The sequence below is a fragment of the Procambarus clarkii genome, chromosome 69 (genome assembly GCF_040958095.1).
Source record: "Procambarus clarkii isolate CNS0578487 chromosome 69, FALCON_Pclarkii_2.0, whole genome shotgun sequence".
Taxonomy (NCBI): domain Eukaryota; kingdom Metazoa; phylum Arthropoda; class Malacostraca; order Decapoda; family Cambaridae; genus Procambarus; species Procambarus clarkii.
The window spans coordinates 20,260,959-20,333,047 of record NC_091218.1 but is presented as its reverse complement, the minus strand read 5'-3'; the positions used below and the strand labels follow the sequence as shown (position 1 = coordinate 20,333,047).

The following is a 72,089-nucleotide window of genomic DNA, read 5'->3' as shown; positions in this document are numbered from 1 at the left end:
TAACCCAAATACTAAGAGTCCATAATTATTACTTAATAATTTTGTTAACCCCTGGGCTGTGCACCAGTTAACAGACAACATCCCTATGGTGAGCACGAAAAAAATTATTTGTTCTTTTTAGACATTGTTAATAAGCATCCAGGAAGCATGAAAATCCAAGTAAAAAGCCTCTACTTCTTGTGGTTTAGCTGTAGTGAATAGAGAAGGTGTTTTTTCTGAAGAAATTAGGCAAGGTGCCGCATGGGGAATAACTTTGTCAATTTATTGTACTTTCGTTGTTGTTGTTTTTTTCACTTTATTTAGTTTTTCAAGCTAACAGGTTGATTTGATGGGTCAATGGTTTTCATTATGTATAACTTTGAAAATTTATGTACAAATTATTATAAATATACTGTATGCACACCATGTATTTGTTCATACTAATATGTGCCTAAATTCTTATAACTGCACATAGCACACATTTTGCCTGTAAATATATACATGGTAATCACTCATTTGCTGCTGTTAAAAGTTCAATGGTTCCTAGTTTGGTCACAGTGCACATCCACACACTGGAAGAAGTTGCACTAGACATGGTCTACATCTTTATATTAAGGCCCTAAAAGGAATGTGAGAAATTCAGGATTTTTGTTCGAGATGGGGGAGGGGGGGGGGAGGGGATGGTTACCGGAGGCCTGAGGAAGCAAACATGAGCCGTGTATATGTGCAGTGCTTTCAAATCTTGCATGGCACTCTAAAACATATATACTGCATGTGATTTGTGCACTGTAGTCAGTTAGGTCATACAAATCTACATGTATATATCACTCGTGCAGTGGAATGGTTTACAACTGGACAAGACGTGACATGATGCAATTCTTGCAAGTGCCGGCATGCTGGAAATAGTCGGCAAACTAAATAAAACATTTGCTTTGCATCAAAATGAAAGTAAAAATGAATAGAGGCATTTGCTAGCAAGAAGTTAATGAGCTAGGCTTTTCAGACCCTTTACACATAGCATACTTTATATGCTGTATAATCTATGATACTGATGCCAAAAATAAATTTCCCCCTGTTATTACCATGTGTAAAAAGTACGAAAGGTTGAGTGTTTATGGTAGAGTAAACCTCATCATCCATTCCTGGTACCAATCCCATAAAATGGGAATGTGGTCAACCATAATTATTATATTTTTCAGGTTACAAATACCTGCATTAATATTATGGCACATAATGATAACAAATAATTGTATTTGATACCTGCTTGATGGGGTTCTGGGATTTTATTTGTGACACCAAGTTACACAAAATAAAGAACTAAGTAAATTTCATACAATATTTGGAGCAACATTACTACACATAAGGTGTGAACATAATTGGTCATCACTGGAATTAACAAGTATAGCATGAACAGTGTTTTTGACAAGTACGTAAACCACCCATGATGACCAGACCGAGTCGATTGTCAATCAACTTGAGAATGGTCCAGGACGGATCGAAACGTCGTCATCCCTTCACCTTCTAGTGTGGGGTCTGGTGATCATACTTTAGCCACGTTATTGTGACTCATCGCCCGTAAACCACCCATATGTAATCAACGAGTGCAGGTGTATTACAAGCTATCAGCACGTGTTGGAATTTATAACAAAAGGAATACATACGTGTTGTGTTTGTTATCATTTAAGAGATCATAAGTCAAGACAGCAGCAGCAGGCTGTGTAACTGTAGTCAGAACAGTGAAAGCAGCTTTGCTTGCAGCCTTCTTAACTGCAGCAATGGTTCCCTCACTGCTCCATGCAGGCACAGCAATAACCACTGGCAGTTCTGGCTCACTGGTATGGGCACTAGCAATCTCTGAAATGCCATACAATTGTTACTCTATTGCACTAGCTTGCTAAAAGCAATTCTGTATAAAGTACACAAGTTGCACATTACAATAACAGACTGCAACAAACTATGACCAGAAAAAAATGTATAAACAAGGTATTTTAAAATAAGTAATTATTTGAAATGTATAGGGATCTTGAACTTAAGACATCAATGTATAAATGCTTGAAAAAGGCAAAAATGAGACTGAATCACACAAAAGTATTAACATCAATAATAAAATATCCCTTTTTCCCCTAGTCCCCCATTTAGATGATTAAGTTCAGCTTTGGGTATTGCACTATGGAAAAGACAATTTTGATGAAACATAATTTATGTAAACAAACGTGTACAAAGAAGAATGACGTACAAGAATGAATGTACAAAGAATGAAGTGAATATGGCGAGTTTAGGAAAGCTTAATTCACATTCTCTAGAAAGACAGTCACTAGACATACCTGAAGTATACAAATGGATGAAAGGGTATAAAAGGGAATATTGATATGTGTGCTAAATATATATCTACAATATAAAAAAACAATAGATATAAATTCCCTAAGTTTAGATTTAAAACTGACCTTGGTAAATACTGCAACGAATTGCATACTAACAAACCTTTCAACAGTGAAAATATATGAGTAAGAACTTCATCCGCTGATATTTGAACCATCCTCTCTCCCCGCTGCACTGAATAACGCGGCTGACCACTGTCCCAGTTTGGGCGGCATGACATGCTCGAAGGACACATTCCTTCATCCTCCACTGTGCCCACTACACGCAACACATTTAACACAGTGTTTGCACCATGGCGAATTATTCCCTGCTTAGCAGATAATCCAGTCACCTATATCAAAAATTGAGGAAATTAGTATTGTATAACCAAAAATTTACAAAGGGTAAAAGCCAGAGAGATGGCAATGAGGGAAAATGAGTAAGTGAAACTGGGAGAAAAAAGTAAGATAAGAAAAGAACAAATATTTATGTAAACAAAAAGTATAAACAAATATTTATGTAAACAAAAAGCATAAACAATTATTTATGTAAACAAAAAGCATAAACAATTATTTATGTAAACAAAAAGCATAAACAATTATTTATGTAAACAATAAGCATAAACAAATATTTATGTAAACAAAAAACAAATATTTATGTAAACAAAAAGTATAAACAAATATTTATGTAAACAAAGGCATAAACAATTATTTATGTAAACAAAAAGTATAAACAATTATTTATGTAAACAAAAAGCATAAACAATTATTTATGTAAACAAAAAGCATAAACAATTATTTATGTAAACAAAAAGCATAAACAAATATTTATGTAAACAAAAAGCATAAAACCAGCGTTGAATGTAATGAAACGCCATTTTCTGGGTGAGACCCGGAGGCTCCCCGGAGCTTTACCGGCAGATATGCTAATGTCAGACTTTGGCATCAGTCATGTGTATGGAGTTCTAGGGCCTACCGGGGACCACGAGCCAGAACCTGGCCCCCTCAGAGAGGCAAGGGGAGCAATGGCCTATAGAAACCCCCGTGTGGTTGGAAGCATTCTATGTCTGCCATCGACCGGGTCAAGCACCCAGAAAGGTAAGCATTCCAAAACAAACCCCTATTCTGGTGAAAATTGCTACCTAAGCCGAACTAGTGAATAGAACTCTTCAACAGAAAACACGGAAACTAGTATGACGTCATACGTCACCGCGCCGCTGTCTGCGCAGCTCCCCCCTCCCCGGGAGGGGGAAGGGGGAGCCCCAGACCTCCCACGCCGGCTATCCACCCATCAGTTCTGAGGCTGGATGTCAAAACACGCGAAAAACGCCGACCGGAGGGAGGGAGGGTTGCCGGGGAGCCTCCGGGTCTCACCCAGAAAATGGCGTTTCATTACATTCAACGCTGGTTTTCTGGGGGGAGCCCCGTCGGCTCCCCGGAGCTAACTACCCACAGAGGAAGGTCAAAGGGACAAAACCGGGAGGCGGACACCACGCACCCCCCAAGGAGGCGAGACAACCGGCAGCAAACGCCAACCCAAGGCGCCACAGCCCCGAAAATCCCGGGAACAACACGAGAACCACGAGCAGCAAGGCCCCTGCACGAACACCAAAAATCCATGCCCGAAAGACTGCAAGGCCACGTCGCCCAGACGGCAGCGAGAGCAGCGAAGCCACGAACGCCACAGGCATGAGGGAAGAACACAGGCAGCTTAGCCGCAAGAACACGGCTGACCACCCGGGACACCATCACCCGCGAACCGGGAAGAACAGAACCGGATCAACGCAAAACGCGCTCCGGACCCAAACGCCGTGGCACGCAAACAACAGCAGAGGGCCGCCACTGAACACAAAAACGACACACCCCCGGCCCGACCAACGAAGCACCAACAAACCCTGGACCCCTCCAGAATGCAGCAGCCCCACCCCGCGCCAGAAAAGATGGAGACTGCTGCCATCAAACAACCAAAACGCTAAAACCGAAGGAGCAAGAAAACACAGCGAACCGACCCCCAGAGGCAAAGGCCCAAAGGAAAGAGCCGACGAAAAAAACACCGGAACCGAAGGGGCACTACCAACCGAGGAGAAGACAGAGCACGCTGACCAGAGACCAGGATGGTGCAAGCGGCGCACGAACAGGCCGGAGGTGAAATGACGCACAAGACAGCTGACTAACGGTGCAGAAGCAACACCAAGACCGAAAGCAAGCTGAAGCGGCTCCGCCTGCGCCGCACGAAAAGAGGCGACAGTATGTGGCAAGACGACGGCCCCCAACCCCCACTAGAAAACCAAGCCGAGAGTAAACCAAGCCAACAAGAAGGACCCACCGAAGAAGGGACAGGAAAAGGAAGGACCGCCAAAATACCCCATACTGCCGCCAAGAAAGCACGCAGGTGGGACACCTACCACGAAGCCACCCGACCACCAACCGGAGGCGAGACCACGAGGCAGAACATAAGCAGCCCCGACAAGGCCCCCCCGAGCCCAGGAAAAAGGCGGAGCCGCGAGAAGATCTCGGGCGCGACCACCGAAACCCAGGCGGCACAAGGAGATGGAACGTCTGCCGAACAGAAAAACTCCGAAGCATGCAAGCCCGCCAGGAGTTCAGAAACGACGGGTCCGACGCGAGACATCGCAAGAACCCCCCCAAAAAAAGTAAAACAACAACAACCGGCAGGGCAAGCTAGGAAAACCAAAGAAGGCGGAAGGGTCGCCGCCAGAACAGGACCCGAACCAAGGGGCACGAACAACTGCAACAGACCGAGACAAAGAAGCACATCACAGGACACAGGCTGACCAACGCCTAAGAACACACGCAGAACATTCCTGCTGCAGAAGAGGCAGGAAGAAAGAGCAGAAGCACAAAAAAAAAAAAAAAAACAGGAGAACAACCAGGGGTGGACAATCAGGCAGGGACAAAAACCCCACGCAATCCCCAGGCACAAAACGGCAGCAAAGCGCCACTCCACAACCGGACACAGGAACAAGGACACGCCACCGTGAAACACGGTACCAATGCTCACGTGCAGCAGCAGCAGCAACAGGCACCACTGCAACATGCAACATGTAAATAGCAACTCCCCTCTGCAAAGGCAGAGAACGGAGCAGGCAGACCCCAGACAGGGCCAACGGAGACACGACAAAACCCTGCAGGCCCAGAAACCTGCACCAGGCGACCGACGGCGGAGAAACCCCGCTCGATACCTGCTGGATGAGGTACTGGGAGCTCTTCTACACCTCAAGCCCGGCCCAAGGTCAGGCCAGACCGGCCAGAGGATGGCCCACCAGGCAGCTGCTAGGAGCAGTCCACCGGCCCACATACCCCCACAACCAGGACGGGCCGGAACTGCCATACGAAAACAGGCCAGTGCGCCCTGGAAGTCCACGGACGAACCAGCAAGAAGGCTTATGCTCGCAAGTAGGTCGTGTAACAAGCACAGACCACTGATGGTAATACAGTGTTCCCCAAAAGTGCCAATAGCACCACTGCACTCCACTGGTACTATCCCGCAAGTTCTACCAGATAGGCGGGACCCAAGAGCCAGAGCTCAAATCCTGCAAGCACAGCCAGGAGCCTCACCAGGTGAGTACAGAACCAACCCTACAACCCCCACACCTCACAACAGTAAAAAAGGAGGGTCCCCTGAACGACTCCAGCATGGGTTGGACATGCACATGAGGGGGACAGGAAGGGGTGATAAAGGGACAGTCACTGGTGTGCGAACGGTCTCAGTCGTACAAAATTATACCTAAATAAAGACAGGTATATGAACACCGCCGCATCCAGCGCCCGGCCAAAAGACGCCAGACCGCAGAAACTCACCTGGCGAATGGTGGCTCGAACTTGACACGACTCAACCGTGCCCAGAAGAACTCGGGAGCACCGCTAGGTGAAGACGCCAGAGCCGGACCCGCAGGAGAACAGGGAGAGGCGAAGGAGGCGGTCCACACCCATGACACAGAAAACCGCGGTGTCCTCCCCACAACTGGGAACCAGGACACCCCTGGCGCAAAGGGGCACATACCGCAGCCAGGGAGAAGAACGAGAGGCGAAGCACTGTAGCAAAAAAGGGCGCAAAACCCCAGCACTGAACCATCGCCCAGACCAAAACAAACTCCACGGCGCATGCGCATAACACGCTGGCCGAACCGCACACCCTCCCTGCGGGAAGGCGCCAGCCAGGACTATTGCACGAGAAAAAGAGCCAAAAGAGGAAGCAGGAACAATAAAACCGGCCAAAGAAGCAAAGAGCCCAAAAAAAAAAAGGGAACCCAAACGGGCGACAAGTAGCCCAAACGGGCGACAAGTAGCCCAAACGGCCGACAAGTAGCCCAACCGGGCGACAAGTAGCCCAACCGGGCGACAAGTAGCCCAACAGGGCGACAAGTAGCCCAACAGGGCGACAAGTAGCCCAACAGGGCAACAAGTAGCCCAACAGGGCGACAAGTAGCCCAACAGGGCGACAAGTAGCCCAACAGGGCGACAAGTACTAGGAGCCGACAGACGTTCCAATAATGCGGGAAGTAGCGAAAAACCTTCCCGTACCCTCGAGAACACAGAAGCCAACACTAGTCCCGAAGGCACACGAAGGCGCAGGCGCACCCGAGATCAAAAGTCACGCAGAACCCCATCGAACGGGGAAACATGACAAAAACACCGTCTCAAAAAGCGGGGGAGGAAACATCCACCCACAGGACGGAACCAACCGACTCAAAGGCCAAGGAACCGAGCCCGGGGAGGGGCCGACGTCCAACAGCACGTACGGCGAGTGGGGAGGAAAGACCCCACTCCGCGTAACCACAAGCCCCGCCGAGAGGGGGATAAAACCCCCCACGGGGTCTAACGGGGCCAAGGCCCCCCCAAGTCAGCCCCTCCCCAGCCCCGGGAACCTACACGACAGGCCCCGGGGCCGAGCCGTTCCCCCAAAGCCCCGGCCGTACCAGAAAACCGGGGCAGCCGTGAAAACACTAAGGAAGGGAGCCCACTGGCAGACTCATACAACACGGCTGGAGGAACAGGCCCAAATGCCCCCGTCACTACCCCGGAAGGGGAATTCCCCGAGACTGCCCGAGTCTCAACACCACCAAACACCCCGCCCTGAACCTACAGACGGTAAGGAACCGGATACAGGCAGGAAGGGTGAACCAGGGGCAGCCCCGGGGCTCCCGGGGAGGAAACCACGAGAACGTTGCCACCACCAAGGCTCAAGTGCAACGCCCCTGCTGCCCGCACCCGCTTTGTTAGCACAACTGGGTAACCGAGCCACAACGAGCAACCAAACTCGCAGGACACCGGGTCGAAGGTGTCACCGACCCCACAGGCAGCAGACGGAGGCAAAACAGAGAGTCACCCAGAGACAAAAGGTGAGAGCAACACTCAAACTCGCTGGAAGCGAGGGGGGGGCTCTGGGGTCACATCCATCGGACCCGCGCGCCCCCAGGGGTTTCCCAGGGTCCCGAGCGTTTACTTTAAGAGGACTCGCGCTCAGGTAATCCCAGGCAGGGTACTGCTAACCGGCACCCAAGCTACCAAACAACTTTCTAAGAGCTGAACCCCCGGGACGTGTACACTCACGGGGACCTAGCAGGGGGTACCACCAGAAATACTCAGAACACAAGGGACACAAGGGGCAAGAACGAAGGCAGACCCCCCCACCAGGTATATAAACAAAAGAAAAAGAAAACCCCGCAAGAGGACAGCGTACCCAAGCGGAACAGAGCCGGCCGCTATGATTGGTAAAGACAAGCTGCACAGTACCCCGCGCCCCACCAGTGCAAACACTGCCCCTTACTCTAAGGCGAACAAGGGAGACAGAACACCCGAGCACACAAAGAGCGGCCGAAAACCAAGCGGTAAACGGCCAAGCAGGGGCAGGACCCAAGGAACTTGTGGAAGGTGGCCCCAAGCCCCAAGGGCAGTACTTACAGGGCACCTAGGGAAGGGAACCCTAGGCGCATGCAGCCCGAGTACTGAAGAATCACACCCGGCTCACGCACCACCTAGAAAACAGACACCACACTCTAGGTACAGTGCTGAAACAACCACTGGAGCCGGAGCACATAACCATTGCCTATAGCATCAGCCGAAGAACTGATGGGTGGATAGCCGGCGTGGGAGGTCTGGGGCTCCCCCTTCCCCCTCCCGGGGAGGGGGGAGCTGCGCAGACAGCGGCGCGGTGACGTATGACGTCATACTAGTTTCCGTGTTTTCTGTTGAAGAGTTCTATTCACTAGTTCGGCTTAGGTAGCAATTTTCACCAGAATAGGGGTTTGTTTTGGAATGCTTACCTTTCTGGGTGCTTGACCCGGTCGATGGCAGACATAGAATGCTTCCAACCACACGGGGGTTTCTATAGGCCATTGCTCCCCTTGCCTCTCTGAGGGGGCCAGGTTCTGGCTCGTGGTCCCCGGTAGGCCCTAGAACTCCATACACATGACTGATGCCAAAGTCTGACATTAGCATATCAGCCGGTAAAGCTCCGGGGAGCCGACGGGGCTCCCCCCAGAAACAAATATTTATGTAAACAAAAAGCATAAACAAATATTTATGTAAACAAAAAGCATAAACAAATATTTATGTAAACAAAAAGCATAAACAAATATTTATGTAAACAAAAAGCATAAACAAATATTTATGTAAACAAAAAGCATAAACAAATATTTATGTAAACAAAAAGAATAAACAAATATTTATGCAAAACTTTATAACAAATACTGTTCTGTATTTTTTTCCCTCTTAAAATAATCTACAGCCTATTACATTTACAGTATATAAAGAAATATAAAGCTTACCCTCAGTGAGACAAAAAGTGTTCAAGTACTGTAATACTAATTTAATCGAGCTCAAAAAACTGTTCCGATCCTTGCAGATGAGAAGTGATGTGTTTGCACCAGACATACAAATGATGAGGCAGGCAGTCAGTCAGACTGAACCCTTAGGTGACCCGAGTTACCGTCTGCAGATACATCTGGTTACTTGTGCATGGCTTGTAACGTAGGGGCAAACTATCACTTCTCATGGTTTAAATTCTCTCTCTCTCTTTTCAAAATACTGTACACAAGTTTGTTCTGCTTTCACGGTACTTGTGTGGTTTTACTGTTAGGTTTATCTCATATCCCATGCTCACCTTTATAAGCACACCAGATTTTGGTCCTAGTGTTCGGTAATCATGTGCAAGTAATGGCAGCTTTGTGGCTGTCTGTGGTGCCTATTCACTGGGCATCTATTGAGAGCGAGTCCAGTTAAGTCCCGTAGTATAGTTTCAATGTAGTAAACATATAAAACCACAAGATTTTTAACATTTAATACTGAAGGCAGTAGAATTGTATTTTTTTTTTAAATAAGATTAGCTTGTAATGACGACACAAAGTCTGCACAGATTTTCCTCCCATGTTCAAAAGCTCAAGTACCTGTTCTGAACTATAAAATATTGTTCTGTTAGCCAGAACACGAAACAATGGGTATAAATTGGATAAGTTTAGATTTAAGAAAGACTTGGGTAAATACTGGTTCAGTAACAGGGTTGTTGATTTGTGGAACCAATTACCGCGTAACGTGCTGGAGGTGGGGTCCCTCGATTGTTTCAAGCGCGGGTTGGACAAGTATATGAGTGGGATTGGGTGGTTATAAATAGGAGCTGCCTCGTATGGGCCAATAGGCCTTCTGCAGTTGCCTTTGTTCTTATGTTCTTATGTTCTTATGTAGCCAAACCTATTCAGATTTTAAAATCCCAATTTTAAGAGACTATACACTGATCTTAATTTTTGTTTATTTAGCTAGAATTAGTGAATTAGAAAAAATATCCTATACAAGCAAACACTGCAGACAGACATATTCCTTGTAATGAAATAATCCCCAAATTACATATTTTATGTTTCTATTAAGATATTTATGCTTTATACAAATTTAAGAACATATATAGAATTGAAATTTGTTTATAATTACCCAACATTGTGGAACAAGGCTTCTCCAGCAATGCCATCAAATAGGGGTTAAATACAACAATATAAGACATACATAATAAGAGGTAAGTACAAACTTACCACTTCCATATCATGGAAAGCGACAACAGCAGGCGTGACCCTGTCCCCAGCCGCATTAGCCACCACTTCAACCTTTCCATCCTGAAGAAAATTGGGAAATTTAATATTTAAAAAATGACAATATGAATATAAAATATAGCTTATGCCTACTTATGTCTCCCTGTAGCATAGCTAAATTCAACTAAGGTAATTTTTGCTTATTACAGCCCCATATTAGATTTTCACAACACATTATAGAGTTTTATAGTTCTGTATGAATTCTTAATATAATTTTACCAACCTCATGATGCATACAACACAGGTACTGTATGGCAAGCTTAGTCTACAATTTGCAGTATTGCAATCTGAGCCTTCAAAGTTAAATGGGCAAGCAATTTTATAACAAATGTTAAAATTTAGACATTTATTTTATGTAGGATAAGCAACATGGTACTGTAAGTGACTTTATTTAAAGTAGGAAAACTGAAAATACAGGGTTTAGCAATTTCAGGTCAAAATCAAATACTATACAAAGTTACTAGTTAAGAAATGGCAAAGACCATTTGTTCGAAGAAAGCACACGATGGTGGCATATGAGGCAGCCTGCTGCCACTTCACTGTTCACCAACAATTATCTTATTTTCTTCCATTTATTGAACAACCTCATTCTCACTAATTTTTATCTAAACAAAAAAAAAACAGAATTCTTAGTTCTTTGCTGTCAAAGCCTTGAATCCTGTACTCAGGTACAGAAGCCCCTCTGCGTCTGTCTCACCTATACGCAGATGATGAGTCACAATCACATGGCTGAAGATACGAAAACTAAAAAACACACCAGAAGAAGAGATGATGACTACGGCATTTCGGTCCGTCCTGGACCACTATCAAGCCGATTGTGATAATGATTGGCTTGATAATGGTCCAGGACCGACCAAAACGTGGTCGTCTCGTCTTCCGGCCAGTGGTTTTGTCTTCAAGTCTCACCTGCCATGGGAACTGAACCAGACCCTTCGTCTGTGAGTCAAGACCACAGTGGTTCAGCACCCTCTCTGTGAACTGTACTGGAAGATTTAATGACAATAGCCATGAATGCCAGCAAATTTATGTAAAATAAAGATTGACAGCTGCCACTGCTGACGACTATGGTGAGAGTAGCATATACAGCAACAAATTTGACCTCACTTTTGCCACTGTTTATAGTTACCCTACTTGCATCAACCATTTGCTTTATGTCTAAATAAAACTGATCCCGTACGTGTTTTGTACTCTGACCAATTCATCAAAATAACAGGCAGCCTTAGGCAGAGGGAATGTAGTGTCCACACACAGGAGACTGTACTCGGAGCAAGAGACCAGGTGGACAAGGAAAGCCTTATTTAACAGAAAATAGAACAAGAGAACCAAGTGGAAGTTAAAACATTGAATGTCACATAAATGTGAGCACCTGTCCTCTGTACGGAAGGTCACCAGGTGACAAGAACAGTCACGGAGGCCACCTTCACCCACAACTTGTGCTCCACATACATCATACCAGTGCATGTTGATTTATTTATTTATATACAAGAAGTTACATTGGGGGTTGACAGAGAATATAGCAAATAAATTAAATTAACATTCTTGTAAAGCCATGTCATAACACTTAAAGTGTAGGTGGCTGAGAGGTGTGGTGCAGGGAGGTGTGTGGTGCAGGGAGGTGTGTGGTGCAGGGAGGTGTGTGGTGCAGGGAGGTGTGGAATAGGGAGGTGCAGGTGGCTGGGAGGTGTGGAATAGGGAGGTGTGGTGCAGGGATCAGATCAGGGAGGAGGAGGAGGTGGCTGAGAGGTGTGGTGCAGAGAGGTGTGGTGCAGAGAGGTGTGCCACAGGAAGGTGTGGCACAGGGAGGTGTGGCACAGGGAGGTGTGGCACAGGGAGGTGTGGCACAGGAAGGTGTGCCACAGGAAGGTGGGGCACAGGGAGGTGTGGCACAGAGGTGTGCCACAGGAAGGTGTGGCACAGGGAGGTGTGCCACAGGGAGGTGTGCCACAGGAAGGTGGGGCACAGGGAGGTGTGGCACAGAGGTGTGCCACAGGAAGGTGTGGCACAGGGAGGTGTGCCACAGGGAGGTGTGCCACAGGAAGGTGTGGCACAGAGGTGTGCCACAGGAAGGTGTGCCACAGGGAGGTGTGCCACAGGAAGGTGTGGCACAGGGAGGTGTGCCACAGGAAGGTATGCCACAGGAAGGTGGGGCACAGGGAGGTGTGGCACAGAGGTGTGCCACAGGAAGGTGTGGCACAGGGAGGTGTGGCACAGGGAGGTGTGGCACAGGGAGGTGTGCCACAGGAAGGTGTGGTACAGGGAGGTGTGGTACAGGGAGGTGTGGTACAGGGAGGTGTGCCACAGGGAGGTGTGGCACAGGGAGGTGTGCCACAGGGAGGTGTGCCACAGGGAAGTGTGGTGCAGAGAGGTGTGCCACAGGGAGGTGTGGCACAGGGAGGTGTGCCACAGGTGTGGCCGCCCTACACACACCGCCGGGGTCACCCAGCCACACCTTACCTTACTCACGGCGATACAGCACGAGCTACACCCAATATATATGCCGAAGGCCACTGACATTGTTGTGGCGGGTGTGGGAGCCGCATGTGGGTAGTGTGGGTAGTGTTGTGGGTCCGTGGGTCGCCCGCCACGCTCCCTCACACTGCCAATCACAAATTAAGTCTGGAGAAAATCTTTATTCTGATTGGCTGGGTCTTGGCCGCCTCCGCTGGCTACACTTCCCTTTAACTCTCCCATACATCATTAAAATGGTCAATTAACAATAAATAATCTCAAATCTTATATCCATTATACGGTATAAGCTTTGCTTTATATTTTAAAGGTTATTTGTTTCGGAATAATATTAGAGCGAAGAGAACCATTAGCCGGAGAGAAACTATGTTAGTGTCTGGTATGGCTAGACTCTATTGGACTTATTATAGGTGTAGTTATTTAAGTCATGTTAGATTAAAGATAGGCCTGAATTCCAAGTAATAGTTCTCCGCAGTATTATTTATTTTGATGAGAGTGTCTAAATTATAATTGGTGAGAGCGTGAAGCTTCCCTCCTGAGGAACTAGCGGGTAGTTCCAGTGACTGGGCTCAAGCCATGAACAAAAGCTTCGAACAATTTCAAGTCACCTTCGCATTAGGTTAATTTAAAGTTAAGTAATTTATTTAAAACGTCGAATATTAAAGTTATATGGTGCAATATTTTAAGGCCAGTTGTACCCAATAAATTAATTAAAAAATTGGGTTTAGTTCGTATTAAACTGTTTGAGTGTTTGAATCGATGTCCAAACGTATAAAATCAGCTTCATGTATATTATATATAAAAGACTTAAAGTATTTCGGTTTCTAATTACCCTGAATAGGAAACTTTTTTATAGTAATCGACTATAGTCTGCTTTAAATAAAGATAAAAATGACAGAATGGCCTGAAATTGGTACCTTCCTGACATAATTGTGTTCGAAGCTGTGCGCGCGTGGCTTAATTTGTATAGAAGCTGCTGCTTTAAATTTTTGTGTTCTCTAGGTATGTATTTAGGAATATGTATATATATATTACGTGTATATATAAAACATATTCGAATAGATATTTTGTTAGAAATCTGAAGTGTGAAAGTGTTGATGGTTGAGGGAGCAGGCGGCTGCCTCCCTCCTCCTCCTCCTCCCGCCCGCAGTGGACACGTTTCGTGCCGTCTGGCCTAAGAGTGAGTCATTTATCCTGCTTTTATCCTCGAGCTAGTGCTACTGTAGCTAATTACCCCGCCCTAGTGCCACGGTGGTGTTTGGTGGCACCGGTAAGGGCCAGAATGGTTGTAAGAGAGGAGTGTGTGTGGAGATATTGTGGTCCACGTGATGCTGCACGCTGGAGGGTGGTGAGAAGTCGTGGGTCTTGGTGTGTGGTGCTCACCTTAGTGTTGTCTTGAGTGATTGTGTTCACGTCTTGAGTGTAATACCTGCTTGTGTCTGTGTATCTTATTGTGTGGATAATTGTTATAAATGCAGTACGGTATTTCCATATTGCCCAAGAGGTAACTGGTTTTGAATGAAGTAGAATGATCTTGGTACAATATCTGAAGCACGAACACTTGCTAGTATGTTAGATAAGGTTAATTTTGTATTTTTTATATATAGACATTAAAATCATCTGGCAGCTGCACTAAATTATTTAATTTTACTGAAACTTAGTGTGTGGGGCTCTCATAGCTTGTAACAGTGGTAGGATATGTTAAATCGTTTCAAAATATTTTTTTAGGGCCAGTCTACTTACCACAATTACAGTATTTTAGAATAGTGTTAACACGGGCAAAACCTGCAGTAATGCCCAATTTCATGTGGGAATTGTGCACATGTTCTACAATGAAAACTTTATATGAAGTCTCTAATTTCTGGGATTAACTCTGCCATCCTTCTCTATATGTTCCAGTGAACATGTACGATCCATTTTAATGCACAGTATAGAGAAGAGAATGTCAAGTTAGTTTGTGACATATCATAAATGGTATTTTAAAAGTTACAGTGCAAGGTTTGCTAATGTAAAACTTGTGTGTTTTACCGAATGTTTCAGATTAGTATATTAGTGCGATTCTTTTGTGCTCACAAATGACACGTACTGTTGTCTAGTACCCTATACTGTATGTGTTTATGTATATTTTCAGTACCGAGAGTATGCGTTACGTTGCTGCTTACTGTCTGGCTGCCCTTGGTGGTAACAGCCCCTCAGCTAAAGACATTGAAAAAGTCCTTGGTGCTGTAGCTATTGATTGTGATGCAGACCTTGCAAAGAAAGTAGTTTCTGAGCTTCAGGGCAAGAACTTGGACCAACTTATTGCTGAAGGTGAGTGAATTTACTAGTGATTGAGTTTAGCTTGTAAAATTTATATTAATGAAATGAAGCCATATATTTATCATTTTATGCAGAAGGCTAAACAGTTCCATCCAATATATAAAGTACAGTATGCACTAACGTTTAAATACCGAGCTGTATTAAAAGTACTGTAGATAATCAGTTGTAGAGCGATTTTCAGTATGTGATAAAGAGTACATCACGAGGATTATGTGCATATGTAGTTTGGCTTGACTAGAAATATTTGGTCAATGTTGCCAAGAAGCTATTCTCTTGGCATGGCATATCAGGTTAAACCATTTGCTGCAGTACTCTGCTACCCTTTGTTCTCACTGAGGATAAAAATGTTGCAAAAACATGTATTTCTACTAAGAAATTGTACAAAATAATATACTGTAGTCCACATAACAAAATACCAGGCCCTTGTATTGAATTACATATATTATAGATACTTGACCATTTAAGCATAATTGCCAAATGATTTTTCATTTTTTATTTAATTTTTATTATGAATGGGCAGTACTCTTTTGTTTTTAGTTTATTATATACAATAAAAATATAAACAAAAATGTTCAGTTTGCCACTTTTATGCAGTGGATGAGTAACCTGAAGGAAAACAAGAGCAATGAAGTAAAGGGTGGCTGTAGAAATTAATAACAAAAATGCTACCACATATATCTACATCAGATACCTAGAGCAGCACCCCACCTTTCACTCTTGTGTTTCTTGTGCCTTGTTTCTAACCATAACCCATGTAATGTTCACTCCCCAGATGAACACAGCCACAGAAGAATTCTGCACTACCACTGTAGCAGACTTGTGGCTGTATCTTTCCCCTAACTGTTTTCCCGAACCTGAGCTTTCATTGCACATTCCAGTCTCTGACCCTCTCAACTTCAATTGCATTCCCACTTGTTTACACTGTATGACTACTTTGAGCCCTTCAATTCACATTTATTTTTTACTATCTTTCCACCACCATAATTGATTTTGCTGGCATACATGAATACATTTTAAATTTGTCTACATAGCTGTCCTTTAGTCACCAAAAGTAACTATTTTCTGCACTCCAAACATGACAGTCCAATAATTCATAATAGGCCTAGGATTATACCCCCCTTTAAGCATGGGCAATCGGAAGGTATAATGGAACATGCATATGTGATTACCCAAGTAATGGAGATGCATAAATCTGTTAGGTGCATTGTGACACACATGCTTCCTCTTTAGATTCTTTAAAAGGTGCTATAGTATTTAATTGTATAAGTGTTTGCATTATTTTTTGTACCAATGATAAAATTTATGTATTATATATAAAAAATAATAAATATATATTTTTTGTCAGATAGCATATTATATACTGTACCTCTGCCTCGAATAACTGAACTAAATTTAATTTGACAGCAAAAATGTTAGTGTAATGCTTAATTATGTGATAATTTTGATGAGGAAATGCTAAATTAATTTTAGATAAATAACTGGTTATAATAGAAAAAAGTACAAATTTGCTTTAAGTTTTACCTTATGCATTTCTGTTCTCGTATTGGCATCCTTGGTGATATTTAGCGCCCTCTGATTATCCTGCACATTTGATGGGGTTACATAGCCTTCCCGGGTTGGTGCCTTCTATTGATAATTACTTGCTTACTTGTAAGTTTTACTTAAATTAAAGACAAACTTGCACTTCCTTTAAAATCCGTTCTCTAAAATGAACAGATGTTGTAGTTGGGGGTCTGTTGATGAGATCTAGGAATAGATCTTTTGAACTAGGCTTTTTATAACCGATTTTTCTTTTACAGGCCTGGGTAAAATAGGCTCAATGCCAGTTGGTGGTGGTGGTGGCGGCGGCGGCCCGGTCGTTGCTTCTGGTGGCGGCGGCGGGGGACCTGCTGCGGCGGCGCCTGCCAAGAAGGAAGAAGCGAAACCTGAAGAACCTGAGGAAGAGTCTGATGATGACATGGGCTTTGGCCTCTTTGATTAGTTTGATACAAAATAAAATGTTTCGTGAAGCATGTGTTTTAATCTTTCAAATTGTCTTCTTGTGATAGCTTGCCATGTAGATCTCGAAAACGAACCTGAGCAGGTGAAAGGGTCATAATAATTTACATAAAATATTAAAAGGAGCTGGTCCCAAACCTGCACACAGAAATAACCACGTGAGACCAGAAGGCATGGCAGGATCTGCAGAATACCCTGGTGTGAAGAACAAGTGCAATAGGTACTCTGAGAACAATGAACATAAGATGTCTGAGACTTGACACTTCCACTACACAGAACTGGCTGACCCCTCAGTGTTCAGTGAGAACTGACATACATCCTCAAGGATACATGATTGAGCAGTCCAGCAACGAAGAGGCCTAATGTGGGTAGTGCGTCGCGCATGTGACCCTACAGTTACAGCCCAATGATCTACTCGCCTAATCTGTGTACAGGGGTTTCTGGCACCTGGTAATGCCAGATTGGGCTTAAAGTAGCGAATTGGGCTACTTTTGTAAGCCTGGCGCTCCTAAATTCTTAATCTCCTTATGGAACTCATTACCAAATCGCGTCTTGCTCTTTGTGGTAAATATGCTGCAAGACAACTATTTTCGATGTACTCTGATCCCCCAATAAGCTATATTTCACATTTCTCAAACTAATCCTAAATAATTTTGTAAGGATGAATTTTACTTATCAAATGAAGTAGATCAGTGTAGCCTTCACACTGTCTTTGAAAAGTTCACTCATGGATCCGACCCCAGCGATTTTTTTGGCCTAATATAAAAATAAGTTAGACTACAAATGTTAAGAAACTCAATAACTGATTATTTATATTTTTATAATGTAATGTGTACAAATCACAGTAGCACAACAAGCACAGCCTCTGAAGCCTAGTTTCAACACCAAAAATATGGGAGTTGATTTGAAGTAGCGTTTTACAGTTGACATGGACAGGGCATCAAATCTGTACGTACGTCATCTCTCGCCTTACACTTTGATAAGAAAAATATCCCTCATTTGTTTCTAATCAAAGTTCTTATCAGCAGTCCCCGTGGCGTAGTGGCAAGACGCTCGCCTGGCGATTCGCGAGCGCTTTGTCCTGGGTTCGTATCCTGGCCGGGGAGAATTTACTGGGCGCAAATCCTTAACTGTAGCCTCTGTTTAACCTAACAGTAAAATGGGTAGTCGTATTCCGGGAAACATATAGGATTGAGAATTCGCCCGAAACGCTATGCGTGCTAGTGGCTGTAACCTGTAATAGCTTCTATATTGCATTCCTAGTACGTATATTGCTGAAACTTTCGAAAGGTGAAAAACTAGTCACTAGCATATGCATTCTTAGCTACACAACCACCATTTTCAAAACTTCTATTGGTTCTAGCTGACAATTCTAAGCTTAGTGAATTTGAAAACCCGCGATGTCTACTGTTAACCCACTGACTGCTCCAACATTTATGAGTGACAAATTCTAGCATCTGGATTGTCATTTTGTATCAGAGCAATAATAACTGACACGAATTCTGCTGGAGAGCCCATGCTGATTGACCTCGCTGAGTTTGTATTGGAAATGTACAGCTTTCCAATCAGTAATGCCAAGTATTTTCGAGAGTAAAATTGAGGAATCGAATGGGACGTGTTTGAGATTAATCATTGCCCAAAAGGCTGTGTGAATTAGTAGCTTTAGTCATTGTATATATCAGCTCTATCTAGAAATCCAACATTATGTTTGTAACTGATCTTGTATGTATGTACTTTTACCTAAATAAACACTTGATTTGAATCTTGAGAACTTATACAGCAAGAAGGAAACTAGACTTGTTGCTCATCATTTGAACCGATATCTTTGCTAAAATATGATACAGTAATGCAATATATAAGAATGAGGTTGTGGATGCAGAACTTCTTAATAATAATGATAAGCATTATTCAGCTGTTAAGTCGTGGAGGGACTCCACACTCATAATTATGTCTTTTATGCAGCAAATATTTGTAAGTTATCCTATTATCACATTTTGTATTAAATACACGGTGATAATATTAATAAAACCAATAAACAATCGTGTAGATGTTACTTTATTAAAATATAAACCGTATCAGTCACTAAACAAAATATTGGGCTACTTTTATATCAACTTCGGTACTTGTAGTCACCCAGCTCGCTACTCTGGCTACCTCCACCAGCTCTGGCAGCCGTGTGTAACTGAGCTTCTGGTCAGCCAGGAGAGAGAGATGTGTTTGGGTAGTAGTGGGTGGCTGAGGGTAGTTGATCAGTGGTGAGGTTGGTGGTGGGAGCCCGTGGTGCCTGTGAGGGAGGTGTGTGAGTGGTGAAGATGTCTGCCATCCATCGGTCACTCCTCAAGGGCGGCCTGCCTCCCATGGGCCCTCCTGGCCTCCCAGGGTAAGTCTCTCCTCCCAATATTAAGTCAGGGAAATATTGCTGGATTACTGGAGGCTTACTGGATTACTGGAGGCTTGTGAGTGACGGTACATTATTAACAGGGTAGTGTCACAGGCAACTTGAGTTTAGTATTTTAGTTGATTATAGAGCTCAGGATCTAATAATTCATTGTATCGGGGACAGGCAGCCAGTGTGTATATATACATGTTAGGCTTATATCGAGGTCCTCACCAGGATTGAAATACAGACTCCAGGATGCAACCCAACAATAAGCTGACTTAACTCCTAGGTATCAATTTACTGCTAGGTTAACAGAACCATTAGGTGATAGCAAAAATGCCCAACCATTTCTGTCCAGCTCTGGATTCAAACCCAGAATTTCCAGTCCATACATTTACCCGAATTTACCTGAGGGTCACCACACATCTAGTGGCCTTGACAAGGATAGGAAGCAATAGGCTTGTCAAAGTTCCCACCTATTTGTCCCGATGATTTTATCGAGCAAGATTTTGTCGTTCAACGGTGTTTTGGCATTTACAGCTACGGCGGGTAGGTGGTTCAATGGGTTTATAACCCTGGCCTGGGGGTGAAAAAGCATTGGTTTATGTCCTACATTGTGGCTTGTTGAGCTTGAAACCGTTGCTTCTTGTTTGTGATAAATGTGACCTTTTAACAAGTTTTCCGGATCAACATCCTCCAAATTGTTCAATATCTTAAGTTTTGATGAGATCCGCCCTGTCATGTCTGGTTTGCAGTGATGTTAGCCCTGTGGCCCCTTTAGTGGTTCCTGTCATGAGTTGATTTGGTTCTGGAATTGCTGTTACCAGTATTTAGATATGATAATTCTTGGTTTGTGTTATGAGGGAGAGAAGAATGGTGGTGGGCAGTTAGCTGCCCAAACTACATCGAAGGGTATCACCGCAGTTCTGCTCATACCAACACATCCGGCCAAAATGCTATGCGTGTTAGTGGCTCTGGAAGATTGTAAGAACACCAATGTTAAGTACAATATTAAGAAGGTACCCAATGTACTTTCTTGAATACTGTATAAATAAATACAATAAATATGGGCTGGTTAATGTGTAACGTAGTTACTGATTCTGTCTACAGGGAAGTGAGGTCTCGCTCTTCATGCCCCTCCTGTTAGCCTTGTACCTGTTGTGTTATCATTTAACTGTCCGAATGTTTAAATTCCTTATTAAATCTAGCTTTAAAGTTGTGGATGGAGGTGGCTTCTACAACTTGTACTTCTTTCAGTGCCATTATACAGGGTGTGTGTGTGTACAGTATTTCCTTACACTTGTTTGACTTGTACAGTATGCATTTCTAGCTTCCATGTATGTCCTCTTGTATTTGTTAAATAAAAATTGTGTATATAAGCATTTGATGTATAATATGTATAGAAAATATACATTTAAAATTCACCAAATTGTCATATTTGTAAAGTAAGTTATGCATGGTTATTTGTACAAATTCTTATTGTATATGTGAATAATTATTACATAATAAATGTGAAATATGGACAAACTCCTGGGTCAGCCTTGAAGTAGAGCAGAGATTTCAGCTCTGCCTTGGGGCTGGGGAAAAAAGTGATGCAGTTTTCACTTGTTTGCTCAAGGCCTCTTTAGGCCTATGGTTAAGGCCTCATATCCCATAAGAGGCCACAATACTGTCATAAGGCATCTTTTGGCTGCTTTGAGAAGAGGTGCCTTGGATTATTGGGCCTTTGATGGGCTTCTCTTGTCCCTTCAGGACATGGTATTAGCTCTTGCTCTGCCAGAGGTCAGTCAGAGGTTGATGCATTTTTACTCGAATAGGCCAAAGTTACTGGGTTTATAATTTTAAATTCTAGCATTTTATCGCTTCAAAAAAAGACACATTTTGTAATTTACATTTTTTTTTTTTTTTTGGTAGATTGAATCGAGGTGGCCGAAGCCGTGGAGGTATGATGGGTGGACGGAAAGACTACACTCCAGTGTCATTTAAGAACTACTGGGACAGTAGTGAAGATGTCGCCCTAGAAGGTGGCGATGTTTTTCGTGTGTACAAGCGTGGCTCAGCAGGTCCTTTGCTGTTACTCTTGCACGGAGGGGGATACTCGGGCCTTACTTGGTCTCTCTTTGCTGTGAGTTTATGTTGCTTGTAATGCATACTGTATAATATTGTAATTATTATTTATTTTTTTCATACAAAACTTAATACAGCATGTATTATGAAAGTACTGGGTAATCATTTGTAGATTTTGCCAATTAGGAACTAATACTTTTGAAAGTCAATTGAATAGCATAAAATGTTGATAATATAAAATGCAAAATAAATCAGATCGGTAGCATAGTATACAGTAATTATAATTTTTAGGGGAATACTCATTATTCTTCCATATTTAATGTGTGGGGATATTTTATTTAGTATTTTATATTGGTATGTTTGCAGGAATATTAAGTTACACAAAATTTATTTCATAAGAAATGTTAATTGTCAAGGCTCTAGATACAGTATTTAGTTGCATTATAATAACTTTTGGTGTGCAATAAATATTAATAGTTGACATTAGTCTAAATTATTAGTTTGTACTTATTGGTATATGTGCTGTTTTAAATTGCTAATAATTTTCATATATCCACCGTCTGCAAATTTAAGAAGACTGGGTGTTATGTTAGTTGGACCAGTAAAAATTTCACCATACGTTTCCTATATTGTATAGAGTACGTACAGTCCTTATTTATCTTGGTCATATTGAAGATCATACTTTTAATTTCAATAAAGGCAATTTTATATTAGATAAATATTAACTGAATAAATGGAAAATAAATGCCATGGCATAAAACCTGACATTAAACCCTACCTTTTTTCTCTCAAATTTTCACCCCTGTTTAGCTCTCTGTTCCAATGGCTTTGCAAACTTTTTTGCAAGTTCTCAACTAAACTTGACTGTCCTATCAGTATTGAGTGTTCTACATGGCAGATTTTGTTTCAGTTGGATAGAAAAAATAAATACTGAGGACTTTTACTGACAATAATTTTTAGTTAATTATTGCTGGTATTTGCTGCAGGAACATGTCAGCGAGATGGTAGAGTGTCAGGTGATGGCCGTTGACCAGCGAGGACATGGGGACACTCGCACCACAGATGATTCGGATCTCTCCGCTGAAACCCTTGCTAGGTGTGTGAGCTGTATTTGTGTACTTTTAGATAGGGATCGGTTAGTTTTGTTAGTATTTTCTTTGTGCTCATGTGTACAGGTATGAGTATACAGATACTGTATTACAATGTGTATTTTGAGTTTTTGTTAATGATAGCTATTATAATTGATAATCTTGAAAGCTCTTTTTCCACCTATTGCATGTATTGTAAAAATATTAGATTTTAACAGATGCAGTGTTTTATGTACAGTATGGTATAATCAGTAGAGTCCAAGACTGATTTGAACTATTTTACAACATTATAGGTTGCAAAATTAAAAAAACGTTTTGGTCCAGTGGGACCTCACGTGAAGGAACCTCGCTCTATTGAAAGCTTTCACTGGCTAGACATGTTCATGCAGAGTTCTGATGGTTCACTGATTATTCATGCAAGCCATAGCCACATTAGCCCATTGGGATGTGTGTTACAACAGTCAACAAGATCTAAATGTAAACTACATTATATACTAAGCAGGGCATAAAATCTTTCAAACTCAAATACAATAAATTACTGTACTATTTTATTAAAATGTTACAATTAAACAATAATGACTAAAAGTACACACAACTGCCAAAGCAATGTGGAAAAGTGTCAAAGATATGGTCGTTCCACCAGACCAGTAATTACCAAAGTGTAGTTACAGGACAAGAGCTATACTCATGATATCCCGTTTTCCTGGTACAGAACTGTCATACAACTCTTTTAAAACTTCCAATGGTTTCGGCCTCCACCGACACAAGATCTAACTGTTTGAAAACCGTGTCTGTTGTTATATCATTCCTTTCCAGGTGCTCCACCCATTTGGTTTTAATTACTATTTCTAGTGTTTTGACTACCAATTATACAGGCATGTAATTGAAAGGGCATACTTTCCTACCATTTTTGTAATTTGAAGTATGGTTTGCCTTTTCCCAAGTATGAATTATGGTTGCCTTATCTGATTGGTGTGTACATTCTTATTATTAAATATTTCATTATCTATATCTGTTTTGTGATCTGTTCTATATCTTGTATCTTCTCACTAAAGTAACTTCACTCGAGAAGAATAGTTTTCACAGTTAATTATTTACGTCTTTTATTTAAACCTCTCAAGCCTTTATATTTAAGTGAGCTTCTTGCAGAATGTGAGGGTTTTGTATGAGTTTGTCTGACTAAAGATTTTTAATTGGCAGTGACATTGGTCGGTTGGTGGATGCAGTGTATGGGTCTGCTCAGCCACCATGTGTGCTCATTGGTCACAGCATGGGTGGTGCCATCGCTGTTCACACTGCATACTATGGCTATGTTGCTGGTTAGTGTTGATTATAGCACATGTTATCTCCTAGTCACACTGCTTGTAGGTGCTTAATTTGTTGTCACATTTAGGTTCCCTTGGCAAAATTGGCTTAGAAAGTACACCTTCTTTTTTTAAATACATTTTCTTGTATTTTATCAAAATGCACAAGTTTCATTCATTCCCTCCATCTGTGTTTTCATAGTAATGTCACAATTATATTCATATGTTTAACCCTTACGCTGCAACATTTGACGTTATTTGAAAAACTAATAATTTCCCTGTATTGCGACATTCAAATTAATAGAAAATTGTGTGTGTATACTGTACTGACGTGTTCAATGATATTCATACATCACTACTCATACTTCCATGGAGTAAGGAGGCATCAAATCAGAAGAAATAGAACTTGCAAACTTGATATAAAATGTTTGATGTAACTTGATAAAAAATATTCACCCCCTTAATCTATTTGCTGTGATAAGGTGGAAACTCTTGTTTGAAGTATGTTAGTGCAATGTGAGAGTTTAAAAAGTTAATTGGAGCAATACTTTCAACAACCTGTAATGCTTGTTTTGGTATTGGGCCCTCAGAACATTGTTCTTGTCTGGTAGCTGCAGCCATTTAGCACCAATAGATCTAAATCTGTTAGGAATAATTAGTTTTTCATTCAGTACTGTCACCAATAGGTATTATTAATTAATAATATGATATTTTTGTTCATTTGATGCAACATGTTAGTGTGATCTCTGTGTGTTTAATAATAGACTGAGGAACTGGGAACTAATGAACCATGACCTGACAGAAAGGAACTGGTAAAACCAGCTCAATAATGCAAAGCAAATTCGGTGCCTCAAGGGAAAAAACTCGATATCATTAGACATGCGCTCAAAGAAACATAACCACCAAGGAAAAAAATAAAGGAAAAAATGCAAATTGGGTGTTGTGGCATTCTTAGGCAGCCGAGCTCTTTCCTCTAGTCTGGTTTATGTGGAGCCGTCCTCCACATAAACCAGACTAGAGGAAGTCTAGTCCTTTCCTTCTCTGGTGCAAACTTCATGAAATAAAGACTAATGTTAGTTGATTTTTCTGGTTATGAAATCAAGCAGGATTCAAATATGCAGTGCAAAGGGTAAAAACAAATTTTTAATTATTTTTTTAAGAAAACTTAAACTACATAAAATGCAATTTATTTACAGTAATGTATTTGCTGATGTGGAAAAATCAAGCCAAGCTAATCTAGTTGGAAAGTAAAAGATTATTGTGAAGCAAGAGAGAGAGAGAGAAAAACACTAATATTAAGTTTTATCTCTGGAACTGCTGTATCACAAATTTATTTACATATTCTTCTTCTTAGGGATTGCAGGTTTAATCGTAATAGATGTAGTGGAAGGTACAGCCATGGATGCCCTAAGCTCCATGCAGAGTTTCCTGCGTGGCCGCCCAAACAACTTCAACTCCCTTCAAAATGCCATAGAATGGAGGTTTGTATTCCAGCAGCTTGTTCTATTGAAATAAAGCAACTTTCTCTTGTGCTACAAATTGCTGGTTATATATTAGCAAAAATTTAATTTAAATGGATTTTAAAATTAAATTTAGATGGATTTCAAGTTTTTAACATAATGCATATTTTATAGAAGGGCAAGAGTTCTCTACTTCATTGAACATTCATGGAGAAAACTATTACGCTTGTAATTTTTATATTTGTCTCAAGTAGAGTTTTTCAGAATAGATTGTAGGTACTTGGCAGGTTGTTTACCTCACAATAGTCTAAAAGTGGCCTTTATATTTGTGGCTTTCCTGTACTATATTCAAATTTGCATATTTTCAGAGTTTTTTAATACCCAAAATCTATATTTGCTAGGCTCTGGTACCCAGCAGGCCAAATGTAACTCCCACGACTAATGTGAACTTTTAATATGGAGCAATATTGGCAAAATAGCTTCAGGGAGTCACTAGGGCTCTTTCAGATAGCTTTTCATTACATTCAACACTAGGTTTCTCTGTGGAAAATTTTAGGTGCTTTCTCTTACCCTTGTTGCTCTTTAATGCATTGTGCTCTAGGTACCCAGTTAATGAGATCTAGCTTATGCTGTAGTTATCTGATGTGCCTTTTAGGGTGTTCCGGCCTCTGTTACCTAGGTTCTTTTTCTATTGTTTATGTTTTGAGATTTTACAAACTGTCTACCTCGGCCTTTCTGGTTTGGGCCCATTTGTGTGCTGTACTCGCAGCTCATGAGGCGGTGGCCGGGAATCTCTTGTGACCTTTGGCTGCTATCTAATGGGGGCATGTTAGGGCTAGGGTTGTTCACCTATGGCCAAAATCAATTGCCTTTTTTCATCAAGGGCCTGCTGTATTCACAGGACTTTCCAGGATCCAAATAAAACAAATATTGATGTTTGATGGAGTTTATTAGATTTTAAAATTATTCATCTTAAATCTTAATATTTTTCAGTGTGCGCTCTGGACAAACTAGAAATATTGAAGCGGCCAGAGTTTCAATGCCGGGACAAGTTAAGAAGTGAGTGAGTGTTATAATGTTTTGTCTAGAGTTACTAAGTTATAAAGCATACATTGCACTATTGCACTAACTTATTGGCAGGTGTCTGAAAATTAGAACTGCATGATGCTTCCTTCTGAAGATAATTTTGAGTTTTAGAAATGGTATTCTACTGAGACCTTCTTTGCACTTTTCCATTTTGGGGTAGGGTTAAAATCTGGATGGTTGATCAGGAAAAAAAATACGGCTTAATGTTATCCTGTAGTGAGAGTTTGAAACTAATTATCCCATTGTTTGAACCATATGGTGTGTGCTGCCACTTATAATCACTAGAAGAATTTGTTCAATATATTTTATTCTGGACTGGTCCTTGGTAACTTGTTGGTAGTACATTGGTTCTGATACCACGGAGACAACCACGAAGCTACCAGGTTCGTCCTCGCTTAACTCGTCTGTTAGATATATGTAACTTTGTATCACTTCATGGCTGCCAGGATGATTTGTGTCATCATCATTACTACTGCTGCTGTCTGTTTAGACCTTTTGAACTACAGTATTCTTGGGGGGGGGGGGGGGTGTTAGTGTCTTCTGATGTTTCTTTGTGGGATGATCCTTGGGAGTGTGGAAGGATGTGCTTCTGCTGTGGCCATGGATACTGAGAGGTGATGGGTCCTGGGCAATGCCATAGGGGTAATTTGAACCAGTTGAGCAATATGAATTTATGCACTAGCAGGAAACTGCAAGGCAGGCTCCCCTAGTATATTTAACGCATAATAGTGGTTCAAATAATTGGTTGACTTGATAAATTTCATTACAAGCATATAGAACTGTGAAAATCATTTAAATTAAGAGGTATACAAACCAAGTAATGTAATTTTGATAAAATAACAACTGCCCTCTCATAGCAAAATAACAAATTACAAGAGGATTTTGTCATGGGTTAACTCAATTATTTTATATTTTATAATCATTGGTCATTGGTATAATCATTATAATCACTGGGGCCTCGTAGCCTGGTGGATAGCGTGCAGGACTCGTAATTCTGTGGCGCGGGTTCGATTCCCGCATGAGGCAGAAACAAATGGGCAAAGTTTTTCACCCTAAATGCCCCTGTTACCTAGCAGTAAATAGGTACCTGGGAGTTAGTCAGCTGTCACGGGCTGCTTCCTGGGGGCGGAGGCCTGGTCGAGGACTGGGCCGCGGGGACACTAGAAAAAGCCCCGAAATCATCTCAAGATATACAAAGCAGACAATACAGTAGTGAAACACCTCTTCTTGAGGGTGCCTCATTGGCTTGGCTTTTTTTTTTTTTTTTATTCCTGCTTATCTGTGTGTTTATGGGGTGCCAGACTCCTGGAGGACTAGTGGATGCCATTTATTGGTGGAAGGGAGAAGCCATGAGCAAATGCCAATTTTGATTGGTATTCAATCTTAACAAACATCGCCCTGTGATGGCTTTGAGTATTTGTAACCCCTTTTTGAATACTTTGTTAGTTTCCCCTCTATGTGGAGTCTTGAAACTCCAACAGCTAACCCCCACCTCTTGTGAGGCAGGAGGGAGAGGGGGGGGGGGGAAGAGAAGCAAGATTATGATCCGTGTTCCCGGTAGAGCATGAGATGGTTATAGGTGCTGCTATGATGACTTCCCGGTGTGTATACTCAGAATGTTAATTTTAATTCATATTTGTTTTTAATTTAAATGCTTTAGCACCAAATTCTGGTGAAGTGAATATTTGGAGTAACTTGTAAGTCGTCCATGATGGTACTGACCATTGCAGTTATCACAACAAAGCGGCCACCAAAACAGAGTTCATCCTTTGCATCCAGATTTCCAGTATACCTGAGTTTTATTTGAATGGGAGTCCACTGTGCAGTATTTACTTTATTATATATTTACGGTAGTTAATTTCCTTTATCTTTAATATTATTTTGTTTTTGTATCATAGCACAGAGAATGGGTGCTGTGGCACTGTTGATGTTGAATCATCAATCGATAATAACCAGAAACAAAACCGAGAGAGTGGTGTTCTAGTTCGATCAGACATGATCCCCGAGGAGGGTGGTGACGCCGACACTTCTCAGACTACAGAATCATCATCGGCACCGTCTTTAAATGAAAGCAACTTACCGGTAACATTAAGAACGTCATTTAGTGTTGCTCTAGTATAGTTATACAGTAGATATTTAAAACTACTGTATGTCAAGACATCGATTTTGTCGATACTTGTGCATGAATGTGAATATGGAAGTATTTAAAGAACAGTAACAGTATAATGGGTAGTAAATATATAAGGTACTGTATATGATAAATTAGAAGGAGCTGTGTCAAAAGAACATTCAAAGTGAATATCATATAGTAAGAAATTTTGCTACATGATTGGCATAATGTGGTTGTCTTAAGTTTCATGTATTGCATGCACGTTTTCCTCCCCATCCATCTTGGGATTAAAATAGATTATCTAGCCAAGAGGCTTGTGGAAGTTTCTCGACACACAATTCTCTGTAAATTTTTGGACGCTTCTTCATGCGCTATCTTCAGTGGAATTGTTAGTTTACTCGGATTACAATTTTTCAGGTCAGAAAATATACGTGGCGAATAAACTTAGGAGAAACGGAAAAATTTTGGCCTGGTTGGTTTCAAGGATTATCGGCCAAGTTCTTGGCAAGTTCTCCAGCAAAAATGCTATTGCTGGCTGGCATAGACAGACTTGACACTGAACTAACTGTTGGACAGATGCAAGGTGGGTTTTTGTTATGGTTTTTAAGAGCATTCTGAGAGAAATTTCATTGTGGTGATATATAGTACAGTGTGTGTTGATTTGTATATTATTTGTCTTTTCTCATCTTTCATTGTATTCATATTCCTTATGTGAGATGTCATCATTATTCAGTTCCCTTCCTTTGTGAAGCTGAAGTGCTGGTGAAATTGGCAGCAATATATAGTACAGTGGTACCTCGGAATACGAGTGTCCCTGTATGCGCGATTTTCGGAATACGAGCCGGATTTCCTCGGAAAATGTGTCTCGGAAGGCGAGGGTTACCTCAGAACGCGAGTTTGTTGATATGTGTTCAGGCTGACCTAGCACCTGGTGGTACGGCGATCGTCGCCCCTCAGTTTACCGTTGTCTACTGCCCAGTGGCTATCCCACATCAATTCTTCACCCGGATTTTCAGTGTTTTGTTGGATTTTTGGTCATTTGACTATACAATTTGTTATTATATATCTCACCATGGGTTCCAAGAAAGCCAGTGGTAAGGATCAAGGCAAGAAAGCCCATGTGAGGATGACAATAGAGGAGAAACAAGAGATCATTCAGAAGCATGAAAACGGTACACGTGTTATTGAACTTTGTAGGCAGTACAACAAAGCCACATCAACAATTTCCACTAGCACTCATAATCTCATTTTTCTTCTTAAGTATAAAGTGGCAAAAGGCGTAAGAACAATGACGAAACAAAGACCACAATTACTTGAAGTAGAAAAGTTGTTATTAATTTGGATACAATACAAAGGAATTAAGGGGTGATAGTGTTTCGGAGGCCATCATTTGTGAGAAAGCCAGGGTATTGCACGAAGACCTCCTAAAGAAAATCCCTGAAACGAGTGATGCAGATACGAAAGAGTTTAAGGCAAGCAGGGGCTGGTTTGAAAAATTTAGAAGTGGTATCCATAGTGTTACTAGGCATGGGGAGGCTGCCAGTTCAGACATACCAGCCGCTGGACGATTTATTGAGGAATTTAAAGAGTTTGCAGAGGCTGAGAGATACCTACCGCAACAAGTGTTTAATTGTGACGAAACAGGACTGTTTTGGTAAAGAATGCCTAGGAGGACATACATTACCAGGGAGGAAAAATTCCTTGCCTGGACACAAGCCTATGAAAAATAGGTTTACGCTTGTGCTGTGTTCAAATGCGAGTGGTGATTTGAAAATTAAACCCTTGCTAGTGTATCATTCTGAAAATCCAAGGGTTTTCAAACAGTATAAAGTGCAGAAAACCAATTTGTGTGTGATGTGGAAGGCTAATAAAAAAGCATGGGTGACTAGGCTTATTTATTCGGAGTGGGTGAATGAAGTGGTGTGCCCTGCCATAGAAAAATATCTGCAAGAGAAACTTATGCCACTCAAAGCCATGCTTCTGCTCGACAACGCTCCTGCTCATCCTCCATGCTTGGAAGATGATTTGTTGCCCAGATACAAGAAATTCCTCACAGTTAAATTCCTTCCTCCTAAAACTACTCCTCTAATTCAGCCTATGGACCAGAAAATCATAGCGAATTTTAAGAAACTTTATGAAAGGGCACTTTTCCGGAAATGTTTTGAAGTGACTGAAGCCACAAACCTCACCCTCAAAGAGTTCTGGAAACACCATTTTAACATTTGTAGTGCTTTAAAACTCGTTGACAGCCTGGCAAGAAGTGACTCAAAGAACCCTGATCTCTGGCTGGAGAAAATTGTGGCCTTCTTGAGATCTTGAGATGATTTCGGGGCTTTTTTTTAGTGTCCCCGTGGCCCGGTCCTCGACCAAGCCTCCACCCCCAGGAAGCAGCCCGTGACAGCTGACTAACACCCAGGTACCTATTTTACTGCTAGGTAACAGGGGCATAGGGTGAAAGAAACTCTGCCCATTGTTTCTCGCCAGCGCCTGGGATTGAACCCAGGACCACAGGATAACAAGTCCAGCGTGCTGTCCGGCTCCCCAAAGCCGCTCCCCATTCAGCGGCCTGAATGTGTGAGAGAACTAGACTTTGAGGGGCTTGAGCCTGTAAATGATGCGCCTATTGTTGACGAAATTGTTACTCTGGGCCGGCAAATGGGCTTGGAACTGGATGATGTGGAGGAGTTGGTGGAAGAACACAACGAAGAACTGACCACCGAAGAACTCCAAGCCCTTCAACAGGAACAGCAAGACAACGCAGCTGATGATTCTACAGAGGAGGAGGATGAGGCAGTAGCGAATGCTACTGCCTCATCTTCCACCATCCAAATGCTAATTTCTGCTACTGCAGAAATTAGGAAGGTATGTCAGATGTGGGAAGAGATTCAAACAATTGTTGAAAAGACTCACCCAGAGAAAGCTGTAGTAGGCCGTTGCCTTAATCTTTTCAATGACAATGTGATGCCTTACCACAGAGACAGCTTGCGAAGAAGGGAAAAGCAAGCTTCCATGGACAGATTTGTGGTGAGAAAATCGAGCAGTGAGCCACAACCAGGACCTAGTGGTACTCAGGCAAAATGTGCCAGGGAGTGCACACCAGAAAGGTCCTCACTGCCTGATGTGATAATGGAAGGGGACTCCCCTTCCAAACATTAACTCCTCTCCTCCTCCCCCCTCCTCACCATCTTCCATACGCCTACAGCATTCAACAGCAAGTTTTGTAATAACTTGAACATAGTTTTATAGGTTTATTTAGATGAATTAGGTATAAAAATTTAGTTTGATGTGGGGTTTTTGGGGTAGTCAGGAACGGATTAATTCATTTCCCATTATTTCTTATGGGGAAATTAGCTTCGGAATACGAGTTTTCGGAATATGAGCCGTCTCCAGGAACGGATTAAACTCTTAAACCGAGGTACCCCTGTACAGTAAAACAAAATTTTTAATAAATTATTAATTGTTATTATAATTATTTATTATTATTAAGAAGGTTATAGATATTGACCCTTTGGTTGCAACACTGATTCTTTTTGGCACTATTCCTACCAATCTTGAGGTCATCTTGAGATGATTTCGGGGCTTAGTGTCCCCGCGACCCAGTCCTCGACCAGGCCTCCTTTTTGTTACACACCTCCGGGAAGCAGCCCGTAGCAGCTTTCTAAGTCCCAGGTACCTATTTACTGCTAGGTAACAGGAGCATCAGGGTGAAAGAAACATTTTGCCCATTTGTTTCCGCCTCCACCGGGGATCGAACCCGGAACCTCAGGACTACGAATCCGAAGTGCTGTCCACCCGGCTGTTAGGCGCCAAGGGTTAAAGAATAGACACAATCAGAATTTTGAAATTAGCATTTTATTTAAGATACAATTTACCTATCAGTACGGAGGGAACTGGTCGGCCGAGCGGACAGCACACGGGACTTGTGATCCTGTGGTCCTGGGTTCGATCCCAGGCACCGGCGAGAAACAATGGGCAGAGTTTCTTTCACCCTATGCCCCTGTTTCCTAGCAGTAAAATAGGTACCTGGGTGTTAGTCAGCTGTCACGGGCTGCTTCCTGGGGGTGGAGGCCTGGTCGAGGACCAGGCCGCGGGGACACTAAAAAGCCCCGAAATCATCTCAAGATAACCTTATCGAAGGTACCTCCCCCCTAATTTGCTTTTATCTTTTCCAATTGGATTTTAAAATTTGGAGTGGAGGGAGAGTGTAAGAGAGAGAAAAGGATATGAGGAAGGGGGTTTGAGGAAATTATTAATATGGTTTGATGCTGCTGTAGTGATTACAATGCTGGGTCTCATACCTGAATCATATAACACAAAAATGTCACTACTAATGCCAATGTTAACAATTTTGCAGGAAAGTTCCAGATGCAGGTTTTGCCCCAATGTGGCCATGCAGTACAGGAAGACACCCCCGATCGTGTGGCTGAAGTGCTGGCCGCTTTCCTCATCAGACACAAGCTTGCTCCACCCAAGAATGATTTCAACATGTAAGGATTTTTTGTTTACTTTACAAACCTTGCACACTTGTATGTGCACATACACATCTGTGTGTGTGCACATACAGGTGCTCTTTATGACGTGTAATTTCATTAAATTTCATGTTCATTTATTGCCCGTTTATCTTGTTGTGCAAGTTCATTCCCACTTAAACAAAATGGGAAACAGGATAATACTGTAATGATAGAAATTAAATTGTCACTATAATATTGAATTGTAACTATATTCAGTAGTTTCAGTTGAAATTTTGCTGATCATTTTATAACTGAATGAATTATTGTTTTTGACAGGAGTTTTCCCGCATGCTGAAAAAGAGCTCGATGATGCCTGTGACGAGTCGTCTTGCACATCCTCATACTGGAAGATAGTGGCAAGTTGTACTAGTGTATTGTAGTACACACCCTTATACATTCAAGATGCACTATGGTTACATGGGCTTTTCTTTTCCCCTCATGGGTTCTGCCTTGCCATGGGAAAAAGGGGCATTTGCACACCAATCTTGGGTGATTGATGGTGGCTTCTGCTTCTCTCTTACCTTCTGAAGCAGAGTTCAACTAGAGTACCCACTTTGAGGCTTCCCATTTAGGTATTTAGACCACCTGCTGGAGGGGTTGCCCATGAGAGGCCGTGCTTGTATCAATGGTCTTGTTAAAAAGGGAGAACACCACTAAGGATGCAGCACCCTGTTTGTGTCGGCTCACACTTGACTCCTCTCACTACTCCGGTAGGTGGTATTCCATTGTCCAAGGATACAATCCTCTTCTCTGCTTACCAATGGAAAGTTTCTCTCCATTACTCATCATACTTGTGCAGTGGATATCCACACTCACAATTTGTGCCCCACAGCTCCTTATTTGCAAGACCCTAACTTGTCACCCTCTCTCTCTCTCCTTTTGTATTACTTGTCAATGTTAACATTCTTTTTTTCTGTATTAAGATGATGATTCACAAGATTGTGCAGCAAATTTGTTAGTAAAATAACATGTATCCACCGTCGTCGTACTTTTGAAATTGCTGAGCCGGTGTAAGTCACCTTAATACAGTACTACCTTGCCTAAAACTCTCATGGCGAGTCATACTTTCATGTGCAGTTTTGGTATTCATACAATGATGTATGTACTCCTGCTGAATTTGTCCGCTCTGTCCCTTTGCCACTCATTGGCAGTGTGCTCCAATAATATTCACAGTTCTCTGCCATCAACCTACCTGTACAATAGCGTACAGTATTTATGAAATATTTATACCCGTAATCAGATATGGGGGGGCCCCTGGGTCCATCCACATAGCATGGTACAATATGGTTGTTCTCCCCATTAAAAACCCAGTACAAAGTACACTTCTGTTTGGGATCTTCGTCCCTTTGCTTTAATTAGTTGCATCTGCAAGATTTTTGTAACGTTATCTTTGCGACGTTGTCCCAATTTAGTTATAAAGTTGCAGTACCACTGATATCCTGACAGACGTGCAAGTTTTGACACAGTTGCTCATTCTATGAGCATCTATGGACAGATGCTCCAGGCAGTTTATTTAATGACAGCCATTATCTGGTAATGGCTGTCCTTTTTAACTTGGATTAAACATGACACCACAGTATCTGGAAATATAATAGCCCAGTTACATTCTTTTTGGCCTCTTGGTTATTTGCCTTTGTTCCTTCAAAGCTTCCACTCTGTACAAACCTTTGTAAAGCATACTTTGGGACTGCTTCTGTGGAACAATCATTCGTGTTGTCCCCTTAATGGTCTCTCATCATCTCTCCCAACTGGGGTATATTCCACATTTGCATAATGAACTACAAAAACAGTGTTCTAATCGTCCAGGAGTCTTTTAGAAAGACTTTGGTGGCACATGTCTTTGGCAGATATAGTTTTGTTGGGTTTGCAGACATACTGGTGTAACCTCTGACTTGCAGATGAAACACACATCATGCCTCTCCAATCTTCCAAAAGGGCATTCCTTAGATATGTGCCCTGTCATTATGCAGTCCAAAACTATTGGGGATGTAGATGGTTATAGACCATGAATAGTATATTTTACTAGCAGAATGTAACTTAAACCCCCCCCCCCATAGCCTTACTTCTTTCACTGAAATAGATGGGGAAAAAGTGTCTGGATAGGTTATATATTGGCCCACACAAATTTAGCTCATGGGTACTTATTGCAATGGATACCTGTACTATCAGAAGTGCATTGTCCAGCTTAGACACTTGCCTTATAAAATGTCCTGATTTTCAGGGTGTTTCAAAATTTTGTTTTCCCACAGTTCCTTAGTCATTTGTTCCATTTAACATTCTCTGTGAATCTATCTCCTTTTCTCGTCACTTGTCTTGTCTTTCTCTTCTTGTAATGGCATCCTAAATGATATCTTGGGTATATTCTGTAACAGTGCTCTATAACCATCCTGGTTTAGTACTTTTAATAATTACATTTTTTATGTATTATTTCACCATACTTGACAATTGTAAGTGTATATTTGTAAAAACTTAGGTCATTATGTATACACATGTGAATTCCTTAGCACCGAAGAGGCTTAACACTTGCAGAGATTGCACTAAATGTTTTGCAGCTATTATTAAAACACGTTAATACTGGGCACTTGGAGCCTCGAACTATTGACAGCAACAATTCACTTGGGCACTCCGTGCCCAAGTGAATGAAATGTTATCATCCATGTTTATTGTGGTTGACAATTTATATGATGTGGGTGTGGCTCATCTAGTTCCTCCTTGTTCTAGTAGCATTCCAGATGATGTTGAAAGTCCCAGTTGGATACTAGTGATGTCTTGGAGTGTGGTTGTTGCTGTTCATAGTGTGGTCTATAGATCTACTGTCTCCTGCTCTAGGGGTCGGTGGTTCAAGGGTCCCTAGAACCCAAGTAAATGAATTGTTATTATCCATGTTTATTATGGTTGACAATTTTTTAATACTGGTTTAATTAAATTGCTCATGGTTTAGGTTGATCACAGCTTCATACTCAAAATTAGTGTTAATTTGATTCTCTATTTCTGAGAATTTATTTTCATATAAAATTACTGTATTAAAAAAAAGTTTGTGTTCTCATACACAAAGTTGGTATAAAAAATACACAAGGAAGCAAGCTAGCTGAAGAGAGGTTATTATGGTATAAATACGCATTGGAAGCATATGTGCCCGTTTCCAATCTTTGATTCTCTTTATACTATTCCTAGCATAAAAACCATGACATTAATAACGATCTTGAATGCCTCATTATATGAACACAAAAACTTGTGTGGTTGTAAAGCCGAGCATTTATTCTAGGGCTGTGTAGCCTGACTTACCTGTTGTTTTATCTGAAGTTTACGTGTAATCTTGAATGTCTCGTAATATTTTTTATTTAGCCGAGGTACTGAATAACCTCGTGTTATTCAGCCCCTTTTATTTATTTATTTTTCCCAGAACACAATCTGCCTGTTTTTTGACTAACATTTATTACAGTACTTTACTGTACAGTATAACCGAAGGTGCATGCTTCCTATTGTAATTATCTTGGTGTAAACCAATAGCAAATATATGTGCATTTTCCATGTTCTTGGTTTATCTTAATATCATATTGACTTTGAAAAATTTAAAAGAAAAATATATACTGTAACTTGAGAATAGTCTGAATTTTGCCATGGAAAGCACTTCTACGTGCCACTGGAAGTACAGCATCTAATAATGTCATAAAAAAAAAAAGGGGGTCAAAGAAGAGGCACATCAGATAGGTCAGAAGGCGTAGTATGGATAGTGAATAGATTTCATTCCACCTTAAGCAGATAAGTATTACAATAAACAAAATTTAAGCCATCGGGATTTAAATAAACAGCAGTTGTATTAAAATAACAAAAATTAACTATACATTATGCTAGTAAATCAACAAACAAGTTTTGATTAATTTTACAAAGGTAATTGGAATACAGTGCAATTATTCAGCCCTGTAACAATAACATATAAAGTACAAAACAGTATAAACTTGGACTTCCTTACAAAATCACAATATTAACAATACAATTCAAGAGAATGTATGGGGGCCAGTTTATAAAACCAATTGCTATCAACCTTTTGACTACAAATAACCTCTGTTGCACAACTTTTTATTGCATAGATCTGGGATTCATTCATGAGTGACATGAGCTACAACTAAACTAAACTACTCAAAGTGAACTGTCAAAATGGGAGATAACAATCATGAGCTAATTATAGTTTTCAGATTGTTGATTATTATTGTACTTATCGGGAATGAAGATGAAAAACCCGTAATGGATAAAGACAATCAAGTATCAAGGGATATAATTATAATAATCTAGGATAAACTCTACTTCTAACAGTATGTACAGATATTAGTTTTATTGAGAAAACTATATTTATTACTGATACTTTATCTACATCACTTTTTAAGTGGTTTAAGTTGCATGCATGCGAGAGATGTCCCGAGCTAAGCCTGGCAGAACATCACAGGTGTCAATTTTCTGTCGAAGAGCAATAGCTAGTTCATCTTCTAAAATACATACTATAATCTAATTATGTTTGAATTTGACAGTTTAATATGTATAAAAAGGTGGCTCATTTTGCTTATACCTATAAGACATAGGTATGAGTATACATATACTGTACAGTATAACAATTTAAAAAAAGTCCTGTTGTGCTTAGTAAGGGCTAATTATGCACTAAGTTTTATCACTCTACAGATGACTAATTGTTTAAACGAATATGCAAAACCCCACACCACCACATTTTCTTGAATAACTGGTCTGTTTAACACCCCCCACAAGTCTGCACTACATAAGTTGTCTACAACGTCACGTAGTTACTAGGGATTTTGTATTAGTTCACCGACAATTGGACCAACCTGATACTACTGGACTACTATGTTGGCATCATGCACATTTTTAGTGGAATTGACGGACATTAATAATTTAAAGATAATCATACACGTTGGATAAAAAAAAAATATTGAATATGAACTCTTAGGACAGGATCTAACTGCTTTTGTCATTTTACTAGAGCCATTTTTTTGCTAGAAGTAAAAATTATGCCATTTGAATTTTTTAATGGTAGAGCAATATGTTCTGTACTTAAATAGTGCAAAATAACATTAACAACATAATTATTCAAAAGGGAGTACAGTGGGACCTTCGTTTTTGTAGTTAATCTGTTCCCAGAGAAGGTACGAAAACCGAAACGAATTTTCCCATAAGAAATAATGTAAATTTAATTAATCCGTTCCACACCCCCAAAAATATTAACTAAAATTAATTTTTTATACAAAATACTCTTAGGTACCTTACCTTTATGGAGGACTCTTGTTGGCATATGGAAGACAGTGAGAAGGGGAGGGGGAAGGAGGAGGAGAGTCCCCTTCCATTATGACAGCAGTGATAACATTTTTGGGTTATTCACTCTCTTACGTTTTGCAGGCATACCACTAGGCCCTGCTTATGGCTCACTGCTTGCTTGTCTTGCTAAGAGTCTGTTTATAGACACTTGTTTTTCCCTACATTTTAACACTTGTCTGTAGTGAGACATCACATTGTCTCACTATGAATGATCTCTTGTTTTGACTCTTATCATCTTCACAACTATTTTCTTAGGTTGAACATTACCACTGACATTCTTGGAACCCCATGGCATGATATATAATAAGAACCTTTGTTCAGAAACCCAAAAAGCACAAAAACAATTAAATTCTTCACAAAGAATCCAATCACGATTATCACTAGGGAGAAGACACTGGTAAACTGAAGCGCCACACTTGCGGTGGATCCGTACGTGTATAAACAAACTATGACCCCCGAGGCAAACTGTGACTAACCGAATCTAGAAATTTACTACGAGAACCAAGGTTCCACTGTACTAATTATTTGGGCTTTTATTATGCCGAGACTGCTACTAGTGTCAAAAAGAACTTTAAATTAGACAAAAGCAGAAAATCTGGGGTATAACTTTCCTTGTGGCAAGTAAGTCATAATCCTCTCGTATTCAATATGAGTCTCTTGAATTAACCAAATATATATTTTTAATGCAGTTCATAACAGAATGTTAGATTATATCTTTCCAGTCAAATTAATACAAAAAATGTATTAATGTCAATTACAGTTAATTATTCACATAGGACATAAATATAAAATCATCTTTGACGACCCATGTAGATAAGGCTCGAGAATTTATTATACGCATTTCCTTTTTATTAAAAAATGTACACGTTACATTATCATTCCGATTTCACTGATAAATACATTTTCTTGCCTAACAAACTTTTTCAATTTACATGGCATAAAATCATCAATGTTAAGAGCTTTAGAGTATGTTTCACAATGAAAGGTGCCTCTGAATACTGTTTATATTGATGCTATCTTTAAACTGCTAATATTGGCAACATGATACACACTAATTCCATTTCTAGCGCAGAGAGTAATCATTCCATCCTACTGCAGCAAAAAGATTAAGTGTGTGGAGACATTACAACTCCTCATTAAGAGGCATATTCCTAAAGTAGAGGTTACAATGTGTTGGTATGCTCAAGAGCAAGAAGATATGAAGGTAAGAGTATGTTGGTGGCAGAAGAGAAGTAGTGGTTGAAGTATTTAGAAAAGTTCTCAAAACTTTGTCTAAACAAAACAAAGCAAAAGTAATTATCAACAGAAGGTACCAACCAAGAAGACTATGGAGCACCGTCTGGGTTCAGGGATATTCAAAAGGACGTAATATCACTCGGGATGCCAACACAATAACAAAGGGGCATAAAGTAGTGACATCAAATGTATTACAGATTTACCCAGGATTTTATCAAGGGACATAAACAAAAAGATTGAACAGACACACAGTGTGCCAATAAAATATAAAGTTTATTATAATTGTTCCTCAATGAATATAGAGTAACAAAACTAAAATATTTGTTTTGCTCTTTAACAAATGGAGATCAAGAAAATTATCAGGTAGAGAGACTTACAGCATTGCCGATTTGCAACAAATTTAACAAATATATTTAAATACAGTATAATCTAGTAAAAATTCTGCATTATGGAAACTCTCAGCAAAGATTCCACAAAAGTGTACTGTATTGTGAAAACTAGTGACCAGAAATGTATGAGAAACCTGTCATAGGTATAAGAAATACTATACTAGTACTCTCCCACATGACTAGAAAATATTCCTAACTATTAACACACAACTTATATATTTGTCACCATAACCAAAAGAAATATAAACAAACCCAGCAAACACACAAACATGACTGACTGATAAGTGGCCAATTCAAACTGTATGGCAAATGAAATAACATACTGACATTCTGTACAAAACTCAGATGTTTACTATGGTGCATTAGACAGCATAAGCTGTTTCTGTAATATTATCAATAAATATATATAGAAAGAGTGATGGTAAAACAAGAATGCTATCTAATTTTGCCAGAAGCTTTACATAATACTTCAGTCACAAGGCCTATTAAAGATTGTGAATTGGAATCATTCAAACGCTATAGTAAAACTGCATTATAAACACAGTAGAACACTAAATATTGACTGTACATATTTCAACTCTACACTGTTAATAAATTTAACGGTTAACATACTTTCCAAAAGCTTATGCTTATCTATTGGAATAAAAGGTAATTTTACATGTATTGGCTCTCGGTTATCTATTTTTGGCCATCTTGCCCCCCTCCTCCTCTCTTCAAAAGCAGCACTTGAAACATTTGCTGACTAATAGATAAAACAACAAATTTCTTGTTATTATCCATTTCTCTTATCTGATAATTAAATTATCAGTCAATAAATTAGCCATATTATATTTAAACCCTTGTAGAGTTGTGATCATCAAAATTATCATCTTGCTTAAACAAAAACCAAAAAATTCCTCCTAAAGAATCATACGGTTGAATGCAAGAAGTAAAGGTAATGCAAATATCGAAGCCTCTTGGTTTCACATGTTAGAAGGGAGCCAGCTGTGGGTCTCAACACAAGATGCTCAGTTTACCAAAACCCGTCCTGTTGGGGTGACAAGACTCGCCTTAAAGCTGGATGGGTTTTATGTTCGTGGCTTCACTTATTAGTTTACACAGTTTATATTTTGAGTTGAACTCTATTTAATTGACAAAAATAGTCACTGGGTAGTGCATATAGGTCTACAATGTAATATGCACACCTAGATAACACAAACCTGTTCCTGGTATAGCTCACAGCAAGTCTATTGCTGCTGTTATCTGAATATTTTTGGATAATGTTCCCAAACTGATGAGAAAGACCAATCTGTAATTTGATGATAATTGCAAGTGCATTTATTTACCTATCTTGCACTTGTACACTATACCTCGTTGCTTAGTAAAAAAATTAATAAAAACAGAAGAATTTATTCATGGGTCCTGGTTAACTCCATTACATCCATATAGATGTACTCAGAACCGTATGATAAAAATCAATAATGATTATAACTGCATTGACTCAGGGTTCAACATATGATAATAACCGACCTTCAACGGTTGATACAATGCCCCTAAACTAAAAAAAAAAAAATGTGAACTCATAAGTGTTTATAATGTTTAACGAGATGGTGCTCGATATATTATATACTGTATAGGGGTGAAAGCTGATAGCCAACATCTCCGAGAAAGATTAAATGTGGAAAAATAACAAGATAGCCTTGGCTCAATGGGTTTTTTAACCATGAAATATGAGCGCCAATCCTACAGCGTGAAAGGGTTAGGACTACAGTATTAAGTACAGTTACCTTGAGGTTACTTTGAGGTGCTTCCGGGGCTTAGTGTCCCCGCGGCCCGGTCGTCGACCAGGCCTCCTGGTTGCTGGACTGATCAACCAGGCTGTTAGACGCGGCTGCTCGCAGCCTGACGTATGAGTCACAGCCTGGTTGATCAGGTATCCTTTGGAGGTGCTTATCCAGTCAACCAGTGAGGCAGCCATTTTATCATGTAAAGACCCAATATCAAGGTAACTTCTTTCATATGATTGTTTAAATTTGCAACTTTCATATTCCCTCCTAATGTGGTATATGTTGTTCTGAATACAAAATTAGAAAGGTAAAAGCAATAGAGTTAGTTTTAGAGCCAATAACAATTGTGTTCTTCAGTATAGATAATGAGATTCTGTAGTAACACTCGGTAAAACATATTTGGCAGACAACTGCAACACATGAAGCTCCAGAAATAATACCTAATACACTAAAGAACAGCTCACCAGAAACTTTTAAGATAGACTTTGCTGCTGAGGTTGGTCAGAATTCATGGCGTCCTTCACACACGCCTTAAAACCCTCCCAACCTTCTCTTGCTTGTTGTTGCTGAAATAAACAATGTCTTTATTTATATTTATCTATGAAATACCTAATGTGATGGTCTAATAATATGGGAAATGCTTATAAAATGTTAATTTTTATGGGAAATGCTTATAAAATATTAATTTTTATAAGAGAAATAGGAGTGAGGATGTATCACGCACTAGAAGTATAGTACTATATCTTCACCAGGATTAAGCCATGAATCAACCTCTCCAGGGGCCAGATTCACGAAAGCACTTACACAAGCACTTACGAACGTGTACATCTTTCCTCAATCTTTGACGGCTTTGGTTACATTTATTAAACAGTTTACAAGCATGAAAACTTCCCATTCAACTGTTGTTATTGTTATAAACAGCCTCCTGGTGCTTCAGAGCTCATTAACTGTTTAATAATTGGAAACAAAGCTGCCAAAGATTGAGAAAAGATGTACAGGTTCGTAAGTGTTTGTGTAAGTGGTTTTGTGAATCTGGCCCCAGGAGAGCCAGTGACAACTGATGCACAGTAACAGGCATCTCATCCTGTCATCTTAAAAACAAACAATACCTTAAATCTAAAGATAATCCCTGTGGAGGACAACAATAAATCAAGCTAAGAATGTGCATTTCAAAACACAACAGATTAAATAAATATTTTTATGAGGACCTATGAAAATTGTCATTATGTTTAATAGTATCCTTATTTGTTTATACAAAGAAAAACCACCTCAAAATTTGGCTAGACTGCTCCTCTTCAGGCCACCGCCTTCATCTCGCTCTTGACACACTGCCTGAAGGCATCCCAGCCCTCACTGCGGGACGTGTGCTGAGGAATAGTCATGGAAGCCACACTGTTAAAGCGCATCAATACCTCACACACACATTAGTATGTATAGCTCTTACCAGGACAAAATGGCAAAAACAAAACCATTCCAATTTCTGAACTGATTAGTAATTAGTATTTGGGCAAAACCATTCACGATATCCCCAGGACTCTACTCCAAGACATTTAAGACATCTAAGTTAATTTATTTAAATAATTTGAAAAACAAAAATTGGAAATCATAAATGTTTTATGTATTATAATATGCAAGTTTAATATATACCCTGTATGATATAATTACAAAATGCTCTTGGAATTGTACCTCTTTCTATATATTGGTAAGACTACTGTATAATATAATTATTTACAATTAAAACATTATAAATTTACACTAACATTGCTGGATAATATTGATGAAGTTCAAAATTACTCCTAAAATAAATTATTTCATGAGAAATCTAGAAAAATATCCTTGCAAATATCTGAAGGTTTACTATATAATCTATAAATAATAATCAGGTGATAATAGAAATAAACAGTTACTGTATATACCAAAGTACTATTATTAATTTTGCAATCATTCCATACTTATTAGACAAAATTAAAATAATTATACTGTACATAATTGTATTAATCCTCAAGGCAGAGGTTCCCAACGTGTTGCCCAGAAGCAGTGCCAGGCTCATCTCTGTTGCAGACATCAGCACCACATCAAGTTTTACAGCATTACATTACACATTTATACTGCTATATAGTAGCAATGAGAAAAAGTAGAAAGCAGACAGCCCATAATGTTAAGGAGGAGCTATTAGTTCTAAAAAGTTTGACGCCCTAACTAGCAAAGTGCATCGTAACCCACATTTTAATACTATACAGTATTTCATAAATACTGTACTGTATTTACACCTTCATTTATATATTTTCATATCCATATTCTGGTTCAAGTAATGCTTCTCATAAGCTAATGTGTCTTTTACTTCATAAAGTGCACAAGTTTCTTATGGTGGGAGCTTCATCATTTTGAAATTGGAAACTGAACATTTTGGTGTAGAAAACTGACAAAACTGGCACGAGGGACTTAACTGTGTGATGGATGCTTGGCCGGTTTCTGACAATCAACTATGAATGACATTTAAAAAGTAACTATTCATTACTTAATTAAAAATATCTTCTAGCTCACTACCATGGATCTAACTACCAGGGTTCTCGTTAACAGGGTCTCACTACCATGGATCTCACTACCAGGGTTCTCATTAACAGGGTCTCACTACCATGGGTCTCACTACCAGGGTTCTCATTAACAGGGTCTCACTACCATGGGTCTCACTACCAGGGTTCTTTGTAATGTTTATGAAAGTAATACCCTGTACTTGGTTAATTCTTTCTGTAATGTTTTATGAACATAGTTTTGTTGTCTGATTACTTTGTTACAAAATGTATGCAAACACATATGAATACCTTCCATATTAACAGTTATCATTCATAATTTTTGCATCTATACAAAGATGTTTGCTTTATATTCTCATAAAAAACTTGTTGATCGCACAGAAAAGGTTGGGGACCCCTGCCCTGGGGTACAATATACAGGTACCGATGACGACAAGAGGTATCAACTCTCGGAGCACAGAACTGAGGCTGTAGTGTCAACTTCACAAGCTATCACACACACACAAAACAAAACAAAACACCATGCCTGTCTATAAGAAGTTTTTCCACTAATCTCTTATGATGCTAATATTTTCCATACCTTAAAACCACGATGAAGACGGTCTCGCATTATAGCAATGAATTCCTTGTAACTCAGCTGGCCATCTCCATCATCATCAAAAATCTTGAAAACTGTGTCCACAATGTGCGGGCTCAGCTCTGCACCGGTGCAGATTTTGACTGCACGGTGGAATTCCTCTGTAATGACACAATTTGGTTTCCAGGAACATAAACATAAATACTGTACTGTACTGTTATTTTCCTGTTTTATCTACAATTAAACACAACACACAATGAAACATTAATTTATGGTCCATCATAGTAAAATAATTTATACCTTATTAAACTCCACTTGCTAAATACAGTACAGTACTATATTAGATTCTACTCAGTCATGACATTGTGAAAAGGCATCAGGGTTTTATTACTCCAAAATCTTCAATCTAACAAATCTTTTAAGATATTTTTTTATTTTTTTATTTATATATACAAGAGTTGTTACATTCTCGTAAAGCCATTAGTACGCATAGCGTTTCAGGCAGGTCCTTAATCCTAATTTTTAACGGAATACTACCCGCCAAATCATTTAACAACCAGGCACCCATTCACTGCTGGGTGAACAGAGGCTACAGTTAAGGATCAGTGCCCCGTCAATCCTACCCAGCCAGGATACTATCTTAGGCTAAAGCGCTCGCAAAGCGCCGGGCGAATGTTTTACCACTATGCCAGGTTAATAATATATGTAAGGGAAAATGCACATAAAACAATCTCACAACAGACTTTGGAGACTTTGGAGATCATATCATATCAAAGAGATCATATCTTTGGAGACCCCACAACAGAATATCAAAACCCCACAGAGAAGAGGGGAATCAAGGCTGGGCAGGACCTACTGCCAATGTTTGATATATTCCTATTTGTTATTTCAAAAAGACTGCTCCTAAATGCAAACAAATAACAAAGAAAGATGGGTTTATTTACTTACCTTGAGAAATAGGTTGGTCAGCTAATGTATACATTCGCATGGCAATAGCAAAATCATCCAATGTGTTAAGGAACTGGCAGAAGGACTTGAACTCGCTAAATGTAATGCCTTTTCCCTCAGGAATACGATCAAGTAATCTCTCGAGATACATTTCATATCTACATGAAATTGAAAAAATAAGAATTAGCAATATATTTATAAATATGTGGTATTGCATGACTGAGGATGCAATTATACTGGAGAATTATTTGTAACTTTCAATACTGATAAAAAAAATAGTCATAATATCCACCTAGAGTAAATGGCACTTTATATTTGTCATGCAGTTCAAGCATAACCTTCAAATAACCTCAATTTCCTTGTTAATACGTAAAAGAAAAAGATCTAAATTATTCACTTATAAATACATTAAATTCAAAACATGACATGAATTTTGAACATTCTGAACCATTTAATAACCAAAATCTTTTATTGATACAAATCTATTGTACAGGATAGGTAAATAAATGGAGAGAGAGATAGGATATATATACAGTATATATATACATAAAACTAAGCAACTTCACTTAATGTAAATATGTCGATTATTCCTCAGTACTGTACTGTACTGTACTGTACTGCATAACTTGGGTACAGCTTGAGTGATATTAAATACTGTAATAACAAGTAACACTTCAAATACAGTAATCTATGTCAATATCACATGCCTGCACCCTCACACACATACATATATATACTGTACATGATAACTACAATACACACACACACACACACACTTTTGAAAACAGAGTTGTAGGTAGTCGAAGAATTAAAGTGAGAACGTGGTGGATGCCAATGCCATCAGTAGTTTCAAAAAGTCATATGCCATGATTATAGAGAAGACAGGAACCCCATGAGTGTAACTCTCATCCTGTAACTGGAGTAAGGACCTACAGTACAACGATATCTTCGGTCTTCAGAACCATTATAGCCTGTTGTTGAACTACTTGAACCATATTTTCTATTAGTACGTAGAGGTGTAATTTTCTTATTAACAGCACAGCTGGATACAAGTTTATTTACTATTAATGTAATAAAAAGGATTCCAAACATTTGTTTTTTAGCCCATTTTGATCAAAGACTGGAATAGGGCCAGCAGCAACGTGCTGCAATAAAAAAGGTTACTGAACAACAAAAATGGTTTGCACTCGGCCATACAGTGCTCGGTACAATTAACGACAAGCTTTACTATTGATCATTCTTGAATAATACTTCAAACTTGTGCTGAACATAAAACAGAATTCAACCCAATGGAGCACTAGGAGAGAAATCATTGTATATGTTCCTCCAAATAAGGGACTAATTGAAGACAAATCTTGCAAGAATATCACAATGTGACTCATCAGCTATTTCAAATTCAGGCGGTAATAGTGTGTGTGGTGTGCGGCTGGAGTGCAAGCTCACCATAAACCATGTTATGGAAGTCAGTGTATTGTGGCATTATATTTAAGTATATGCTAGTTATCATCTATTATGGATTTAATTCTCTACATAAGTGGCTATTATACAGTATTCCTGGAGATTGTAATATATAATTTTGTAATACACAAACTCTCGCATGTTAAAACAGTAAAAGTGATAAATGCCACACAAAATAACTTGACGAGTGACAAGACGAACATGAAGAATGCACAAAGAAATCCCATTAACGTGATGTATCAATGATAAAGTCAGTAGGAGCTGTGAGGAGAATTCGAACCTGTGGGCAAATCCTTTTGAGGGCTCCTACCAATTTACCTCAAGAAGAATCTCAAAGTAAAGCTGAAGAATTTGTGCATTATACTAAACTTTGAACATTAGAAAAAAAAGTTAATCAAACATTCTTTCCCTTTAAAAAACAATTCCAGAAATATGATGTATATAATACTCAACATATACACAAAAGCTATAGCAGTCCTGCAGTTACCGTCTATGAAGGCCGGGTACTTACTACCCATAGTGCAACTGTGGGGTGTTATCAACAGAGAAACGCATATATATTTACAATCACCTGGACGTCCGCTTTGTGGGGCTGGATCACAACAAAAGTCTCTCACGTTAGTAGTTAAATTGAGGTACACATAATCAGATAAAGCATATCAATAATTTAAATAATTAGACCATAGAAAGCTGACCAATCATCAAATTCCATATACAGAAATAGTCACAGATGACCAACAAAAACAACACATATGTACACATACATATATAAACATTCAGTATATGTATATAAATATCCATGTACTTATGGAAATAATATTTAGCTGTATACATGAGTCTATATTCATAGGACACTATACAAACCAAATACTGTACACATTCAATACAATATTATGCAATAAAAATGATCTTTATAAACATTTACTGTATCATTTATGTATACCAATGTGGAACCTACTGGTCAGACTGAAGATAGGTGTAACGAAGCAAGATTTTAGCAAAATCTAGTTCAGTGATGGCTGGCAGGCCCTTTGAAAACTCATTAAACTCAATTTCCAGGACCTCAGTCTGAAGGTTTTCCATGAACCTGTTGGGTAAACACACTGTTAAACCTTGGCATTTCTCAGCAAAACAGCCATTTATATTTATTTTCATTATGTATACTGTATTACTGTATAGTAATATGTTGATTCTTCCCACTTGCAAAAAGACCTTAGGGTCATTCTGTGCCAAATCATCACCGATGCCAACCCAACCTTCTCAGATTTACAAAATATTTATAACAGTTTAAGATGATATAAGAATACAGTAATAAAGTAATATCTGGTAAAATGTAAGGTTACATGAGCATTTTATTGATATAAACAACCTGTTGTTATTGTGCTCCAGTGATGTGAGAGCCAGCAGTGTCTAAGTGAAGAATGAACTAAACATCTCGTCAACTCATCCTTTAACATATTAATACAATGCAAGGAAATTATCATAAACCAACTGCAGAATAACTTACCCTTATTCTACATAACCTCAGAACTATACATGCCAAATAAAATTTGTAAACTACTTTACATAAGAAAAATTAAGTCACCTGACCCTTTCCAGTTATCAAATTGGGATAAATACACTTGCATAAGGTACTGTACAGTACTTACATTTTAAACTCCTCAAACTTGAGGTCTTGCTTTCCCTTACGTCCAAAGAAGTGGAGCAACAGTGTAGTGTCAACCACATGACTCTTTTGTAGCTCATCCTCCAGCACTTCAATATCTTCCCCTGCAAGATCATACATGCACTAAAATAACAATACACCAGAGCCAAGAATCTCCTGTATATCCAAAATACACAAGGCCCAGTATATGGTTATGACATTAAGTTAAATCAAGGCACTGTAATCCTTGAGGTTATTTTGGCATGGTATTAACAATATCAGGCTTCTGAGAGAATATATGAAAGGGTCCTTTCTGAGTAGGACACTCAGATGGCCCATAGGGTAAGGCAAGATCACTGCTGATCCTGTCCAACCACTTGGGCTGGACGGTAGAGCGACGGTCTCGCTTCATGCAGGTCCGCATTCAATCCCAGACCATCCAAGTGGTTCGGCACCATTCCTTTCCCCCGTCCCATCCCAAATCCTTATCCTGACCCCTTCCAAGTGTTATATAGTTTTAATGGCTTGGCACTTTCCCCTGATAATTCCCTCCCTTCCCTCTCACTTCTGGTACCACTGAACAGACCCACATTGAACTCGACCCACTCCATTGAACAGTCTGCAGGCCCACATATTTACTACAACCTAGTTGGTCTGAAACTTCTTGCAGGAACATTTCCAATTTTCTCTTGAACATGTCCACACTTGTACTGGCAATATGTTTCACATTTGCCAAGAGAATACTGAATAGCCATGGATCTGTGACCTTCATACAACACTGACTGTATCTATGGCACCACTACTCTTCACTTTGCTGTAACAACTTTAACAATTTCCATTACACCCTTACAGATGTCACATCCAGTACAATAAAATCTACTCATAAGCTGGCATTTTTCTCTTGTGATAATACTGTTTTCTGAACCAACAGAAACGGTATTATCCATCGTTATGGCTCCGACTCGGGTAGAGCATCTTACCTGTGTCACTCGACTTTGCTGCCCCTTCCAGGGCTCGGTTTAAACGGTCTCTTCGAGCAGTACTGAAGATCTTCTCTAGCTGCAAATCAAACTAAATATTAGTTTTCTCTCCCTCTTTAGAATTAGTTTGTCCTCTTCCATTTATCACACATCATTGGTTCTGCATAACACACCCCCTTTACTAAATGTGGAGCTTCTGGAACAAATTGCACCAGGCACAATAAGTTACCATACATACATACATACATGATGCCTTGAACAATAAGGTTAACTAGACCAGACATGATATAATTTGTGCTTAATTTATAAACTATTGCACATAATTTGTGCTTAATTTATAAACTATTGCACATAATTTGTGCTTAATTTATAAACTATTGCACATAATTTGTGCTTAATTTATAAACTATTGCACATAATTTGTGCTTAATTTATAAACTATTGCACATAATTTGTGCTTAATTTATAAACTATTGCACATAATTTGTGCTTAATTTATAAACTATTGCACACACCATTTCCTTCACAATATGACAATACATTCAGGATCTTCCTCACTCAACATTACACGCAACACAAAACCAACTGCTCACACTATGACAAAACCCAAATAACAGGAGGACTCGGTATAGGTCTCAACAAATAAGGAACAGCAGTCAACTTTTCAGCACTAACTTTCCTCATACCACATAACTGAGAAATTATTTTTATGTTAAATTCCAAGCAAAAATATATAGACACATTCTGAATATTTACATGTGAACTTGTGGGAAAAATAATAATATCAACATTCATTTATTTTTGGAGGATAATTCACAAAATCCTTATTTACACAGAAATCACACTAATGTGATTATATATATAATATATTATAATATATTATAATATATTATAATATATTATATTATATTATAATATATTATATTATATTATATTATATATATATATATATATATATATATATATATATATATATATATATATATATAAAATGAGAAAATGAACTGGAGCTCTTAGGTGACTATGAACGTATGACCACTGGACTGCCAGCTGCTCCCTCTACCACTGTACCACCAATAGAGTAGGTCAGGGTGGTACAGTGGTAGAGGTGGCAGCTGGCAAGCCCAGTGGTCGCAGGTCCGAGTCACTTAACAGCTCCAATAGATTTTCTCAAAACCATTATTAATAGAACACTAAAACAACTCAATACTCATTTAGTCATGAAGATATATCATTTAACTTCCACACCGTAGAGATAAAACAATGTGGTATCTCATAGGCAGACTTGCAGGCACTACTATATTAATACAACTCTGCCTACTACTACTTGAGAAACAGTATTTAGTCTTGGTTAATTAATCTATGACTATGGTTGCATGACAAGTTTTCTTAATATTTCAAAATAAAACAGTGAAGAAACTATTATCCTGAGCAAGTTTATTATATTAATTAATTTCATCAACAACATCCTCACTTATTAATTTTTGTTATCTAATTTGATAAACAATGCTTTGATGAACATGATATGTTCAATAAATTGCATAAAATTGTAAACAATTTCCTTAAAATATTCAAATTAATACATTATCTGTAAAAACAATTTTCCTTAAAAGTTAGAAAAACTAAAAATAGGCATCTGAAGCAGCAAAAGTACAGGGAAAATATAAATGTAGGCTTGTAGTGGAGCATTAAGCTTTACTGGCACCCCGCTCACAAGCACTCATATTCGTCTTGTCAATGATCTTTCAAGTTTAAGCTACTTCTTGTTAAGTCTTAAATACCACATTCAGCACATGATGCTTAATATAATCATTCTTAAATATACCTCCTTGAATCATTCATCCAAATAATTTTGACTTTCACAATTAACTTTTCAACTATACCCGCTTAACATCCGACGGCTAATTGCGCTAGTAAATATATTTTTGGTTTACTCATTCAGTGCTGCTTACAAAAGGCATGGGAATACCTTCCATAACAAAGAATGCTCCCATTAAATTGAGCTGATTCAATAAGTTACATTAATAATTGCCAAACTCTCCTTGAAAAAGCACATGATGAAGTTGTTCCTAAAATTTAAAGTGAAAGGTTTCATCAAATTTCTATCTTGTTTGTTCACTGTTTCTTATTGATTACAAATGATACTACACATGAGCTATTATATAATTCAGTATGTACTAATACTAATTATGGCATATTACTGTTTTATGTTAATCACTACCACACATTTCTATTATTACATACTATACATCTGATTAAAAAAATACAAACAGTACTTAAACAAGGAACAAATCACTGTGACATTACTCCCACAACTTTACTTAACAGAAATTGGCACACAAGTTTCCCAAATCTGTTATTTCCACAACACTACAACGGACGCAGCAGACGACACACCAGCAGTTTGAAAATCTTGAATGAACACCAAACACACATATCAACAACACTACAAGAGTAAGCTCTTCTGAAGTATAAAGCTCATCTTCCCCATATAAGCTCATCTACTTATGACAAAGGTCTACCTCATCACCTTAAGCCTTAGGCTGGAAACGTATAAATAAGTTAATAAATTTGTTAACGATGAATTAGGCCAACACATGCATGAGTTTTCTGAGCAGTGAACACACTCTAGTTCATGGTCAGGTGATCCGAGTGTTATCTGGGCACTGAACACAATTGTGCATGGTGAGCTAAGTGTCATCTGGGTATTTAGCACATTTAAAATAATAATGATACTGGCTTTAAGTAAACTCAAATATGAAATAACTACACTGCAGGGTGAAGGCAATTCAGTGATGAATGATTCACACATTAGAAATTTTTAGTATTCTGTAAACTGACAATATTTATACTATCGAATTCACCTTTTCCCTATACAGTGTTAAGATGTACGACCAGCCTGAGTCTTGATCAGATAAAATAAGCATCCATCATAGATTACAAGTGAGGAAGATGAAGTATCTGCTCTGACACCTGGCAGGTAGTTAGCTTCTTTAGTTACAAGACATGTGTATGAGTATTATGTTGCAAGGAGAGGAATGCAATGATACTGATGTAAAATGGATTGGTGTAATGCTTGACTGGCATCTCTCACTGCAAGCACATGTTTATGCAGTGATAATATTTTAATGTTTCCTTTTGTAATCCTATATGTATATCTATACACATGCATGCACAGTATGGTTTAGTGGGTTCTGAAAATTGCTGGTTATTCAGCACATCTATGATTGGTTTAATGTTAGCAAAAATAATCTGATGTTTTTTAAAAATTTGGTAAGGTTCTCAGTGTGTGTGATTCAGGTCCTATTACATCTGTCAGGTCTAGAATGTGGTTACAATTTCTTCTGATATGAGTCAAAGTCATGCAGGTGTTCAGTAAGTGTTCAATGATGAAGCTGAATTGGTGTTGCAATCATTGGAAATAGAAGCAATGTCACCTGTCAAATATGGCAATGTTGAAACTGAATGCCTTAGTCTTGTGAGAGTTCTATGTATCTGCTACTTGTGTAAAGGAGGAAATGTATATATTTATCTCTCAGAATGTTCGGTAATATGTTTATTGTTTGTGATGTGTGTATATGTATGTATTAACACGATGTACTGAACGGGGTGAGAATAGCTTGATCTACCTCATCCCTTTGTGTGTATTTTACCTCAAACTTATTTCAATTTCAATATGTATCTGCTGAAGTTTGGAGGCCAGACATAAACATAGTGTTTTATTGTTTTTAGTTTGGTTTGGTTTGGTTTAATAGGTTCAATTTATGTTGTCATTTGTTAATGATTGAATAGAGAGAGATTCTGAGAGATCTTGAGAGGGGTAGAAGGTATTCTGACTATGAAGTTTTGCAGAGTCTTCAAGCTCCAATGTTACCTCCTACATGTCCTGCATTCCAATGGGCTCCACAATCTTTCTTTTGGAGACTTAAATCGAAAAGCCACTCCTGAGCATTTGGAAATAGTGGTTGTGTGGAGAAGCATTGTTGTATTGTACTGGTATATGGGTAACAACGCCTGGAGGTTAACCTCGACATGGTTGCCACGGTTACCACCATGGTATGGTTGCCACGGCAATTGGCTCACTTGTCTGTACTGATGATGTGACTACTGATAGCAGCAGCATATGACTTCTAAAGTCTACAGAAACACTGTATCTACTCAGACCCAGCTAAATGCTTAAAAACTCATTAAACATTGCTACAACTTGCAAAAAGGACAATGATTCAAAGCATAATACTAGAGAACCCAAAGAGATTTTCAAGGCTTAAAAGCAGAATGTCTTTGGCTGGCTAAGTTAATCTCCCAACCTGAATCTCTAAGTGAGAATATGTTTCACTTACTGAAGGCAAAAAGCATCCCCCCCCCAAAAAAAAAACAGCTTCTGGTGATGTCTGTGGATCACAGACTTCAGGCAGAACATCACCAAAGAAGACACCACCCAGCTTCTGGTGATGTCTGTCAGTCACAGACTTCAGACAGTCATTGGATGCAAAGGAATTGTAACCAAACATGGTAATAAAGATGAACACTGAATTTATGAGTGTGTCAATGTTTCCAATTGCTTTATGTCCCCTAAATTGGGAGGAACTATGTATACAAAGGGCTGTAATCCTTGTCATCACAAGTAGGCAAAATACAGGCATACAATACAATAGCACTGTACTACACAGCACTATTGCTACACAAAACACTATACAAAACTCCCACACTATACTACTACATAAACTGCTTATAAGATAAGCTTACAAGTTTATCTTATAAGCAGTTTAATTAGATAAAGAAGCTTTATCTAATTCTTTTTGTTTCAATTTCATGAGCATTTCCCACTTTCAACTACACTGTTTTCAACTGACTGAAAAAGCATTTGTTCATTAATCAGTCCTCTAGCAACCTCTGTGGATCGCTGCAACCAGCTCTGTCAAAGTTACTCTCTACTGACAAGGTTTTCAGAAGGCAGGCTGAACTTCACTACTCATCACAGTGGTAGAGTTGTAGGCATTGTGCAACAGATGTGCTCATCACTTGGTCGGCCATATTGAGCACAGTTGAGTCTAGCCAGTAAATGGATGGGTAACTGCACCGCCTCATCTTTAGGTAGGTACATGTTGATAAGCCAAATAAACAACTCTACTGGCACACCTAATGTTTCGGCCATCCTGGACCTCCATCAAGGCTCCAGGATGGACAGAAATGTGGTCACTTTAATTTGAGATGGGTGGGCTGGGCTACCTGCTTCACCCATGTTACTGTGACATTCTCTACCGGCCAAACAGGCATTCTATCCCCATGAGCGGTATTCCAGGGGCTCTTCCTCATTCAAGTGTGTTTTCTCGCAATACTCTTCTTCCAAAACATTCGGTGCCCATTAACTTCATTACTGAGTACATTGCCACATATCCAAATACTTCTCGTGTTCAAATTAAGCATAATGAAAGTATGACATTTAAATAAAAATAAAAATTAGGGACATTTGTATTATGTTACCCAAAAATAAAATATGTATGGCCCTTTTTGGGCCATACATATTTTTGCTGATGTAATGATGTGATCTGTACACATTAATGATGTGATCTGTACACATTGTGAAAGTGTTATTCTCTCTCCTTGTAATGAGTGATGAGTTTTGTCATGAAGCTCAAGACATTTATGCATGTTATTTACGCATGTTATATGTTATAATGCAAAGCAATTTTAGCTGTGGTTGACTGCAGGCAGATGCAATTCACCTCATTCTACCACAAAACCCAAAAATACATAGTATTTCACTACAAACAAAAGTTATTTAATTAAAGTTTCAATTAATATTTCTCAAGTACTGTAATAAAGTCACCATGTTTTTCCTGCACTCTTCCTATAGCAGTGCTCAACAGAAAGGGCTGAATTTAGCACTACTATCTTTAATAAATTAAGAAAAAATTGTAGCTAAAGCTTTAAGCTTGGAAATTTAGACTTAACTGTACATTTGTTGTTTTGCTGATTTTTGTGGTAGAATTAGATTGCAGCATTTATGTATAAGCATGATTGTGATTGCTGTAACATACAAAATGATAGGAATCAATCTGGGATGTTAGCTTCATCATCAGCTATCACCCAGCACATGGCACACTGAAGACTTCCAAAGACAGTAGTTAGAGGCGAGGAATGGAGCGAGGCACCGGCAACAGGCGGCACGCACAATATCTGTATCTATATTACCCCCACACGAACGTTGTTGGCTGACCGGCCCACGAGCTGCTCACTTACGACCTGCCTTGTGTCTCGAAGAACCTTCTTCTTCTTGGGGTCGGTACAATCATCCAGGGATGTATCAGATATCCAAGTGGCATAGGCCCGGAATACACCCGCAGTGATCATCTCCATTAACTGTTACACGAGATGGTGCTATAAATCCCAAGGTTAAGTGAACACCAAGTTCTATTTGGGTTATACCACCCTTTTAAATAAAAATAAAGGTAAATACTGTACCTTTAAGATGAATATCATGAAAATGAAACATGCATACTTAAATAAGGTTATACAGTACAGCAATTATAGTCTTATTACATGTGTGTGTATAGCTTCATGAGGCTAGAGATTTAGGCACCAGTTGCTGACCCCACTTACCGATGGAGCATTAATATACAGACACCAAGTATACCCAAAGCAACCAATAATAAAGTTTGGACATGCTGAAATGGAAAGCACCATAAATATGAATTATATGAGAAAATGCTATTAACACATACAAAGCATTAATTGCTATAGAAATAAAGCACTTGCCCTGGTACAAAATATGAACACTGTATTATTACCAACTGTTTCTTCAAGAACTCCAAAAGAGCTTTTTTCCAACTTGTTTAAATTGTATGAAGGCACTCAAGAAAGATGTCCCTGGTATGGTAAACTTCTGGATACAAAAAGGGTGGTGTAATGTGCACAGGTTACTGTAATGAGCATACCCTTGGGTGGTAGTGGAGTTGTAGCAGAGGTGGATGTAATGTTGGTGGTAGGTGGTGACAGTGGTGGTGGTGGTGGTGACAATGGTGGTGGTGATAATTGCATAGAAAGTGAAGGAGACAATGAAGGTGGTGATAGATGAGGTGATAGTTACCTAACAGTGATTCTGATGAGAATTCTAGTTCTTTATACTACAAACTAGCCTTACTGTACATGTTGAATTTTATTTTAACTTTCCTGGTTCTCAATGCTGTCAAATCTGGCCTTAAAATTGTCAAATGGAGGTAACTTTAATTGACTTTCATTGCATTCCACTTGTTAACCACCCATTCAGAGTACAAGCATTTCCTTGTACTTCTTTGACACATTTGCATTTCCAGCTATCATCATAGCTGTGTGATCTTGTCTTACTTTCCCCTCACTTAAAAGAAGCTGTTCTTGATCACCTTGTCTATTTCCTCAGCAACTTGCATGTACAGTAGTACTCATTCTTTCACATCATCTTTAGGTAACCTTCTCATTGAACTATCAAAAGTATCATGCAAAACTCCCCCCCCCCCTCTAAATCCATGTTGACCTGCCAATGCAAAGCAAGTCATCACTGTCACTATCTCCAGCTCAGTGTCAACTCCCCCTCCACATAGCTTTCTCACTCACCATCCTTGCTTATCAATTATGTAATATAACTAAAGCACTTTTATAATGTGTCTATTAATTTTTAAATTAAAATAATGACAAAACAATAATACACACACATAATAGCTTACAATACAAACAATCTACACTAGTGGAAACATTTAAGATATATAGTATTACACTAACAAATAAAATTTCTCCGCTGGGATAAATATGAAAGATACCAGAAAATTTTAAGAAACAGTGTGACATTTATCTTGGTAATACAGGCTTTAATTATGTGTTTAAACCTCCACAAAATAAAAGTTTCATATTTTCTTAATCTATGGCTAAAGTCCAACCAGTTCATTCTAACAATCAACTCACCACAAGAAACTCTTCTTTATCAACCCGCTCATTACCATCTGTGTCGAACATGTTAAAGGCAATACGAAATCCTGTTTGAGGCTCTGCCAACAAAAAATCTTAAGTTATTAATCAAGACAATGCCGATGTGTGGAATATAAACCACGATATATTAGCAATGTTGCACGTCACTGTGAGATGCCAAGCACCATTACTTACTAGTGAGGATGGATAACAAGAACAAGTATTCTGTGTAGGAAATTATACCTGAAAAAGGATGAATCTCTTTAAAATATAAAATTAATTGATAATTGCTTATCAAACTAATTGAAATTTTATAATTCAGAATATTAAGATATTTCAATATCCTGCGCAGTTCAGTATTATCCTGCACAATTCAGTATTATCCTGCGCAGCTCAGTATTATACTGTGCAGCTCAATATTATACTGTGCAACTCAATATTATACTTAACAGCTCAATATTATACTATGCAGCTCAGTATCATACTGTGCAGCTCAGTATCATACTGTACAGTGCAAAATTATACTGTAAAGTACAGTATTATGCTATACAGTACAGCACTGGTCAGTACAGCACAGTATTATCCTGCATACACATCAAAATCAGTACAGTATAACCATGCACTTGTGCCACCTACTATATTACTACTGTCAAAGACGACTCCCACGTTCACTCACCCCTGTCAAATATAGTTCTGAACATGTCTGGCGAGCCCTTTGATAAAACTGGCGTTTCTTGAGCAAACCGATCAAGATCTCTCTCAAACAGCATCCTCCGCTTCAATCGTGCTGTGGAGAGGAGGCAGTGTGAATACTGTTAAAAATAAGTCTTTATGCTGTATATACTGTATATACAGCATAGAGTATTTATGTTGTAAATTAATGTATTTATACAGTAAATTAAAACCGAAAACCACCGAGCCTTAAGGCTAAAAATATATACTGTACTGCCTTAAAGCTTCATTTTTTATACTGGATTTACATGATTCTGAGCATGGAAAAAGTATTAATATAGTATTATAATATTATTATACTATGGTAACAGTCAAACTGCTGAAACTTTTGTTCTTTTTTTAGACGTGTTTTAACCCTGTCTCCGTGGAAAGCAACTCCAGACACTTAAGGGAAAACGGAGGATTAGTGCTAAAATTAATTTTTCCAAGTGCCTACCAAAAAAAAAAAAATAATAAATATATGAATTCTGTAATGTTTAATCAGGTCCTCTGGTCTTCAAAATCAGCACATGGCTGCAGAACATGCTGTATTTGTTAGCGAGAGAAGCTAATATAACTCTAAACTGTCTGAAAAGCTTCCCTCAATTCCCACCCCACCAACCTCACCACACTTATTTTCTACAACTTTTTACAACATAATTAATGTACTGAACATTATGTGTTGTACATCATGATATGCCGTGTAAATGTGATATACAGCAAATGTGTGTATTTTGTGTAAACATAATGTGTATACTGGACTCTGTTTATACCTAAGTGTAGTTACAGGATGAGAGCTACGCTCGTGGTTCCCGTCTTCATTATAATTTTTATATAGAACTTGAACAAGGGACCACAGACTCATGCTTGTAATGCAAAGGTGCTGAAAATATGTCTGAAAAAAAAAATGTCTACGAACAAGGTTGTGGATGTTTGGAACAATTTAAGTGAGCAGGTCGTGGATGCTAACACCATCAGGAGCTTCAGTGTCACACGACACACAGGGAAGACAGGACACGATGAACATAGCTCTCATCCTCTAGTGGTATGTGGTATACAAAAGATGGAAAGAGCTGGTCTTTTTCTTACTAGAAATGTACAAATATTTACCAACAAATAATAATATACATTTTAGTCCATTTTGACACAGGTGGGAACAAAGTGGAACAACAGAGGTGCTAATAAAAGGATTCAAGTAATGAACTTTGCAAAGAGCAGTACAGTATACTGGTGAAATTTCCTCTGCAACATTTTGGTAAAGCCTTAAAAGCTCTCAAAAGACCCCTACATTTTATATATAACAAAAGGAATGAAAAACAGCATTTGTTCTGAGGACTGTGCACAAATTTCATTACTGTATTAAGAGTGTACAATTGGAAACATGTATGTTCTTGCATTAAACAGATAATACAATTTAGGAAAGGTATTTGTCATGTAATAACTAACAACTCACGTCTGGGTTCTGAGTCAGTGACAGATTCTATGAAGTCTTGAGGGGTCATGTAGAGCTGCCCCTGGTACTCTGCCGAGGCAAACTTAATGAACCGACGCTCTCGATGATTTAGTTTAAGACCGCGTAAGCTCTGCTCATCAGTCTGTGGCCAAAATATTGATTTGTTAAAATAAACATAGTTCAGAGGGTGGGAGTGGGGAAGGGGGAGGAGAGAGAAACCCTGGGTACAGCCTGGTACTCCCTCCTACTATATACAGTACTGTATATGTATGTCATGTCAAATTCATAACAGACATGGGACCACTTGATTGTATCAAGCATAGGATGTGTTAGACATACTGTACATAAGGTGCCCCAATTCTCACTGAATACAAGTTTACAGTATTTGCAATGAGCTACACTCTGGAAGCTCTATGGGTTGGCATGCAAGACAACAAAGTTAATAACATCATCAAGTGGAACCTTGCCCCACCCCCAGTGCCCAATAGTGTGTGAAGTGCCCAGTGCCTCTTATTCCCATGGTCCAAAACTCTAATGATCTTGTGTTTTGCCCAGATGGTATCACAATATACCCCTGGAAGAGTGGCAAACAACTGTTGTGGGACAATATGTGTATCTATATGCATATGCTTTGGTGCTGAACAGCCAGGGGGTGTGGCCAACAACAGGGAAGCAGTAAAATTAAACGAGTACTGTACAAACAACTGGAAGGTCAGTACATCTTTGTTCTCATACCATCTGAGATCCATTGCCCCTGGGGTATGGGCACCCTGAGCTTTCTCAAAGAATTGTGTTTTTGGCTCAGTGATACTATTGGAAACCCAAAAGCTGTTAGTTTCGTATTTTAGTGCCTCAGTACAGTATAGCAGTTTAAAGGGGGAAATTTCTGTTCAGAAGCTGAGAAGCACAAAGAGGTTCACAGCCATTAATCCAATAATTAGCCTTTAATCTTTCATTGTATCCATCTATCCATCTATGTGTAACTTGTAACCTTTAATCATGGTGCGAGGATGTGCCTTGTGTTACCCCTCATAATAAAATAATTCACGATCCCCACCTGTCAAACTCCTTTCAATTACTTCTCTATTTTGATAATGTGTTTATAGTTTATAGTACAGTGGTTCCTCCAAAATATAAAATGAATCAATTGACCCAATCCAGATTCACAAACAGTCTAGATTTTTTAATATTTGCAATTTTGGGGGCAGTTTATCCCCTAATTTTCAGACTTTCTTTTTTGCACAAGACTCAATACAGTACATATTTCTGCATATTTACACATAAATAATATATAAACAAATTGTGTAAAATTATAAATACTGTACGGTATGATGGGAAAACTGTAAAAAATATTTCACCAAGATTTTTCTAGGGGCTTGGTATCCTAGATGCAGTAAAAAGTGGTTACAGTACTATATACAATACTGTATGTATGTATGTATGTATGTATGTATGTATGTATGTATGTATGTATGTATGTATGTATGTATGTATGTATGTATGTATGTATATATATATGTATATATGTATATATATATGTATATATGTATATATATGTATATATATATGTATATATGTATATACATATGTATATATGTATATACATATGTATATATGTATATACATATGTATATATGTATATACATATGTATATATGTATATACATATGTATATATGTATATACATATGTATATATGTATATACATATGTATATATGTATATACATATGTATATATGTATATATATATATATATATATATATATATATATATATATATATATATATATATATATATATATATATATCATGCCATCTATCAAACTCTGCAGCCTCTTTCAACTGGCCTTAAAGTCCTCAATGCCCATGGTTCATGACATTTTTGTCATCTACAGACAAGTAAGCAGTTTCATCAAGATTCTCGTATTTAGAAGCTTCCAATGCTTTTCTGTCGCTGCTCTCTTATCAAAGCTTCTAAGTATTTTTGTTAATACTCTTATGATCTGCTTCCTTTGCATCCATCCTCAGTTGCAATCGCGCTCTTCTAATAACTCAGCTTTCCTATCCGTGGCAAAAATTTATGCCATCCTACATTGTCATTCATTATACAATTCTATTCTAATAGCCTGATAAAAATTATATATAAATGGTTGCTAAAAGAAATATACTGTGTTCAAGATGAGTGAAGTCACTATGACGGCGTAGTTTTTACTCCAAAACTACCAGGGATCGTTAAGGATATAATACTACTCCAGAGTTCTTGCCCTGATACCTATTAGGTACAGGCATGTCGTACCCAAGTCATTGTAAACTGGTTGCCTCCCTCTGAAATTCCTATACTGTATAGTAAATTTAATAAAATTGATTTGGGTTTAAAACAGGCATGTGAGCCGTGCTATATTAGAGCTGCTGGACAGAATATTTGACTGCACACATTCTTAGTCTGGAGACTGCCACTAACGATATTGTACATTCTTAGTCTGGAGACTGCCACTAACGATATTGTACATTCTTAGTCTGGAGACTGCCACTAACGATATTGTACAAGTGAATTGGCTGTTTATTGGCAAGACAGCTGGATTTTTGTAGGTACATTTCTACATTACATTATAGCACACTCACCATTCGACGAGTCGGTTTGGCAGCTTCCACCACTGCATTCTTCCCAATCCATTTCCATCCAAAATAAGCCGACGTTACGACCGCTGTGCCATATAGATATATTCCTGGACTACTACTGATATTACCACGAGATAAATTAGTTTTGAAAGTCCTCGAGCACTGAGCAAATAGGTTCCGTAACTGAACATTTGATACGACCCTTCTGCCTATGGCTGCCATGTTTGTTATGAATCGATCAGCTGATCATGGCGCGCCCAACATCAGCGCGCTAAATTTGAACATAAAATAGTTCATGTGATTAATTTATATATAATAATTACTATTATTGTATATAAATTAATGACATAAAACATTTTATGCTTAAATTTAGCGCACTAATGTTGGGTACAACCTGTCCTCTTACAAATTAAGTCTGAATTTACCCGTATGACCGAAAACTGACGTAATTTGAAAATTTAAAAAAAATAAAAATAATAATAATTTGGGATTTTTTTCCAAAACAGCAAGTTGAAGGTCCTATGATAGGTTAGGAGTGCAGGAAATTTTCCTAAAGTTTCTAAACATCATGAAAAACGTTAATTGAAAGTGTCCTCTCCTAACCTAACAGATTAAGCTGGAGGACCCAAACAGAAAACGGGAACAGTGCAACACTTTCATGAGCCGATTTCATTTAAAATTACGTCAGTTTTTGGCCATAGCGCTCATACGGGCGAAAAGCGACATTATTTTGAGAGGACGGGTTGAGTTAGCAGCGATTGTGGGTCTTGTTGAAATACTGCTCAGCACAAATATTTTTGGGAAATAGAGGCGAGCAAACAGTCTCCGTGGTGTAGTGGTAAGACACTCGCCTGGCGTTCCGCGAGCGCTATGTCATGGGTTCGTATCCTGGCCGGGGAGGATTTACTGGGCGCAAATCCTTAACTGTAGCCTCTGTTTAACGCAACATTAAAATGTGTACTTGGATGAAAAAACGATTCTTCGCGGCGGGGATCGTATTCCAGGGACCTGCCCGAAACGCTACGCGTACTAGTGGCTGTACATGAATGTAACAACTCTTGTATATATCTCAAAAAAAAAAAAATATAGTTGAACAAGAGATGGCTTCCCTCATACCAGCTTGAGTGAAGCCTGCAGGACAGGTTCCTAAGTGCAATGGGGATTACTGTAAAGTGGACGACATTATTGGCCGTAGTACTCCTGACAAGGCTAGAGCAGCCAAGATTAATCTGTTGGTTCTCCATGACTGGTCGTGTGCGTGTCTCTTGGTTTTCCTGGACATCAATAACCTTTACGTTATTGGTGGTTGCAGTGAATGTGACGGAGGGGGAGGCTTCCACTTTGAGTCTCTCACCTAGTGCAGTGTGGAGAGAGGACGGGGGTTCTTACACACAGACTCAGAGAAGAGGGGAGAGCCGAAGGAGAGGCAGACGAGTCAGTAGGACAGCCATAATCACCTTTACACAACACCGTGTTAAGGAGGAGCGTGAGTCTATCAGCTCCCCAGCAAGTATGTCACAACACTTTCAATTACAAATCTGTCAACAACAAAATTCCAAATCTGACAACCCAAAATTTCAATTTCGCCAACAAAAATCGTCTAAATCCGCCAACAAAAAAAATCAAATTCTGCCAGCAAAAAAAATCGAAATTTGTTAAAAAAAAATACGCCAAAAAATCTAAATCCGCCAAAAAAAATGCAAATCCGCCAACAATAAAGTCCAAACACGCAAAAAAAGACACAAAATAAAACTACATTATAACAAAAGTCTGAGAAAAATTTACTGAGTGTATTTTGCAGTATATTTTGTTGCAGACTGCTCAAATGATCAATTATTCTTTCTGTGAGTGTGGAACCCACACGGTCGACTCTTTAGCTTGACTCTAGAAAGAAATAAGCCTTTTCTTCATAAGAATAAGCCTTTTGTTTAGTCTTTCCATGACCTTACACAAGCAGCAACAGGGGGCCCTTGAGATGGTTGGCCAACATGCTGGAAGGAGGCCACGTCAAAGTTTGAAAAAAGAATCAACCTTCCAGCCCTTGTTGAACACCGAAGACAATTGAAGCAGTCACCACAGTGGGGCTGTTAACCCATTCTGGGCGCTCCTCATCTACACCCTAATCTTCTTCCCCTTTGTAAGTGCGCCGTAGAACTCTGGGGACGGTGTAAGCCATGTTTCACTTGATGTTCGCTGTGTAACGTTAGGGCCACCTGAGGGAGTGCATGATGGACAGTCACACGGCAACCACTCCACCACACATAGTGGTAGTGTCAACTTTGAGTGGTACACACACACACACACGGTGGTGTTTGTTGATGGTTGGAGATCAGGTAGCGATGTTGGGGAAGGTGTGTGCAGGAATGCCTTCAAGGTGTATTACAACTAATGTTGTTCAGGGTGTTAACGTGATGTATTACAACTGCCTGGTGTTAATGTGATGTATTACAACTGGCTGGTGTTAACGTGATGTATTACAACTGCCTGGTGTTAACGTGATGTATTACAACTGCCTGGTGTTAACGTGATGTATTCCTCACATGTTAAATTCGTCGGTAGCCTAACACTGGGATCATGGCGAAGCCTCATAACACTGATATTTTACCCGGCAGAGGTTCCAGTATGATCAAATACTTTTACATTGAACACACTTAGAGAGTGGTTGCTACCGAATGAATATTTAACGTTAAACGGTTGATTTAACTAATAAACGGCTGATGCAAATAATATTAAGAAAATCCTCGCCGCACAACTCGTGTTTCAATAATTATAATTCCTCCAATAATCGGTTACGATTTATTCCTATCCTCACCTTTATTTTCAGCAGCAGTAAGATAGAGGAAATACCAATGCATACAATAAACTTGGAAGATTATTTAATTAATGTAAGTGGTTGTTAGACAATTATGAAAGAGTGAGGAGAGTCCCGCAAGGCAGACAGCTTGTCCAACACTGTTCCCGCGGCGGCGGCGGTGTAAGGGCCGCTCACGTCGCTCAAGTGAACTATTCTCTTGCTCGTGTATAGTGAATACCATGTGTTCCACAACCATCTGTGGACAAAGTTGGTGATACTTGGACACATCTGGTGATTGAGGGGCGACGAGGATCGTATGGGCCCCCGGCGTACCTCAAGGATTAATCGTGAAACCCAATGGCGAAATGAATGTCGCTAATCAGCGGAAACGAATATGCCTCGCGGCCAATAAACACACAGATGGGCCGATGATTGGGGAGCCCCCTGGAGTCCCTCAGGGCGACAAGCAACCTGCCCCCAACCCCACAACTGGGTAGGACAACCTCCCTGATGGGCAGAGCTCCAACCAGGTAAGGCACCGCATGTTTGGTGTACTGATGACGTCACAGTGTTTACTAACATGGGCCCAGCTGGGCTGCTGCTAGACCAGCGTGTCCACCTTGCTAGTTTCGCTCCTAAATCAACACAAAACCTTGCTAGTTAAGACCTCCCTACATTAAAACGAACTGTATGTTAGGTTCATTGATAGAAACTTAACGGGACTATATGAGGCTTTGGGATACAGGTCCACGTGACGACGTGGCGTTGGGATACAGGTCCACGGGACGACGTGGCGTTGGGATACAGGTCCACGGGACGACGTGGCGTTGGGATACAGGTCCACGGGACGACGTGGCGTTGGGATACAGGTCCACGGGACGACGTGGCGTTGGGATACAGGTCCACGGGACGACGTGGCGTTGGGATACAGGTCCACGGAACGGCGTGGCGTTGGGATACAGGTCCACGGGACGGCGTGGCGTTGGGATACAGGTCCACGGGACGGCGTGGCGTTGGGATACAGGTCCACGGGACGGCGTGGCGTTGGGATACAGGTCCACGGGACGGCGTGGCGTTGGGATACAGGTCCACGGGACGGCGTGGCGTTGGGATACAGGTCCACGGGACGGCGTGGCGTTGGGATACAGGTCCACGGGACGGCGTGGCGTTGGGATACAGGTCCACGGGACGACGTGGCGTTGGGATACAGGTCCATGGGACTGTGGCGTTGGGATACAGGTCCGCGGGACGACGTGGCGTTGGGATACAGGTCCACGGGACGACGTGGCGTTGGGATACAGGTCCACGAGCATCACAACCTGTGTGGAGTAAGCCGTAGGAACAATAAAGTATAAAGAAAAACATTGTAGTAGATAACAAAAGTCGAGCAACACGAGGAGCGCCGCTCGCGTCCGCTGATATAGGACCAGGAATGCAACTCGTTAACTTCAATGATCAAGTGCCCTTGTTGAGTGGGTGCTCCAGTGCAAATTGGTGCAAGGGAATAAAAAAAAGCATCAGGCAGGCAGGCACGGGGTCTAGGCATAATCGTTTATGTTACAGGATTGGCGTAACGAATACAAAAGTGACTGAATTCTCCACGCGCGAGGCACCTGCCACTCAACCACTGAATGATGGCAGGCTGTGATGGACGACGGCCACACCTCCCTCCACTACCACACTTGCTTTTCTCAGTTCCTCCTCGGCTGGCATCACGCGCATTATTAATCCTTTAAACACTCTTACCTACACCTTTTTTTGTGTGTGTACATAGTTATTTTTCACTGAAAGTTTTGAGGATATGAGGAGTGAGATTGTTCTTAAGAGCCGACATGCGTCTCGACGCTCTGCTATTATTTTGGTGGTGTGTTGGGTTCCGTGTTTAATTAAGACGTGCCCAGGGGCCGCGTTTGTGATGCCGCGGCTGATTTATTTCTCCAATCATCTCTTCCTAAGTCACTATTTACTTTTTTTGTTGGTGGTAGAGTTATGGGGAGGGAGTTATGTTGGAACTGCTTGCTAAGGGCTTCATCGAGCTCCTTTTGGCATGGACTAAAATCAACAAAATAATTATTGACTGAATTCATCGGTCAATAATTTGTATTTTAGTAGAGAAGGATCAAGTTGTCCAGTGTTGGTGTATGGACAGAATATTTGACTGGACACATTCTTAGTCTGGAGACTACCACTAACGATATTGTACAAGTGAATTGGCTGTTTATTGGCAAGACAGCTGGATTTTTATAGGACTGAATATATAGTTACTCTTAGAAAACTAAATGAATCCAGATGTATGATGAGAAGCTATAACAACCCGAGCCCCTCAAATAAATAGGTCGCATTCTATACGTTATGGTAACCAGCGTTACAAATTCAACCTATAATACAACCATACTTATCAAATATGATAAGTAACAGCTCATATATATCTGTTTTTTATGCATCGTATTAGACAGGTTAAGTGGGTTGTCTGGGTTCGTACGTTTCTGGAAAGATTAGGAGGTTAGATTTTGAACGTAATGACAGCACAAGAAAGCGGGTGGTATTATCGTACCTTCTGGAGAAATTGAAATTGAATTGAAATTGAAATAAGTTTATTGAGGTAAAATCCACACAAAGGGATGAGGTAGCTCAAGCTATTCTCACCCCGTTCAGTACATCGTGTTAATACATACATATACACACATCACAAACAATAAACATATTACCGAACATTTTGAGAGAGAAACATCTACATTTCCTCCTATACTTCTGGAGAAGTAAATAATCCTTGTCATATATTTATTGATAGCGAACCTGAGTTGAAAACGTTTTCACAGCCGCTGTTTGGTTATTAAATATTTTGTGCGGGTGTTGGTATGTGTTGTGTTGGTATGTGTTGTGTTGGTATGTGTTGTGTTGGTATGTGTTGTGTTGGTATGTGTTGTGTTGGTATGTGTTGTGTTGTGTTGTGTTCTCTGGTGTTCTCTGACAATCTTGGGGCCAAATTCACGAAGCAGTTACGCAAGCACTTACGAACCTATACATCTTTTCTCAAACTTTGGCGGCTTTGTTTAACAATTATTAAACAGTTAATGAGCTCCGAAGCACCAGGAGGCTGTTTATAACTAGTTGATGGGGAAGTTGTCATGCTTGTAAACTGTTAAATAAATGTAACCAAAGCCGTCAAAGATTGAGGAAATATGTACACGTTCGTAAGTACTTGCGTAACTGCTTCGTGAATCTGGCCCCAGGTAACTTGTATGTGTAGCAGCAGCAGCAGCGAGGGTGACCCGTCACGATAACATCAGTTATCATGCCGAGGCTGATGTCGAGTGAAGAACACGCCCGTATCTTAGGACTCGGTTAGATATATGTGTATATATATCTAACTTTATTTGAAAATGTATATATACACATACGTACACTGGCTACCTGTCCCCCGACAATGAATTACAAATATTAATTTTAACCATAATACCGCGGGGAGTAACCAGCGGAGGAACCGTAGAAAACGGTTACGAATCAGTGTTTAGGGAAGACTTTGCTAGTTGTAACTGTCGCACCCTCGTGTAAGGAATGGCAGAGAAAGTGAATGTTGAGAAAATAACAGTTTGTTAAAAGCCTGGCTAGCTGCCTTGTTTGGGGGAAACGAAGAGAACGGCTTGATAAGATTGCTCCTAAGGTCGCACAACAATTTCTTGGTATTTTATAACGGTTATCTTGAGATGGTTATCTTGAGATGATTTCGGGGCTTTTAAGTGTCCCCGCGGCCCGGTCCTCGACCAGGCCTCCACCCCCAGGAAGCAGCCCGTGACAGCTGACTAACACCCAGGTACCTATTTTACTGCTAGGTAACAGGGGCATAGGGTGAAAGAAACTCTGCCCATTGTTTCTCGCCTGCGTCCGGGATCGAACCCAGGACCACAGGATCACGGTTATTACTTCAACAGTTTTGGCAGTCAACGCCTTACACTATGCTCTCAATTCCAGGTGCTAATATATAATTTTTCTATGTTTGTTTGCTATATGAAGTGTTTGCTATAATAACCATCTATCTTCCTCCTCAAAAAAAGCATCAACATATTTACGTTCAGATATAACTGAAATATTATTTGTTTGGTATTAGTGAAAATATTTAACTTCCATAAATTGGATAAATTTATTATATCATTTATAGAAAAATATATTTTGAGCGAATTTTAATGCAAAAAATAGGTCATTTAGAAACAAAATTCGTTTTATGGAGAATGTCAAGTCTGTTGATCCGTGTATTGTGAGTCATCCAAATCGTATTAAAATTAACTGAGATTTGTATTTTCTCGACAAAATGTAGCTTCATAAATTCTGAACATTATACTTTTTTAACTATATAACTTTGTTTAGACCTTCAAATAACGTGAATTTAATGAATATTTTTTATAATAAAATTACAAAAAGGAAGACTAAATTAATACTGGACCTTCAAATGTATGTTACGCAGCCTACAAAGCAATCAAATTCCTTTACTGTAAACAAATAGTAATGCTAATATGTGTCCCTATTTATTTTATGGAGACCGTGAAAAAAAACTGAAAAAAATTAACATCCTAAGCCTAGTATAATTTGTTAGGTCTACGCCTGTATTAGGCTTAGGATTGCTTGGACAGGTTAGGTCAGATTCTTTAGTTACATTTCCAATTTAATAGTATGTCAATTGGACTAATTTAATAAATACAAAAAGTGAACTTGTGGAGGCCCAACAGGATATATCGGTAAGTTCAACCAAATAGTTGCTATAAGTTCCATCATTTTTATGAGGCTCGGCTGGATTTTCTGCAGTAATGTGTGTAAACATTGATCGTATACATGTGTATATCAGATTGTATGTCATGTATATCTTGCGTATACATGGCAGGTGTGGCAGCGCCTAGTGTACTACAGTACCTCTAGGTGCTGGTGCTGCAGTACCTAGATGTACTCCATCATACTCTTGTCTACTTCAATCGTGTACTGTTTTAGTGCCTCGTTGTGCTCCATTGTTCGTGTGGCAGGTGTGTGGCGAGGGGGAGAGGGAGGCAGTAACAGGTGTGTGGCGAGGGAGAGAGGCAGGCAGTAACAGGTGTGTGGCGAGGCAGTGGGAGGTGGCGGTAAGTGTTGACCAGCTGGTGGCAGGGAGGCGGTATTAAACGCAGCTGGTGCAGCTGTCTGGGTCACACACGTGCAGCTGGTCAGCCAACCCAGAGTCAGACAGACAGACCAACACAGGTTGATAAAAATGAAGAGTAGAGGGCGTGAGTGAGTGAGAGATAAGTGAGAGAGAGTGAAGTGAGGGGCGTGAGATTCATTCAGTAGTGAGGGGGGTCGAGGGGGCCCAGCTGCGCCGCTTGACATGCACACCACGTGCGCCGCGCAGTCTGCCCCACACGCCCGGGACCCTCACATTTACCATTATCTCCGGCTAACTTGCACGCTTTCCCGCCACCTTTTGGGTCACGCTGGAGACGCTAGAGAGGTACTTGAGGCGTGAGGCGGCGTGAGGGATATGTGAGGAGTGGGGGAGGAGTGTGTGTGAGGTGGTTAGTGGGCGGGGCGGGGTTAGGCCACGCCCCCCTGGGAGTGCGGGCTGTGATTGGGTGTCGAGGGCGAGTGAGGGGCGAGGGCCGGGGTCGGGGCGGCGAGGAGGGCCAGTTGTTGGTGTGGAGCTGGCGCCTCAACACGGGACCGTGGACCATGTTAGTGGTGTGTGGAGTGAGTCCGAGTGTGTGGTGATCACTAGTCAGGTGTAGAGCCATGTGGCGGCTCTTGTGTGCGCCACCGAACCTTGGGTCCGAGTAGGCGGGCCATCCCAGCACGCTGGACATGTGCCCTGGGTGGTGGGCGGGTCGCGGCTGCCTCTTCGGAGTGTTCTTGCTGCTGCTGCTGCTGGTGGCGGGCGGCGCGTCAGCCCCCGCCGCCCCTAGCACCACGCCCGGGGCCTCAGGGGCGCCACCGCAGCGTCGCCAGCATTCCGCCGGTGGGGCCTCGTGGGTCCCCCGGGCGCGCCGCCCCCCGCCGCCACCGCCAGACGTGGTGCCTGGGAGCCAGGTGGTGGCGCCCCTGGTGCCCGGCAGCACCGCCTCAGACCCCAGTCAGATGGTGCGCAATACGCGCAGCACTCTCGCCAACATCACCAGGAATTTTCGTCATCACCATATGTACCGGCAGCAGCTGTATAGTGAGAACGCTGGCCGGGTCATGAAGCTGCTCACTGACGGCACTGTACACTTCACTGACAACTTCACCGACCCTCACAGTGAGTAACTGCTCTCATTCTCCCTCACAGGTCACCCTCGTCATGCGGCACCCGCAGGTATACTCACGCAGTATACTCACGCAGTATACCCAACACTCACACCTCAACCCACACTGCCGCGCGCTCCTAATTACCCACAACAACACGGAATTGTGGCGCTCTTGCGCTGAAAGATGCCGTCCCGGGCTTAATGATATTCATAATAATGTAATTAGTAGAAACTGGTGAGGGGGGGAGGGTAAGA

At 40.0% G+C, this 72,089-nt stretch overlaps 5 protein-coding genes across 15 annotated transcripts in view; 3 read left to right on the top strand and 2 right to left on the bottom strand.

The window, feature by feature from the left end:
• LOC123772095 (heat shock 70 kDa protein 14) overlaps positions 1–13,103 on the bottom strand; it is a 23,738-nt gene extending 10,635 nt beyond the window's left edge. Inside the window, exons 1-4 of one of the 2 annotated variants that reach the window (XM_069311168.1) lie at positions 12,890–13,103; positions 10,379–10,459; positions 2,461–2,689; positions 1,641–1,833 (exon numbers count right to left, since the gene is read on the bottom strand). In XM_069311168.1, coding sequence (XP_069167269.1) covers positions 1,641–1,833; positions 2,461–2,689; positions 10,379–10,459; positions 12,890–12,949 — 563 coding nt within the window. In that variant the 5' untranslated portion in view covers positions 12,950–13,103. The remainder of the gene's footprint in view (positions 1–1,640; positions 1,834–2,460; positions 2,690–10,378; positions 10,460–12,889) is intronic. The other variant, XM_045765035.2, reaches the window with a different exon arrangement.
• Positions 13,104–13,943: 840 nt separating this feature from the next.
• Positions 13,944–17,229, top strand: RpLP2 (ribosomal protein LP2). Its single transcript, XM_045765036.2, has 3 exons — positions 13,944–14,081; positions 15,033–15,211; positions 17,020–17,229. The coding sequence occupies exons 2-3, from the start codon at positions 15,043–15,045 to the stop codon at positions 17,199–17,201; spliced, it is 351 nt and encodes a 116-aa protein (XP_045620992.1). The 5' UTR covers positions 13,944–14,081; positions 15,033–15,042; the 3' UTR covers positions 17,202–17,229.
• A 2,096-nt stretch (positions 17,230–19,325) lies between these two features.
• LOC123772098 (protein phosphatase methylesterase 1) lies at positions 19,326–36,755 on the top strand. Its single transcript, XM_045765046.2, has 10 exons — positions 19,326–19,598; positions 21,513–21,723; positions 22,652–22,761; positions 23,954–24,072; positions 25,412–25,538; positions 26,511–26,576; positions 28,502–28,685; positions 29,131–29,296; positions 33,068–33,200; positions 33,501–36,755. Exons 1-10 carry the CDS (start codon positions 19,531–19,533, stop codon positions 33,517–33,519), a joined length of 1,203 nt encoding a protein of 400 aa, XP_045621002.2. The 5' UTR covers positions 19,326–19,530; the 3' UTR covers positions 33,520–36,755.
• A 174-nt stretch (positions 36,756–36,929) lies between these two features.
• Positions 36,930–64,262, bottom strand: MICU3 (Mitochondrial calcium uptake 3). 10 transcript variants are annotated; one of them, XM_045765039.2, is made up of 13 exons: positions 62,802–63,043; positions 60,182–60,323; positions 58,694–58,804; positions 58,213–58,260; positions 58,015–58,112; positions 56,272–56,439; positions 50,077–50,155; positions 49,101–49,221; positions 48,410–48,538; positions 45,994–46,151; positions 45,049–45,206; positions 43,206–43,304; positions 36,930–42,503 (listed from the first exon to the last, which is right to left on the bottom strand). In XM_045765039.2, exons 1-12 carry the CDS (start codon positions 63,018–63,020, stop codon positions 43,233–43,235), a joined length of 1,503 nt encoding a protein of 500 aa, XP_045620995.1. In that variant the 5' UTR covers positions 63,021–63,043; the 3' UTR covers positions 36,930–42,503; positions 43,206–43,232. The 10 variants fall into 10 exon arrangements, with proteins under 10 accessions (XP_045620995.1, XP_045620996.1, XP_069167262.1 ...); XM_045765040.2 differs by having other exon boundaries at positions 58,015–58,097; positions 62,802–63,042; XM_069311161.1 differs by having other exon boundaries at positions 56,320–56,439; positions 58,015–58,097; positions 62,802–63,042.
• A 6,992-nt stretch (positions 64,263–71,254) lies between these two features.
• LOC123772100 (uncharacterized) overlaps positions 71,255–72,089 on the top strand; it is a 226,668-nt gene continuing 225,833 nt past the window's right edge. Inside the window, exon 1 of the mRNA XM_045765049.2 lies at positions 71,255–71,845. Coding sequence (XP_045621005.1) covers positions 71,413–71,845 — 433 coding nt within the window. The 5' untranslated portion in view covers positions 71,255–71,412. The remainder of the gene's footprint in view (positions 71,846–72,089) is intronic.

Bases quoted from the DNA above. Each gene is read 5' to 3' on its own strand.
- RpLP2 (XM_045765036.2), top strand. From the start codon at position 15,043: ATGCGTTACGTTGCTGCTTACTGTCTGGCTGCCCTTGGTGGTAACAGC. The intron at 15,212-17,019 runs GTGAGTGAATTT...TTTCTTTTACAG, and splicing joins GGACCAACTTATTGCTGAAG to GCCTGGGTAAAATAGGCTCA.
- LOC123772098 (XM_045765046.2), top strand. From the start codon at position 19,531: ATGTCTGCCATCCATCGGTCACTCCTCAAGGGCGGCCTGCCTCCCATG. The intron at 24,073-25,411 runs GTTAGTGTTGAT...TCTTCTTCTTAG, and splicing joins ATACTATGGCTATGTTGCTG to GGATTGCAGGTTTAATCGTA. The intron at 29,297-33,067 runs GTGGGTTTTTGT...ACAATTTTGCAG, and splicing joins AACTGTTGGACAGATGCAAG to GAAAGTTCCAGATGCAGGTT.
- MICU3 (XM_045765037.2), bottom strand. From the start codon at position 63,020: ATGGCAGCCATAGGCAGAAGGGTCGTATCAAATGTTCAGTTACGGAAC. The intron at 50,156-56,271 runs GTAATATAGATA...TTTGATTTGCAG, and splicing joins CCAACAACGTTCGTGTGGGG to CTAGAGAAGATCTTCAGTAC. The intron at 45,207-45,993 runs GTAAGTAAATAA...GTGTCATTACAG, and splicing joins TGACCAACCTATTTCTCAAG to AGGAATTCCACCGTGCAGTC.